Source organism: Neopelma chrysocephalum, unplaced genomic scaffold (genome assembly GCF_003984885.1).
Source record: "Neopelma chrysocephalum unplaced genomic scaffold, ASM398488v2 Primary Assembly neopelma1_59, whole genome shotgun sequence".
In the NCBI taxonomy this organism is placed as follows: Eukaryota; Metazoa; Chordata; class Aves; order Passeriformes; family Pipridae; genus Neopelma; species Neopelma chrysocephalum.
In genome coordinates this window covers 27,166,250-27,233,997 of record NW_020897714.1, presented here as the reverse complement: position 1 = coordinate 27,233,997, position 67,748 = coordinate 27,166,250, and the positions used below count along the sequence as shown (strand labels likewise).

Sequence of the window (67,748 nt, the reverse complement as noted above, 5' to 3'; positions counted from 1 at the left end):
ATTCTGCACACCCTGAGGCAGTGGCGCCTGTGCCGTTTGTAATTATTATTATAGTGGAGTTATAACCATTAGCCTGCTAGTGGTATGTGGGTTTTGTTGCTATTGTTGTTGTTGCAGTCTTAGGTGTACATCTAAAGATGGTTCCAGTTCTGATATCAGTTATACACATCCTCAACAGATTCTACACATGATCATGTTGTGGGTCCCTTAGGCAATGTTTGAATTACAGGCATTTTGGTTTCCTTCAGTATTGGGCTGCAACATGTACCATTTGTGCAGACTAAAGAAATACATTGTACTACTACAATTTATTGTTTGAATAACTGGAGTCTCAACAGCAAAGCATTGCTATCAGTCTGGTGACAATGGTATCAACATTAGTAGTCTAATTAATATAATTATTACAGAAAAAGCCGCATTAATTATCAGTTAAAACAGATGTATGGAAACTTCCCAGTACCTACCTACCCTGTTCTTTGGTGTAAGAATCACCCTTCCACTACCACTCTGGCCCCAGAAGTTGACAGTGAAAAAGGAGAGTTATGGTGATTTGTTGGTGTCCTTTGTTCTTCACTGGGAGAAATGTAATGCTGTTGGTGGGGACTTCCTCACTCTAGGGTCTGTGCTTGGATTTATTTTTATACATCTTGTAACATGCACCACATCTTCCTCTTTCTTTATTGCTTCACAATTCCTTATTATAACAAAATTCACTGTCTGTGGTTTAGTTTATGTTAGATACTTGCTCTTTGTTCTCTCTTTTTTTTTTTTTCTTAAAACCAGTTTTATCCAGCTCCCAAGGCTGCATTCCTTTAGTGACTGGTAATTGACCACTGGTGACTTGTTTATGACCCTGAGGTCTCTGGTACCATCCTGTGCCTGTACTTTCAAGGCCTCTGCTATCATCCTGCACTCAATACTCTTCCAGGCGCTTCTAGGTCACAGACACAGAATAATGACCTATTTACACTAACTATAGTTACATAAAAAGCTACTATAACAGTATAACATGCATGAAGTTAACTAATGTCAAAACAAGCTAGATAATATTATATGTAATCTGATTGTTAGGCAACTGCTGTTACAGCTAAATAAGCAAATGCAAAGCCCCACGCAGGCCGAAACAAGCTCAGACAAAGCAGCTGTTGACAAATCTCAGCCTTGAAGCAGTACAAAACTAAATCACAGCCTCTGGCCTCTGTACCAGCAATGACACCACCACTTTACTTGGGCTTCAAGGCTACATCATCAAGATAGAGTTTCCTGAGAGCATTTCCATTTGTGACCCCATGAGTTTTACATCTATCAAGATACCCTGGTAGCATAGCTCATGTTTTCTCTGGTGTAGCTTGACATACTTTAATATATACTATCTTGATAGTTTTATTTGGGTGTAGAGTCTTAATACTCTAAGTACATTCCAATATGGTTCCCTTCTAGGGTTAATGACTAGATACTTCCCTGTTCTAGAAACCTTCAAAACTCAGTTTATACATCAATGGTAATACAATACATGCATACAACACTTTTCTTTTCAACTGCTTTTCCTTAATATCTGTCTAATTATGGCATATTACTGATATGAGTTTAAATCTGATTCTGTTCAGGTTATGATACCATGCCCTCAGTAATGAAGGTCCAAAACAAGAATGCCCAACCACTGTAAAAGAATACCTTGTGGGTAGAAGACTTTGAAGCATGAATGCATATCAGCCTGAGTAAAATCTGGCTGACTGTTGGAAATTCAGTGTTAAGTGCATTGGATATATAGCTGTGAACATCCATGGGGATGAACTTCTGGGCAGGTAATTCCAGTATGTAGGCCTGCAAGTGATTTTAGAGAGGTGATAGAAGGATGAGTGGTTTGAGATTCAGAGCTCATCAGAGAAACAGGATTAGGGAACTGAATGAAAGAGTGGTGGTTATACCTGTTAGAGAGATTGCCAGCCTGAGGCATGTGATACAATCAATTACAGCAAACATCAGTGCCCAACAGAAATATGAAGATTAGGAAAACAGGAAAGGGAAAAGAAGGCATAGGAATAAAAAGACATATAATGCATTAACATGATAACTGGAAATACATCCCACATGCGTGACGTCACAAGTTGCTGACTCAGCTGGAGGCCTTTGTTCGAGGGTTTAGTGACCATGACCATCCTCCAAGGTCTGAGGATGAAGCAACAGTTGCAACTGCTGAATGACCTTCAGTCATCCTGACTGCACAAGTGGTGCATGAAAACCATGAAAACTGTTACAGAGGCATGACAGAAGACAGCAAACAAGAGCAGGAGGAACTGAAATTACCAGTTATCCCTGACCTTGACAGTTTTAAGAAGCTCAAATTTGAGTGGCACCTGGGATTTAGTTCTTTGAAACACTTTTCTGCAATTAGGACGAAGTTCATTATGCCCTTACCTTCACAAGAAACTCCTTCAGAGCGTGATATTCTAACCTGGATAACTGAGTTGCATCAGGAATGGTCAGAGATATGAATCAAAATAGATAATTGCTAGAATAGGAATTATAGAAGTGAAGGTGCCCCTCCAAATATATGCGCAGAGGTTGGGGACACAGTTTTGTGTTTGAAGTTGTTGACAGAATGCAATTTGTGGGATAAAGGTGGAGGTCCTTCTGTGACTATAAATAGAATGGGTCCTCTGTCATATAAAATCAATGAAATGCCATAATGAAAAATGAGTGTGTGCATCAGAGTTAAGGCATATAGAATACTAAAAATATTCTGCTGGTTTATAGCCCTTTGATAGACATGTTATTCATTGCAAGGTGAGGACTTGGGAGGTTGGCGAGGAGTCAAGGACAGGGCTTGGTGTGCGCGATCAAGTCTCAGTCCACAAAGTGAACATCCTGTGCCTGCTGATAATCATCAGTTCACAGTGACCCCAGCTTCCAATTACTGCAACATTGAATTGTTTGATGTGCAACCACGTGAGCGGGATAATCTCCTATCAAAGAGAAAGCAGTACGTAAGTGGAGGCAGGGTCAACCCTGAGCTGACCCTCAACTGGATGCTTTCCCTGACTGACTGCTTTTCCCAAGGACAGCAAGGCAGGGCTGGCAGCCAGGACTGTCCTACCACCCCAGCTGGGGAGCAGGGCAGGTGGGGGCAGTCCTAGTGACTGGCACTGGGCACTGCTGGAACATCAGCCCATGGATCAGGGTCATGGCCAGGCCCGGTGAGGGGAACCAGGGCCAGACACAGCTCCAGGATGGCTGGGCAAGGCCCCAGGTATGGACCTAGGTCTAGGTAAAAAGAGAAAAATGGAAACAGTTTGACAGCATCTCCACAAGTGAAACACTGTTTCTTTCAGCGCAAACAGATTTTTCACCTATTATTGGTGAAGATGATGGAAATAATGAGTCTGTCTGCCTTCACTGTTCTGAGAATTATGGAAAGTTAATGCAATGGATCAGTCATGTTTTTCATGTTTCAAGATGCAGAGAACAATACTATTACTGATTGTGGGTTTTGATTGGAAGAAAACTAACTTGTGTAGACTAATAATGTTAGTAACCTGACCTAGAGAGTTTATTCAGACTTAATCTTGTCAAAAATCAACATAACTTAGAGCAATTGTAATGGAATCTGGACATCTAGATGAGCTGAAACACATGAGCAAGACATCCCATAGACTGAGATTAAAATGCATGTGACCCCAAGACAAAACGGAAATTGAAACCAGGATGTGGTTAGTCAATGGTACCTCCATCTTTGAATACCACCATTCATAATAACTTGCAATCCTAGTGCCAAAAGATCCCTTCTTTATTCTTTACCTCATATTATATCTAATTACCAGTTTTCTCTTCCCCTGAGCCCACCTTTTCACTGTCCCTATCCGTACCTGCTTGTCTCTGACCATATTTCTCCCAAAATAAACAACATTCCCCATAGTATTTCTTCCAAATTGGCCCTAATTCAGCTACTCCTGATGTATCTTTTCAACCTTGTGTCTCCAACACTGTTACCTCAGCAATTTGGCCCAGTGCAGTGTAACTAATTGCTGTATCAGCCTTCAAGAAGAGCAAGCTTATATCCTGACACCACCTTCCAATAATTAATTCATGATTATTATGTTTCACGGACTGCCTTACTTTTTGAAATTGCTCTCCTGTCCACAGTTCAGCCATTACACCCAATTCTGGTTTATGTTGCTAATTTTAGGTGCTCTCTGAACACAGGCACAGAGTGTAGTTTAGAAAAGAAATATTGTTTGCTCTTTGCGAGGTGCAAGGTGGAGGTTTCCACAATTCAAGCACACCACGGGCAAAAAGTTACCTCTTTCATACAGTAAATTTCACATAAACCCACCTATCTAATACATATTCTCCGCTTACCAAATGCATATTTATTTGGGTGATGTAATCTTAGATTGCTTTTTTGGGATGAATCTTACAGGACAAGAAACCCAAAGTTCTTTTCTTCATTAAGCGACTTCTATTGTAGAAGTTATCTGACAAAATCAGTTATGATTAAAACAGATGAGAAAATTCAGCCGAGGAGGGACAGATAATTCCACTCAAAGACGTGAACTACATTGTCCTGCTGGTCACATCTCATTGTAGATAGCTCCTGATTGCACAGTATTCTCAACTCTTGACCAAGGAGAGGCCATGCCTGACAGTGGAGTAAGGGACAGGGATACCACACAAACAGCACTCGGCTGGGAGTCATGCTCTGACAACTTGGAATCTGGAGAAGGTAAAGGTCAAGGATCCCCAAAAGATTAAGCACTGACTGGCAAAGAAACCAAAAAGCCTTGGGCAACAAGAAAACCATTACAGGATAAGCACCTGAAGCCCATCTGCTGCAACACACTCCTGATTTCTCTGCTGTGATGGGAAGTTGTGACGTGCCTGTGAGTGTGTGCAAGGGTAATTAGAAATGCAGCATGACATTGAGTTTGTCTTAGTAAAGAAACAAGTTTTAATTTCTCACTCGCATTAAACATGTTGGGCCCATGAAACCTGTTTGGCATGTTGAGAAGGATATTCAGCTCTGTAGCAACTGATTTTCAGATCACAGAATCATAGAATACCTCAAATTAGAAGGGACCCACAAGGATCATCAAGTCCAACTCCCTGCTCCTCACAGGACTTTCTTAAACCAAACCAAATGACAAAGAATGTTGTTCAGATGCTCCTTGAACTCTGACAGGCTTGGTGCCATGACCACTCCCCTGAGAAGCTTATTCCATTGACTGGCCATCCTCTCGGTGATACCGAATTTGTGCCCCAAAAGGCGCAGAGAAACTGCTCAGAGACAAAGTTTTAGTCTTTAAGAAGCTAGGTATTTATTTTAGGCAATGTTGCGGAACTCCCAGCTTGCGCTGGACAAAGAGCTCCAAAGCACTCAGTGAAAAGCCAGACTATTTATATAATTCTTGCAAGAGATTACATCATCATTTCATGAATATTCCTGTTATTGCAACATTTCATTGTAATATTCATAGAAGGCAGAGTTAGGGCGGAGTCAGGGGCGCGGTCATCATTTTGGGGAGATCCTTGGTGGTACTTTGGCCTCGGGGGTCCTTTTTTTACTCCTCTTTCTCAGGTAAACTTTTGAACTTTCTTCAATTTGGTTGACTCCAACATGTATTTGGCAGGAGTTTCTGATATTTGGCAGGAGTTTCCGGACTCTGGCCCTTCTCTTTCCTCCTTATCATCCTGTGTTCCTTCCATATGTCTATTTATGTGTGTGTTAGCATTTTTGGTGCTCTTACTTTATGTTCTTTTGTGTCAGTGTGTCAGATTTATGTATGTGGTATCTTCCACTAGTCCTTGAAACTTAGGTCTTTGTTTCTTTGCTCAGAGCACGCATTCTAAGTTAACTCTTCAGGCCTTGCTCTGCTTAACCAAGTTAACTTTTCAGGCCTTGCTCTGTTTCATAGGTGAAGAACCTTTTCCAAATGTCCAATCTGAACCTCCCTCAGCACAGCATCATTACATTTCCTCCTGCTGGTCACCAGAGAGAGGAGATCAGCACTTCTCCCTCCACTGCTCCCTGTGGTGGTACATTTCCTCCCCTCCTCAGGCTGCTCTACAGTCTCAGGAATTCTCATTAGGACTAAGCCGTGAGTGATGACTTAGGCAATGAAGCTTTCCTGGACCTTATCTCATGCATGATGAGGGAGGAAGGAAGGCACTGTCCACAGCAGGGGCTTCTGTTAGCTAACAAAGGACAACACATAGTCAGCTATCCTGTGACAGCCTTGGAGCATTACTTGCCTGAATCATCCTGGAGACTGACAGATGACTGAAGCCAAGCATTTTGTAACCCTATAAACAGCAGTCTTAAGTGAGATCCTTGGAGCTCTCCTGGACCTCAGTGGGCTGCATGTGCCAGCCTCTCACTGTGAGTGGGATGCCTCTCAGAGCTGGCCAACTCTAATACTTGGAGGACCATCACTGAAAGCTAAAAACTGGGTTGATAGCCCCATTCCTCACAGCTCAGCCCTTCACCTGTTGAGAGATGCAAAGACATTCCACATGAGTGTTTCACTCATGGTGGTGTGGTGTTGGTGGAATTTTTAACAGGTACCTTTGAATGTACTGGCTTTGCATACCCTATAGGAAGTATAATATGAATATTGCCAACTCAGATTCATAATTAAGTTACTTCTGTGCTTATATGCTGTACTGATCCATTTTGTAATGTTAAATGAGATAATGATTAAGCTCCTAAATCCTTTAGACATAAAACCATTGAGTAAGCCTGAAGCTAAGTTTGACTCAATCTGAGGGTCTCCCTTATTCTTTAGCACTCTTACTTTTTGTATCCCAGTCTCAGCGAAAATGATTTTAAACAAGTTTTGATCCAGTTTTCCTTTATATGCTTTACCTATGTAGCAATAGAGTGAACCTTGTCATTTAACTCTGTTAAGTCATGCTTTCACAAATATATATTAAAACCTTCTTTTGTTAATACTTTTGTGGTGATTCTTTAAGCAACCAAAGCACTCATTCACAACACCCACCTCGAGGAAGTTGTAGACTGCAATGGGGTCACCGTTCAGTCTTCTCCAAACTGAGCAAACCAAGTGACTTCTGCCACTCTTCATAAGTGTTGCACTTGAGGCTGTTCACCATCTTGGTCACTCTCTTCTGGTCACTCTCTAATAGTTTGATGTCATTTTTATATTGAGGTGCCCAAAATCACACACAAAACTCCCCCTACAGAGGTGAGACTGCACCAGTGCAGGGCAGAGTAGAGCAGCACAACCACCTCCCTCAAACAGTCCAGGACATGGTTGGCACTTTTGACTGCCAGGGAGCACTGTTGACTTATCCTCTACTTGCTGTCGACCCAAGCTCCCATACGTCTTTTCAGGGGGCTGTTCTTCAGCCTCTCACCCCTGTTACGATCCTATAAGTGAGAGATGCCTCTGCCCAAATTAAGGTGCAAATGAGACCATATGCCGAAGTCAGCAATACAGATTTTATTTAAAAATAAACGTAAGGTAGAGAGATAGAAATAGTAAAAGAAATAGAAAAGAGGTGGGGTGGGGAGAGAGAGAGAGATCAAGCAGAAAATCCATCACCTCTGAATCCAGCAGCGTCCCGTTTGTCCATCCTCAACCTGGCCTATTCAGTGGTGGGAGTCCCAGGTCATTCTTCTGGTGGTACCACCTTTATACAGTCCAAGTTCTGGGTACCTATGGAAGCATACTCCTAATTTACATATGAAGCAAGGATGAGAGAGCCTTCCTTGCATGCTAAGTGAGGATGGGTGTGTCCTCTTTCTGTGCATGTTTCCTCTGAGATTTTGAGGGGCTTTGGTGGTTGTTGGTGGTCACAGATGTTCTCTGTCCCATAGCTTGGGGTCATCTTTCTTTGACTGGTGATACGAGTATGAGCAGTTGCTTCCTTTCACAGTTTGCCACAGTGGGAATTTTTGTCCGGATGCATTAACCAGGATGTGCTAACCAGATCTCCTTCTTCCAGGAATTAGCTCCTTCCTTTTGCTCCCTTTTGTGCTCTCTTCTGTGTTTATCTCAAGTTCCTGGTGTGGTGGCTATCACATGTCTTAACTTATGGCAAGTTCCTTCTCTGGCCTTAACCGTGTTTCAGACAGGCAACTGTGCTCTTTAGCTCCTTACAGTCCCCCAGTTTGCACATATAACACATATAACCCTGTCCCAGCTGGTGAATCCAGCACTTCCTCTTTTTACATTTCATACAGTTGATGATTGCCAAAGCTCTCCAGTCAATCTAGATCTCTCTCTAGGATCTCTCTACCCTTGAGGGAGTCCACAGCTCCTCCTAATTTAGTACCAGCGGCAAACTTAATTAATGTATGTTTGACTTGTGTGTCCAGATTGTTTATAAAGGCGCTGAAGAGCACTGGCCCTAAAACTGAGCCCTGTGGGACCTTACTGGTGACTGGTGCCAGCCTGATGTAACCCCACTGACTGTAACTCTGAGCCCAGCTGGGCAGCCAATTGTTCATGCAATGTATTATGGACCTGTCTAGCTGTGTGCTGGACATTTTGTCCAGAAGAATACTATGAGATGGTGGGACTATCAGTGTTGTTTCTCTCTTGCTGATGCTACCTCAGTCTCTGAGTAGTCTTTTAATCCTTTACTTCTTTCCTCCCCTCCCAGGGTTTCTGTGGCCCCTTGTACTTCCCTATATTCTTTAGATTAATTACTAAGTTAGCAAATGTCATGCCCATCTACATGAAAGGTCAGAAGGAGGACCCAGCCTGACATCGGTGCCAGGGAAGGCTATGGAGCAGAGCATCTTGAGTGCCATCATACGGCCCACACAGGACAACCAGGGGATCAGACTGTCATGTCCCATTCCTAAGAGGAAGATTTGCAGGTGCCTGTGGTTGAAAAGGAACAATAAATGTCAGAGGGTCCAAAAAACCTCACGAAGTTTTACAAGTAAATTATACACTTGGCATGGAAAGTGGTATAAGTTTTGCCCTTATCTTCTAAGTAGTAAGAGAAATAGAGAATTAAAGAAAATAGGGAAAAGGCGGGGGGAGGAGAGAATGCTGTGTTTGTGTTGTGTTTGTGCTGTGTTTTGTGTTGTTCAGTTGTGTTTTGTGTTTGTGTCGTGTTTGTGCTGTGTTTTGTGTTGTTCAGTCTCCATGGACCAGAACAGGGAAGTGGGCCCCAGAAATGTGCTGCTCTCCCTCCATACAGGCCCCCTCTCCAGTCACATCCTTTTCCAGCTTGCACAGTGGAGGTTATCCGTGGCTATAGCAGCACATTAAATCCTTGTTGCCCAGGCTTCTGCACAGGCCTAGCCAGCACGAGTTTATGAAAGACAGGTCCTGGTCTCATTCTAAGGTGACCCACTCAGTGGATGAGGGAAAGGCTGTGGTTGTTGTCTACCTGGAAAAAAAAACAAACACAAAAAACCCAAAAACCCAAACCCACAAACCCCAAACAAACAAAAACAGTGGGACTGGGCTTTAATAATATAAAGTGATTGACTGTCATTCGTATGTTTCCTGGCCAGCTGTGTCAGCTCAGCAGCTTTAGATAAGTTATCTGTAGTTTCACTTGTTGGTTCCTTTATCAGGAAATTTGTATGCCACTTCCTTACCTGTACCAGTTTCTGCCAAGAATCACTGTTCTTCACATCCTCAGCATGTTTAACTTTGGGATTGTTGAGTCAGGCTGGCTTGGCATTCAACACCAAAGCCAGTATGATCCCCCTTCTTCATCCATCGCCTTTTGCAAATAGGGTAAAGTCTGAGTTGCTTCACCCCAACTTAGGCAGAGCATCCTGTTTCCCTATGTTGCAAACAGTCTGATAAAATAATCGCGATTTGATCATTTAGAAGAAGTAGTTGCGATTTAAATATAGGAAATTGTGAGGCATAATGTATGGGATTGTTAGGAGTGTTGTGTTTGAAGTATACATCCATAGAAACCTCACCAAGAAGTTACCAGACCATTTATGCTGCTTGGAAAGAGTCTAAATTATGATGATTGGACTGATTATTAAAATTTTGACCCAATCTAGTTAACAGAAATGTTATGTAATAGGAAAGCCATGCCAGTTGCTAGAAAACCTGTGTAACGATAAGCTACGCTGATTGCTAAAATCTTTACATAATAATAAAGCTCTAATTATAACTACAGGCTTGTGGCCAGTTCTCACTCTACCAAGTGTAATAAGTAAGCAATAGTAAAATTTACTCGTCAAAATATATATTGTATTTTTTTTGTATATTGTAGCTAATGCTTTGTTGGGACTGGGGAGTTGTAAGCTGTGGAATAGTTAACTGCTATAAGTTGACTATCTTGCGACTGGCAGTTCCCTACCTAGTTGGCAAAGATAAAGTATCTTGTTTTACTGAGCACGTATACCATATCCTGCTTTTCTAAAAATATTGTTTAAGTACACTCATTACAAAAGAAGAAGAGAACGAGGATCAGAGGGTCAAGGATGGAAACGATAAAGAAGGGCCAAGGAGAACATCTGGACCATCTGGACACCTTCCCATATTCAGCTCCAAGGACATTGGGCTAATTAAATGGAATGGAAAGTACTGATGGAAAGTCCCTGGCAATCAAAATGGGCCTACAACAGAACCAACCAGAACAAAGCCCGCGAACCCAAGCCCAATCAAGAGCTAACAAGTGACTATGGGAGGGGAGTTGGAAAAGTATAAAAGTTGCTGTTTGTTTTTATTGGCCTTGTGGGCCGGTGGGGAGCAGGGGTCTCCTCAGGCCACCCAGCGCGCTGATTTGCTTATCTGCATTTTATATAAATCTTACAATAAATTTTGCTGCTAAATTTTGATTTGGTTTATTTACCTATAACAGGTGACAGGCTTGGAGCCAAAAGGTAACTAGAAAGCGAAAACAAAAGCTGAACATGACTCAGAACCCTTTCCTAAGACTCATGTGGAGGCAGCAAAAGAGCATCTGTTTCCCTCCAGGAGTGTATATATATATATATATATATATATAAGGCCTATCTAAGGGCAGTTTGTTGTCAGCAATGAAGAGAAACTTGTAAGACAGAGAGGGTTCAGCAGCTGCCATGCCCTCCATCACATGCCAGTGCCGTATCCTACAAGTCACACCAGCCGGCTTGGAGACATGCTTCCCGATGCTTGTGTAAGTACGCAGCTTAGCTATAAAGCTTAATAAAAAATACCTTCCCTTACTATACAGCTATATAATGAGCTTTGTGCCCCTGACTGCTACTCAGGATACGAACTTTAGGTAAGATCTATTCAGTATAGTGTTGTCACCTGTTCAAAACTTTAACTTAGACCTTTTAAGCAGATAATAGCCTTCTGCTAATTTTGTGAAATAATCTTTAAGTACTGTACTGCTTGAATATGTTTGGGTTTTTTTACTATTTTTTTCCATCTACCTAGCTTTTACTACAGGGCCTTGTTCAGCCCCCAGTTCTTCTAACTGAAGTCTCAGCTGGTGCCTCAACTCGTGGGAGGATGTGAAAGAACCACTGTATTTTTCTTAAAAAAACGTGACGTGCCTGCAGCAGGCAGCTGGGGGATCCCACTGGAGACCTGAGAAGGCAGGAAGGGAGGCAAGCGGAAAGAGGCAGGGAGGAGGGGCTCAATCTGGAGGGCTCTGAGAAACCGAAAGCGCGGTCTGACGGCGCTGTCAGCGCTGTACCCACGGGCATAGGACGAGCACAGGACGTGCCCAGCGCGGTTCTGCCCCGCTCCCTTTGTGCCGCTCCCTCGGCGGGGCCGCGGGGGCGGTGGGAAGCGCCGGCCCCGCCTCTCCCTCTGCCCGCCCCGCCCCGGAGCTCCCGCCCCGCCGCCCGACCCCGGCGCCGGGGTCTCCTTCCGCCTGCACCGGGGCCGACGGCCGTTGGCTGCGGGCGACTCGCCGGCTGCGGGCTCGGTGAGGATGTGCGCGGCGGCGGGCAGGGAGGGGAAGGGAAGGGGGACGGGGAAAGGAGCGCGGCGAGGGGCAGCGGGGGCCGTGCCGCGCCCCGCTCCGCTCCGCTCCGCCCGCGGGGCCGGGGATGCGGCGGCTGCGAGGAGCCGCTGCCCGGGAGCTGCCGGCCCTGCGGAGGGTTCGGGGCGGCCACGGGGACCGGTGCCGCGGCCGGGCCGGGGAGGCGCCGTGGGGAGCGGGGGAGGCCGCGCGGAGCCGCCCGCGGCCCCGGCGGGAGCGGCCGCGGTGTCGGCGCGGCTCGGGGGGGGGCGGCGAGCGGCGGGGTCCGGCTGGCAGCTTGCTGCTTGTCTCGTAGCAGGACCCACTGGTCCCGCAGAACCGATTAACATCAATATAATGAGCGTCCTGCGGGTGCCTGAGCAAGGACAATGCGATCCGCGGGCTCCAGAAGCATCCCCCGTCGCCGATCGCCTTAAAGACGCAGAAGTTTATTTACTGTATTTCTCCGTTAGGGTATGGCAGTCCAGGGAGATATTATTGAAAGGTAATATTAAAAAAAAAGGGGGAAAAAAACCCCAAGCCGACCAAAAAAAAAAAAAAAGATAGCTTTCAGGATTGTGGACTCGCAGTGTGGGGAAGACAAGTCCCTTGTGTTTAAGCTCTGCGATGCAAGTCCAATGTTAGTGATTTTTTGCTTCAGCCTTTCCGATAGGCATCACAAGGTGTGCGGTAAGGAGCTGGTGCTCTGCCTTGTGTAAGAGGGACACCTGCAGTCCTGTATTGTGGTTGAATGGATAAAATGAAATGTTAAATGAAAAAAAAATGGGTTTGAGGAGATATAGGTTTGGTGTTTCTGCCTTCTGGCTTGTCTGAGTACTGTGGTTGAAAGAATTGTCTTGCTTATTCCATCTGCCGAGGCAGGTAGAAATGTGAGAAAAAAATGCAAGTACCCCGTCAACGCTTAGCAACTTTATGTGCTTCAGGAGATATGCTTCATATGCTCTTGGCATCAATGAAAAACAGAGGCATCGAGTAGAACGTGAGTAGGTTTTCCCCTGGAGCACTGGATGTGTTTCAGAAGCCCATAGGAATGCTGGTGGTTGTTTTCCTAGAAGTTGTTATGAGATTGACTCAACTCTTTCTAGGAGCTCTGTGGTAACGTTGGCCATTTCCCCACTCCTAACTAGCCTCCTGGGAGGACTTAAAAATATTAGAAAACAAACCCAGCTCGTGTGAGTCCTGGTAAATATTTTCTTCCTCTGGCATCTGAGAATGATGGGAATAACTTGCTACTAACATCAAAACTCCTGACTGGGCTCTTATCACCCAATTCCCATGAACTAACCAGCCAGCTTCCCAAAACATTTAGACAGACATTCCTGGCAGAGAAAACAGACTCGGGTTAGTGATCACTTTTTGTATTAGTGTCCTGTACTCTCTCGATGGCTGTGTCAGTATAAAAGTCTCAAAGCACAGAGTCTTGGCAAACTCACTGAGGTAGTTCTGAAGATGTTTACCAGGGACCATTAGTTCACTGTCATCTCACTGCAGTGAGCTGGGAGGCACTTCAGTGTTAAAGAATCAAGCCTTCCTTGTAGTTCAACCTTAAACAGTATTTTTTTTTTTTCAGGAAACAGTGTATTGTCTGATGTTTGGCAGAAGAAAACATTACAGCATGATTCATACCAAGTCTGTTATGGGGTGTTTCAGTTTCTTTTTAAACAGAAGCTAAAACTGTTTCTCTAGTTCACTGGTCTGCCAGGTTTTTAGAAGAACTTTTATTTTGTAATTTCGGTTCTGTTCTCTACTTAAAGCACAGATGCTTTTTTGCTCCTCCCCCATGACCTTCAAGAAAAATAGTTGTAAATCAGTAAAATACTCTGATTTGCAGGAGGCTGTCTTTCAAACACTTTTTAAAAGCAACAAATTATCAACTTAGATGTTTTCTGCAGGCAACAATAGTAGTTGGTAGTACAATATTTTTATATTTTATATTTTTATATGTTTCTAAAAATTACACTAAATGATGTTTCCCAACTAATTTGTTTTCCTTTCTTTTTTCCTTTTTTTTTTTCTATGTGTGTTTGACAAAAAACAATCAAAAGGGGCCTTTTGTTTTGGCTTAGTCGCTTTTGATAGAGTAGAGGTGCAATATGCATGTGGCCAGGTGAGAGTGGTGTGCTCCTCAGGCAGTTCTTTAGCCCATAACGGACCACTTGAGCTGCTTACTATTACCTTTTGAGCCACCAACTGGCTCTATTGGCTTCTGGCAAGCGGGGGAAGTGTTTTGAGGTGTTTTCTTAAATTCTGCGTGTGCTGAGCTTGCTCAGTTTCATTTTCTGCAGCCATGAGCAGTGGGTTGGAGATGTGAGAGTTTTTCACAGCATTTGTGGTCTTTCTTGGTCCTAATCGACACAGTAATTAACCTGTTAGTTTGATGCTGAGCCTCTCTGCTCTTTGTTGAAGACAATAATCATCAGAGAGCAATACTCCCTTCCCCCTAATTTGAAAGGGGTCACTGAAGACAGCAAAGGAAAAGTAAAGGAGGGAGCAGGAGGCCAAGAAGGTGCAATTCAACTATCTTAATTCCTAGAGCAGCTCATGGTTTGCTAACTACGAGGGCTTGTGAAAAACCAGAGCCTGCTGGTGACTCTTAAGAAGAGGAGAGAAAAAAGAAAAGACAAGGAAAAATGGTGAAAATGCCTATTGTGGTTTAAGGATTAGGTGACTGCTAATATTTGCCTTCATGAACTGATTCTGGGCACTAATAAAGGGAAACTGTTGCTTCACAGCAAATTGGACTTCAAAATCTGCCAGGAGATCTTCTGATGTGTTAATAGTAATCAGGGACATGGAAGACTCTCCAGTGGTATTGTTGGTACAGGTCATTGCTCCTTCAGAAAAAGTAGCACTTGCAGCTTATTGATTATTGTCCGTTCTAGGAGAAAAGATCAGTGAGGATCTCCTGTTCTTCGAGTGAGTGCTCCACATCTGTCTGAAGAAAAACACTAACAAGATTGCAGAAGTAAGTGATTTTTTTTTTTAAGTGAAATTGTGGAAGCTGTTTTATTGTCCAGTCTGGTTCACCCTGAAGCACCACAAGTAGTAGCATTGGTTGGTGCAACTGAAGATGTAGAAATGAGGAAGAATGTAAGGTTGGGGAAAATGTAAGGTTCTCAACCTGTCTTTATTACTTCAAGTCTTTCTAAGCTATACTTAAAACTGTTACAGCCACAGTTTTTCACTTTAATACTTTCCCTTTGCTGACAGGGAACGGATTTTTATTTTTTCACACATTTGATTGCTAAATGTTACTAGGATGTTTCTGACTATCATTTGTGTTTCTGTTTTAATTCTTAACAGTTTTGCATCTGCAATGGGCAATGGAAATATAGCGTGAAAAAGCTGTAGGATTTTATACTTTAAGGTATTGCAAGAAAGCTCATTTAATGGAAGAATTAATAATGTAATTTACATATACAGGATACTTCATCACTCACCAGAGAAGTTATACTTCTTATAAACACTTCTGTGATCTTGAAGCTAGTAATATGCTTTCATCCTGGGTATAAATGATCTCCATAAAATGCAAATATGCCAAAGAGCTCTTCTAGTATGTGAGAGATCTCCATGGGTGAAATTCAATGCAGTTCAGCCAATATTCTGTATGTCGGTTGTAAACCTTTCTCCAATTAGTAGTCATTAGGTGTTGAATAATAAGGGAAGCAGTACTTTTAAAAGGAGATGTCTACAATTATTGGAGGTATAAGACAGTTATTTAAATGTGCCTTAGAACTTGAAAATTCTCCAGAGGTTGAAGCATGTTTCATAGTTTCTCTGAATTTCATTGTTGTTTCTGTGAAGGGTTGGCGGTAAGTAGAAAATTTGCAGCTGTAGTAGAGGGGTGTAGGCATTTTCTAAAAAAAAGTCATTCCATCCAAGAAGAAGCAGCTTTTGACTCTGGTTCATTGTTAGCTGACCTCTTCCATCGTAATGGTACTCCAAACTAGAAAAGCATGAGTTATAGATGTATACAGGTATGTATTTCAATTACATACATGAGCTGTACTGTAGAGGCAAGGATACTCCAGTATAAAGGAGTCTGATGGTAGTATTAGATGAACTTTCATCTCTAGATTTCTGAACAGAATATTTGGTCAATTTGTGTGATGAATCCTGTCTCTGTTATTAATGCCTTTTCCCTGCAAATATTTTGCTTTTCTGTTAAAAATTACTTTCTCAGACATACAGCTGTTTGTCAAAAGTGAACAGAAGTTTTTCCCTGAGAAGTGTAAGCAATAAATGCTTGGTTGATACCATCAAGCAATCAAATATAATCTTGGAGGTTTCATTTTGTTTTGAGCAGTGACATCTTGTTTGCTTGTGTTGATATGTTGCTCGGTATCATGGGGAACCAGAATTTTTAAAGTCCTTGTAAAACATGGCTCTTCCAAATGCCTGGAGTCCATAGTGCTTGCAGAAAATTCACTTTCATCTTTCAGAATAATCTCTTTGAGATCAGTTTAGATGCTGTTTATGACAAATTCAGATTTTTCCGTATCTAGTGCTTCTGGTTGTTGGTATGTGGCATGGTGTTTATCTGGATTATGTCATTCATGGTGAGAAGAATGACCTCTTTCCTCTTGCCCTGTTGACCACAGTTTCCGTGACACTTGTGGCATTGTTGCTGGCTACTGATCTACAGCTGTGGGGCTGTGGATCAGTTGCCAAATGCCATGAAGTGCCTTTTCTTTGTTTTTTGATTTTTGTGACATCTCTGAATAAGTCTTAAAATTGAATTACATAATTTTAATTTCTCAACTGCAGAATTTCCAAGCTCCCTCCAAATTTTAAGGCACACTCAGAGATTGAAGCGTTTCCTCGTGTGTCTACACTTCACTGTTGTTGCTGTGAAAAGTGATAAGTAGAAATCTGTAGCAGTAGTCCTGCCTCAAACATCTTTATTGAAACATATTTCAGATTTTTAACATAAGGACTAAACTTGGAAACATGGAAGTGCAGCAGGATGTTCTATTTAAGTAGGGGTGAAACAGCTTGAACATCACCCTACTTGCAAAAATTGCCAGTGATGAAGGTCATGCTGCTTTTGGTGTTGAAGAATGCCAAGACCAGCCTGACTGAATCACCTCAAAATGAAACAATATGAGGATGTGAAGAAACCAGTTTCCTGACAGGTGTTTCCTCATAGAGGAACCAGTGAGTGGTAGTACTAATAACTTATTTTAAATGAACTATTCTGCTGAGCTAGCGTGGCCAGCCTAACAACATAGTACTGATGGTCAATCACTTTATCCTATAAAAGCCCAAGCCCTCTTTTTTATGGCAAGGATTTCTAGCACACTCCTTCTAGGTGTGTGTGTAGAGATTCTTCATTTAAGTGGGGATGCTTCTTAAGGTTATCCTCAGGGCTGACTGAAAGAGATTTGCCCATGGTCATAAGTATGGGTGAGCAACATCAGTCTCTCCTTTATAATTGTTAAGCTAGCTTTGAAAATAATGATTTAATAAATCGTGTACTTCAGTAGCAGTAATAGCTTTCTATACTGAGAAAGGTCATGGAGCAGACCATCTTGAGTGACATCACATGGCACATACAGGACAACCCGGGGATCAGGACCAGCCAGCAGAAAGGCAGATCCTGCTTGACGAACTTGATCTCCTTCTATTGATGCTGAAAAACCTTGGAATAAGAGAACTGCTCAGAGACTTTGCATCTTTAAGCAGCAAGATATTTGTTTACTGCAATGTTGGGAGCGAGGCAGGTCGCCCTGCGCAAACTTACTGGACCCAAGAGTGCAAAACAAGCCATTTTATACGTTTTAGGTACACAGTTACACCTTCTAACGTACATATTAGGCTGGTGTCAGGGTGGAGATTTTCCAGAATTTTCTTTGGTGTATGTGCAGTCTTTCGCTACAGTGGTTGACAGCGAGCCTTCATCCCCCGGTGGTCATCATGAGCATCAAGCTGGACAAGCCAGCAAGCAGGAGATCCTTCAAAATGGATAAGAGTACCTCAGATCCATGTAGGAGTATTGGATGAGCAGAGTGGCTGTACTGGTACTTGAGTGATTGGTCAGCGTGTGTGTGCTTTTGACTCTAGAGACTGGGGATATGTGGGTTTTAAAAAGACATTCGATCCTAACCATCTAAAGAGGAGGAAAAGGGATTTGTCTGTCTATACCTCTTGTATGTGAATGCTGTTGAAGGCAGCACCTTATTTGTGGCTGTCTGTCAGTGTCTTTTGGGTGTCTCTGGGCTGCATGCTCAGCCTTGCTGCTTGCTGAGCCTTCATACAAGAAAGCAGCAGCAGCAGCAGCAGCAGCTGTGTCCATGTAATGAAGACACTGGATCTCCAGGCTGGGCTCCAGCCTCAGGGGCAGGAGGAACCACCAGGTCACAGAGCTGCTGGAGGTGTTCGCTTTAACGAGCACCGAAACTATGCTAATGAAAATTTGATGAGGAAGATTTGGTTGGGTTTTGTTTTAATGGCTGTTTCTTGAACTGAAAAGTCTCTGTCCTGTTTCTTCATCTTTTTGGAAAAGGTCCTGTTTGTTCCGATTACTCTTCTCGCTGTGCTGGATTTGGGCCTTGAGGACTTTCAGAATGAAATGTGTTAACTTAAAAAAAAAATATCTCCAAATAAACAAAAAAACCTGCTAACTAACTGAAGAATACTGTTGGATAATACTGAATAAAATCACATTAAAAGTCATGGTCTTTGGATGAGACAATGCTAAAAACAGAAAGGAAGGCTGTGAAGGAGAGTCTGATACAGCATAAAGGTTATAGGAGTAAAACAGGCCCTTCCCATACACGTGTTTGTAGCAGCAGATGGCATTAGGGCAGCAAAGTCATGGAATCATAGAATATATTGAGTTGGAAGGTACCCATCCGGATAATTGAGTCCACGTCTTAGCCATGGCCAGGACACTCCAAGAAGGCTTGGTGCTTTGACCAATTCCTCAGGAAACCTGTTCCAGTGCTCAGCCACCCTCTGGGTGAAATATCCTTTCCTGATATCCAACCTAAACTTCCCCAGTCTCAGCCTCATTCTGTTGCCTGCTGAGTCCTGTCACTGGTCACTGTGAGAGTCTGAAATGTTAATTGTTAATGACTCAAGCAATTGGCCGTTTGCAAAAGTAGCAGGATGCTTTGCTGAGGCCAGGTTTGCACCCCCTAACTGAAGGGGAGGAGAGGTTTTGGATGTGATCTGCATAAAAACAGCCTAGGTGCAGAGCTGGTGAGCACCCATCACCAGAGGATGACCATGACAAACCAACCTTTGTTTAGGTTTTGAGCCAGATAATGGAGGAGGCTGATAAGAAGCTAGGCGGGATAATGGTTTTTATCATGTCAGTATCTTCCTTACACAAGTGCCTCAGTTGTAAAACTCTCCTTCCCCCTATCCCCCGAAGGTATTGGGACAGTCACATGCTCATAGGACATTCACACGTAGGCCTAAGGGTATTCATCCCATCTGATGAGTGTTATGATCCAATTATTGAAACTATTAGAGAGATGTCTCTGCCCAAATTAAGGTGTAAATGAGGCCATATGCTGAAGTCAATAGCACGGATTTTTACCTAACAGTAAATGTGAGGTAGAGAGAGATAGGAAGAAATAGGAAAAAGAGAGAGGCAGGTGGAGAGGAAGAGAGTGAAAGAGATTAAGTAGAAAAATATCATGACTCCATGGATTCCGATGGCGTCCCACTGGTTTTCTTGTTTTGATCTTCTTGGTGGCGATGGTCCCAATCTTGTCAACGTGAGAGTTGGAGTCTGGATCCTTTAAGGGAAGGCCATGAAAACAGCTTCTAGTCATCTGGGACCTCTCTGGATACCCCAGACTGCTCAAAAATCATTGAGAGAGCCTTTGCAATGACATCAGGAAGCTCTTTGAGGATTCTGGGATGAATCCCATAAGGATTCATCAGAAGTCAATAGGCCAAAGTGGGAAATAGGCTGTTGCAAATGGTAGAATGGGAATCTGCAAAGAGAAGTGACTACTCTTTTTATGCTTAAGGTTAATGTAACTATTCTGTGATTGATTGTCGATCTGAGATTTAGGGAATTTGCAACAAATTATCTCCTACTTAATAGCTAAGAATTCTTGTGGCGAGAAAACCCCTGTGTGCTGGTGCTGCTGTGACATCTAAAATACATTTATGAACAGAGGAAAACGAGAATTCTTGGTGTGTACGTACTCTTTCCTTTAGGCACGTTAAGTTGATTCAGGCCATCTTTCTATGACACCATAAGTCAAGCATACTGAATTAATTTTAAATGCTTCAGGTTAAATGAGACTGGCTGCTACAAGTCCAAAAGCAGAAATGGGTGAGCCAAGTTTTGCTGGCCTGCTGCTGAATTTTTGTCCTTTCAGTTCTTGGAATCTTCTGTTTGCTGAAGTCCATGTTCCAGAGAGGTAGGAAACAACTTGTTAGTAAGCGTGTACTGAGAAATGTCAGACTCTCCCAGGAGAATTCTCTTCGTGCATGAGTCCCATTTGATATCAGGGGTGCACACTTCAATATTATCTTCTTAATCTTCTTAATTGTGGTGCCAGGCCTTCATTCAATCTGTGGGATGGATCACAGATCTGTCTTGGTGTAAATCCAGAGATAAGACAGAGGTGTCATAGTCAAAAGCGACCACAAGTTTAAAATTTAAAATACCAAAAATTTATTAAAGGCAAATGAGCAAAACAGTGTGCTGGGCGACCGGGGAGACCCTCGCTCCGCCAACGGTCTGCAAGTGCAGCCAGCCAAAACCCGCCTTTTTATACCCTTCTTGATCTCCTCCCTCACAGTCTCTTTCTGTCTCTTCATTGGTTCCTGTTTCACGGGCTCCATCCTGTTGCTAGGGGCTCGCCAATAGTCTTGTTAGCTGACAGTCAGCAGAGCCCGCCATGTCGAAACTTCCAGATGAAGGTGGCAGGTTCTCTTTTTAGTTTCTGTGGTCGACCCCCCTCTTGTTCTTCTTGCTTTCTTTCCTTATAAATACACTTAAAACCAGCACTTTTAGCACAACAGGATATAACATGACATTTCAGCCCAGCACTGTGGTTTGAAGTTTCCTATAGCCAACATTACAGGATATAACATTTGCGGTTTAATAGTTCTGCAACCTAGCACTTAGCAACTCTAGTATAATATTAACTTCAACTTTATTTTTACAATATCTGATTTGATTAGAAAATTATTTATCTTCACCTTAATTAACTATTACAGAGGAGATTTGTTCAGTAGTATCATCTCCAATCTAGGTCAACACATAAGCAACAGCTAAGCTTGTGTTTGCATTACATGTAAAGTTCACCAAGAACTGCCAGGCATGCAGGTGTCATTTGGTGTCAGTGGCATTATTCTGGGCAACTTCTAAGAGTTTCAGCAGGTGGGATTCTCTGTCACCTTCTCTTAAGATTCCAGATACTGCAGCTCATGCCCTCGGCTGCTTGAAGGCAGCTCAGAGCTGAGGAAATGTTCCCTTGGGTTATCCCAAAAGATTTAGTAATAACGTGCAATCACTGTGTTTTGGACGTTGCCATAAAAGCATAGTGGTTTTGGTCAACCACTGTCCTATTCCCAACTTAAGTAATGATACCTGTAAGGGAAAGTGAAGATTTGCACTGGGTAGTCACTGTGTAAATTTAAGGCTTGGGCTAAAGTTTTCTTTACTTTAATCTGCTACTCTTGGACTGCAGTTGACTTAATTTATAGGTGTCAATGTTTGCCACCACTCTGATCACAGCAGTGTGATGCCAAAATTTTGCCCCCAAAAAGGCACGAACGGAAAAACTGCTTAGAGACAAAGTTTGTAGCCTTTAAGCAGGAGGTATGTTTAGTCACGGCGCCAGGAAGCGACCAGGTCGCCCTGGACAAACCGCTTCAATCCAGCATCTCACAGTCAGACTTTTTATACAATTTTTGGCAAGCAATTGCATCATACAATATGAATATTAATAATTTTGCAACATCTACTTTTAATATTCATATCAGGCGGAGTTGAGGCGGAGTTAGAGGCGTGGTCTTCAATTTGGGGAGATTTTGAGGGGTCGTTCCTGTTCTTCAGCTTCATGAATTCAGTGTCCTTTCATCATCATCTTCATAAACTTTTGAATCTTCCCTAATTTGGATAGTTTCCTTGTGCATTTGGCAGGGATTTCCAGTGTCTGGCAAGAGTACTTGATTTCTTGGCTCATCCCTTATCTCCCTTTGTTTCTCTTCTATATGTCCTTTTCTGTGTACACTAGCATTTTTAGTTCTTTCTGTTCTCCTGTGTGCTCATACTTATGTTCCTTCATGTCAGAGCGTCCTGTATTCTAGTGAATTTATTACCTCCGCTGTTTCTTAATACTAAGTTCTCTATGCTTTTGCTTAAAGCCTGCATTTTGAGTTTAACTCTCTAATTCTTGCATTGCTATACTATATTGGCTTTCCAGGTTTTACCTGGCTTCGAGTGACATCTACTTTGGCGTTCTGTATGGCCTTGGCCATGGGACAAGAAGAATAGGAATGAATCTGGCTGACAGCCAAAGTACATGAATGGGCATAGTCTATATTTCTTCACAAAGACTTCAACCACAAATTTTCCCAGTGTGGATGTGAAGGACTGTGCTTTCAGTGGTGCACCCTGCAAAAACAGCCCAGGAGTTGATGTATACCTGGTCATCAGAGGAGTGGATGACTGTACAAAGGGCCAGAAGTTCAGCCATCTGAGCACTATCATGGGCAGTGGGGTGTAACAGCCTGGTCATCTGCAGGATGAACAGCAGTGGCATGTCCAAACCAGGCATTATGGCGACGGATTGTGGAGGCTTCTGTAAATCACACATCCTTCTGTTGGGCATTGCAGGGAGAGGCTTCTGTAATAAGTGAGTCTTGCCACCCTTTGCTGCCAAAAGAGATTGTCCCAACTCCCTCCCCAAATGGGGTAGAATCCTTGTGACATGTTTCCTGGAATGGTCACCACGAAGCAGCTTTCACTCTGCTGGACCCTGTGCTCTGGTCCATGAGTAGGAGTGAGGGTCCCAAGTACTGATATTGTTGAATATTTTTAGGAGAAGGGTTGGATGTGTTGGTGACTCGTATTCCAATTCTAGATGGAAAGTGTGCACAGCAAGAAATAGAGAGGGTGGCCATCTGACTAAAACCCAAGCCTTATGACAATTAAAGAGCCTGGTAGACTTGATATTTCCATTTGGAGGAGGAAGTAGGTTGGGTAAAGGAAACAGACTGACAGACACTTTCAGAAATACTTTTGGTACTGGCATGCAATAAGACTCCTTTAACAATAACCCAAACACCTTACTTTCTGGGCAGGACCCTGGCATTCACCAGAAAGAATATAAAGTTCCTGATGTTCTTTGAGGGCTGAAATTTGGGATCATATCTTGTGCAAGATTCCTATCTGTGTCTGCTGCGAAAGTCATCAATATGCTGTTGTGAGGAGTGGGAGAAATTTCAGCTAATATTGCTCATGTTATCTAAGCATCGATGGTAGGACTGTAGCCACAGCCTTGAGGTACATGGGTAGAGGTATAAGGAATGCCATTCCAAGTACAAGCAAAGTGATCGTGGTAGTCCTAGTGGGTGGGACACTGGAAGAATGTCTTCAATGTCCAAACCAGCTATGCATAGATAAGAGGAAAGGTAATTGGCATTGATTACTTTGGCACCTCTTAAAACTGCAGTATGAGGTAGGGAGGAGGCAGAATTTATGCCTTGGTAGCTGTCATGGGCAGAGTGGAAGCTTTATCACGTTGATCCTCCTATTGAGTCACAGGGTGCAGAAAAGGCCCCCTTCATTTCTAAATTCCTTCTCAGAAAGGAGTCTGGGTGTGGCTGGATCTAGTTCTAGCCCCAGACTTAGTCAAAGGTTTATATCTAAAAAATTATGCAGTGTAATTGAAACTTTATACAACTTCATCCCACAGGCTGAGGGAGGGCAAACCAATATGGAAAAATTGTTTTTTTTTTTTTTTATCGTGATGTAAAGAACTGATAAAAGGTTAGAAGTGTTTTGTCATTGCCTCAGGCATGAAACCAAAAAGCCTTTACTGAAAAACTGCAAAAGCTGAGCTGCCTTAATTAAAGACTGCAAAAAGGCGAACTACTTTAAAAACTGCCAGAAGCAAGCTAGAGGAGGGAAGTTGCTTTAGTTCAAAACCTACTGGAGGCAGGTTGCTGTAATCAAAAAGTAGTTGTTTTAATTGACACAGCTAAAAATTAGGTATTTTTATCGAGAAATTCAAACCGTTAATAAAAAATTGTTACAAACAAGTTGCCTTAAATAAAAAGCGTCCAGTGCAGTCCGAGAAATGCTACATGGCAAGGACTCACCCTCCCAAATGAGGCATATATTGGGAAACCAGCCAGTGGGCATTCAGAGGCTACCTGCTCTTTAATTAAAATACTGTTACATGTTTCTATTGAGTTTCGTGCAAGATATGAGGACACTTAGGCAGTACCTAATGTGGCACGGAGGGCTACTGCTGTGGGAGCTGCTGCCTCTTTGCCTTCTGGTTTGCTTGCTGTTGAAGACTACAGGACAAGAAATCACAAAAGAAGACCAAAGAAGACGACCGAGAAGAGACCGAGGACTGACCCTGCAAGCCAGCACAGAGCCCATGGTGGTGGTAACTCCTTTTCTGTGCTTCTAGAAGTTGCTCTTGGCTTTTTCCTAATTTTCTGTTTTCCTTCTTTTCCTCTTTTTGTGTTAGAAAATAAAGTTGAATTATTGTTTTTCAATCCAATATTTGGCCTTGTTTGTACCTTAATCTCACTTGTGGGAATGTTTAGAACCTAGTTCCTCTCCACATTTGTGGACCAAGGCAAACCTTGCTTCTCTACATCTAAGCAGATTGAATAGGTGATAATACTGATGATATTGATGATAATACTGGTTAAAGGACTTAATCAGAATTAGCTACTACACAGTCTAGATAGCTAACTGTAATTACAGTGCATTATATATTGAAGCAACAATATTAAAGCTAGCAAAATGATTGAGCAGAGGTTGATATTGCTCACTCATACCAATGCCTGTGGGCATAACTCTTTTGTTTAGCCTTGAGGAGTAACCTTGGAGGTGTCCCCAAGGGAGGAATCTCTATACACAGTCCTAGAAAGGGGTTTGTGAGAAGTGTTGGAAGCATAAAACAGTGAAGAAAATGCAAAGCTCATTATGTGATGGGGCCCATGATGATTATGGAAGCCAGATGGAGGTCAGGTTGTGTTGCCATGGCGTCGGGGAGGAATGTGAAGTGGGGTACAAGCTGTGTGGTCTCATTCTTTGGCTTGATACCAGGAAGTGTTTTATACAACTGCTACCAAGTAAACCTCCTACCAAGAAATATTCCATACAACATGACCACAAAGAACAGAAGGTTCGATTACAGTCCCACTGATAGCACTTTGCACAATAATGGTTGATAAGGTATAAAAGGACCCTGATTTTGTATCTGACTGGGAGATGAGAATTCAACACAAAAATGGTAGGGACAGGTCGACGGGTTTGTCTTCCTTGCCCTCCCCAGAGGGAGATTTTACCACTATGGAGGACTAAATCTACAAGCCAGTGCTGAGCCCATGGTGCTGGTAACCCCTTTTCTGTGCTTCTAGTAATTTCTCTTGGCTTTTCCTACATTCATGTTGTCTTTCTTTCCTTCCTCTCCTCTCCTTTTGTTTTAGAAAATAAAGTTGACTTATTTTGGAATCCAACATCTGGCCTTGTTTGTGTCTTAATCTCGCTTTCAGGTATGCTCAAAATTAATTCCTTTCCACAGGATCAAGGGAAACTTCACCTCTCCATACCTAAGCAGATTTGAACAGGTGTATTATTCCTTCTTCCCTGGAATGAACAGCCGTAATTGTTGGACTTGCTGTTTTTTATATAGGTGGCCCGAATTCCCCTCAAATCTCTGTGTGGTGTCTCCACAGAGAGATTTAGGGACATTAAATAAGACACAGACCAGAGATGTGCCTAAAACTATCTGATGGAGAAGTCTAGGGGGGTAAGCAGTTTAGTCAGGTAGATTTTTTAAAGAGCTGTGGTGTTACCTCTACATTCAGTGGGGATGTCTTCATTACTTTTTATGTGCTGAATGAGTGAAGCAGGCATGTGTGAGCAGTAGTCTTCTTGTTATCTTTCCAAGTCTCGTGCTGACACTGAACTTCTCAAATGTTCTTCCTAAGACAAGCGCTCTCTGCCAAATATCGCTTTTTAAAGTAGCATGTTTCATTGTATTAAGCTTTTTTAAGCTTTATTAAAGAATTTTTAAGCTTTATTAGAGAATTTTTAGGGTTGCGATGAGAATTGGAAACTTAATTTTCGTAATCCAGCTAATAATGATGATTGACAAACCGAGGTTGTAGTCATTTTTATTGTTTTGATAGTGACAATAATTGGATTTTACTCTTGGTGAAGTTGTGTGTTGCATGTAGTCAAAGTTCCTCCTCTAGCAAGGATTTTACAGTTAATACTCGTTGTCATCCTAGTCTTGTTTGCCTCCATTAGTCAGGTTTCTAGAAAATGTAAATGTCTTAAATTTCTTCAACAGTTATCTAATTCAAGGACATGGTTGTTTTATTCTCTGATCATTTTTCAGGAAATACCCAGTGTAACAGCAGCAGTCTGAAATCTTTACGTTGGATGCAGAAGCCCGTTGTCTCATCTAAGATTCCTGTATCACTGTAAGTATCGCCTTAACACTGCTGTGCTTTTTTTTTCTGATTTCATATGCAACCTTGTTTTCTGGTTTTCTTTTGTTATTGGTGTCCTATGAGAGCAGAGGAGGTAAAAGGTAGAGTGAAGAAAGATAGACCTATCTTTGAATCTTGAAAATAACACCTGGAAAATTGTAACACCGAGTCTTATTTTTTATAGGCTAGATATGAGTGAAACTTATGATTCCCAAGCTTGAAATCGGAAGAGTGTTAAAATCTAAAAGAGGCCGTGAAGGAAAGTCAGGAGCCTTGGGTGATTTGGGAGAAGTGGCATGAAACATTTTGTTGAGAAACTGTCTAATACCCTGCACAAAGTGAGGTGTTTATTAATGTCCTAGCTGGATTTGACCATACTGAGAGGAACTTGTTGAGATGCAGGCTGCATTCATGCTTGTAGATTGTCATTTTGAAGACTGAAATAAAGTTTGGCTTTGAAGCCATTGTCTCTAACAACTTTACAGCGTAACATGCTCACCCAGTTGGGCTTGTTGGTAATACATGTACATTCTGGAATATAACACATGGAGACAGAGAGATATGTGACGTTTTGCCAAACGAGAACGAGGGTCAGCACAAGACACACAGACACCAACTCTGAGGAACAACTGTGTAATTTTATTGTAGTGCAAACCAGCAAAGAATTACAAAAGGATAAGGCCAATAATGCACCTAATCATTATTACAAAGAGTGCCTATAGCGATTAAGAAAGATACATCACCAGTTACCCTAATACGTTACCACCGTCCAGATCCGCACGTCAGCTGGGGAGCCCAGCAAGGGATTAAAGAACCATTCCCGGTAACTGGGAAATCCTACGCAGTGTGTCTGCTCGTAGATGAGGTCTCCATCTTCGCTGTGAGAGGGTCCAGCTTTTATACTGTTGAATAAACAAGCTTACATAACTACTAGTGTGGAAAAACATCTGTTTTCCTTCTCCTCCTGGATTCCGCCCCAAGCCTGGCCCAGGGCTCAAGGGGAAAACCAGGGGAGTCAACCTTGACCATCTACTGCTAAACAAGGCCAGACATCTGCTTCCATGACCTTGACCAGTCTCTGAATACGGAAAGAGAAATGTCATATTTTGCTAACAATCATACATACTTCATTAATGAACAGATACAAATATTACTAATGAGTAGATACTAATATATCTTACTAATAAGCACACATATTTTGTTAATGAGCAGATACACAGGTGTAGTCTTATCATACTATGTATTTCACTAACAATTATATGCAGTTTTAGCCAATGAGTAGATGCACAGATAAGTATAATGTTAGGTTGGAAGGTTCATCTAGAGGTCAACTTTGGCTCAGGGCCTGTTGTTCAGGCCTCAGTACTTCACTTTGTCACCTCCTGAAGGTGTGTGTACTGCAATAGTAGAAGTGATGATGTCATCTCCATGCTTCATGCCTTCTCCTAGCTGTGTAAGTTAATGCTACAGCATTAGAATTATGAGAGCTTTCCTTACAGCTCACTAGAGGCAGAGTTATATTCCTCAAAATAAAAAGAAAACTAGTGGGCCACATTGTTGTGAGACGTTTTTACTAAACCCAAGTTCATTTTTTCATTTTTTTTGTTGCATTTGAAGGTATAACTGAAATCAGGTCTTCCCATCTGAAAACTCTGGCCTGTCTTTTTTTCTTCTGGTGCTTCTCATGCTCAGCTCTTAAGCGTTGCTCATTGTGCCCTGTTGTACAAATACCTTGGGGTTTTTTCCGTTGTTTTTGGATGAGAAGGTAAATATAGCCATCCATTGTTAAATTAAAAAATTGAACGATAATAGAATTAGCAAGATATTGTGAGGATTTTGTTAGTCATTAGACAGTCTATAGGATTGTTAGTTGCTGCTCTTTTTGTACCTTAACAGCATTCTGGGAAATAATTTATGCAACTTGGACATTGACAGCATTGATGTCAATGTGGGATGATGTCAATGAGCCACTTGGGTTGCTCTCCTACCTAGCAATTTAAGTTCAACAGTTCATAATGCATTCTGAATCACTTCTTAGAAAGTGAAATAGGTTTTGATCAAAAGATTAAGATTGTAATATTTTTAAGCATTTTTTTTAGCATTTGGTTTTACCTGAAGAAAAAGAAATCAAGAGAAGATGGACTGGAATGGAGGACCAGTCCAGAATGCTAATGCAAATATGAACCTTCAAAGTGAAGGAGCATATCACACTCAGTTGCTTTCTAATGGACATGCCTTTCCTCAGACAAATGCCAGCTCCTCTACAAATGCATGTACTTATGCTGAAAGTAACCAGTTTCTGTATCTGCCAACTGTCAAGGTTACCTTTCCTCTTGTGAATGCTGAAGGATTCAAAACTTCTGATCAGACCTTACCAGGAGCATCTGTGACTGGTAATAATTTTTTTATGTCAAAATACTCAGTGAAACAACATCCACAGATGTATGTACCAGCTCAGAAACCTCCCATTCAGCAGTCACCTTCTCAGGCAGAGATGATTCAGACTTCTTGGCCAGTCTCTAATGCCTACAGTTATTCCTGTAGAAATGTGCCTCCCCTGTCTTCTCAAATGAATGCTGGAAGTAGTGTGAGGAGCGTACATCAGGGACCTCAGTATGCTGCTACAAACACTTACACTGCGCAGCCGCAAATACTGCAGCAAAATTCTGTGAGATTTGCAGCCTTATATCAAAGTAGCACTCATTCCCAGAATAATTCTGTGTCTTTTGGTACATCTGGGCAACAAGTACAAAACCATATGTATCAGTCCAATACTCAGTACAAAGGTTCATACTCAGTCAATCAAAATACTGAAACAAATGTACAGCTCCCACAATTTCAACCAAGTCAGATGGAATCACAAGCTCCTAGAGGATGTTCTGCACCATCTTTTTTGCCTGCCAACTGTGTTTCAGGAGCTGCTGCACAATCTTCAATAGGTGTACCACAGGAAGTACAAAACATGCCTAATGGATACACCCTTAGCCAACAGAGGAGCCCACTGGATCAAAAAAATTCTTCTGGTTTTAACAGCATTCAGCAACACTGTCAGAAGCAGCAATGTGGAGAAGTCAGTCAATCAGTTAAGAGTTTCTGTAGTTCAAATGGAAGTGTGACAGCAAATGGTTCTTTTAATGAAATGACTGTGCCATCCCCTGGCATTTCTGAAGACCTCTTCGATATTGTGAAAGAAATAGAAGCTCTTTCTTCAAAGCCACTGAGTGATCCTCCTTCAGTTCAAGAAAGCCAGACCAGTAGTTTAATGAATGGACCTGTTAATTCTCAACTTTATTCATCATCAGCAGATGAAAGAAAAATTGTAAAGGACAGACCAGCTTTGGATGCTGAGAGGCTGTACAATATTAAAAAATGGGCCCTACTTGCAAGACTTTTTAAAAGAAAATTCTTAGCAGCTTCAAAGCATTACAAAAGCACTGCCCCTCCTCCCTACGGTTATCAGTGTACTCCTGCTAATTGTCTTCCATGGGTGCCCAAACAAAATGTACCACCTTCCTCAACTCAAACAATGATGACAGAAAGTCAAACACTTAGGATTTCACATGAAGAAAGAAAGGACAAAAATCTAGCCAATGCTGATAACAGAAGATTAGAGGGGACTCAAAGTAACCCGCAGGTGGCGCAGGGAAGCCTTCCTTCAAGCTTAGCTCCTATTCCCTCTCAGAGCCAACTCCCAGCTCAGTTAAATAATCCTGAGAGCACTCCCACGGTGGAACAACAGGATGTGCATGCCTTGGCCTCTTCTCAAGAAACTGCAATTTCCTTGAACAATGCTTCTTGTTTTAGTCAAGCAGGTAGCTCTGTCAAAATTGCATCAAAGAGCGTGCAAATTAACCCCGAGAACTCATCGTTTCTTCAGTTTGTATTAAGTAGCACAAATGCATTGAAAGAGAAGACAGCTGGTGCTACTGCTGATAAAATACTGACTAGTCTCCTGTGTAATGACAAACAAATGGTACATACATCTGTCTCAGGTGGAAGCTTGCAAAAAGACACTAGTGAGAGGAACGTAGAAAGATTGAAAGGTGAGCAGGCATCTGTGGTTCACACAAACTCTCCTGTATCGGAAACAACTAAATCTGGTGAAGCTAAATTCCAGAATGAGGTAGCTCAGAAAAAAATGCCGTTTACTGAAAATACATCCTGTAATCAGATCAATTGTACTTACTCTATGGAAGAGCTAACTGCATGCCTGAGCTTGTGGCGGAAGCATTCATCAGAATCTGTAAATGTGCAAAAAAACCAGTCAAGTGACAGCCCCACAGCAAATCAGATTTCACCCCCCAACCAAAACACAAAAAATGGAGAACAAAATAATGTTCTGGTTAGTATGGATGAAGCAGTGTTGCCTATAACAACTACCTCTGTGGGACAAAAACTTGATACACTGACTTCCAGTTTGATAAAAAATTTTGAACCTCAGGTTGCAGTTGTCTCTCCTTTAGTACTTTCTGAACAGAGAACACAGAGTGAGCAAGCAGACAAAATCCCAACATCTGAAGATAAAACCTATCCAGTGATTGATTTGGAGAGCACATGTAGCTTGCAAGAAGCGGGGGAAAATGGTTTAAATGTGGCAAATACTGACAAAGGAGCAATAGAAAATGCTTGGTCATCACCCAGTGATTGTGTTCTTGAACAGCAAGTGGACTCGCATTTGCAACAGATTGAATTAGGTGATGAAAACAGAAGAGTAAAAACCAGCGTGAATGGAAATGATTCATATTATGAAAACCAAAGGAAGGTTAGTCAATCTGCACAAGATACCAGAGAAAATCTGCAACTTGGATTACAAAACAAGATTTCTCTTCCTGAAACGGGCATAAATGTTTCTAGTCAAATCTCCCAAGAAGATGTAGGATATCATAAAGACAAGCAAACTATGTTAGAGACAGGGGATACATCCACAGCTGTGTTGGAAGATCAGATGTTTCGTATTTCTAGTGTATGTTCTCTTGTAGAAGGTGATAAATTTTATAATCCACAAATAGCAGGCATCTTCAGGTCGGTGTATGAGACACATGCATCAGAAGGAAATGGATCTGATGCAAGGGAAAAGGAACAACGTCCGGACTTGCATAAAAATGGGCTGAGCAATAACACTCCCCAGAAAGAGAGCTTGCTGCTAAAGATGTTGGGAGAATCATCAAACTGCATGAGTAAAGCAGATAAGATTCTGCATGGTAGCACAATGAGTCATTTAGACAAAGAAAGCAGTGGCAATCCTCTTAAGGTAGTTTCTACCTCAGAACAAAACGTGTCATCCGAGGCATCTTTCAAGCATCCTGAAAATTGCTTAAAAAATCTTGCTAATGTAAACCAGAAGTTAACTCAACGTTCACTAGGTTCTTCTATCAGCATAACTGCTGAAACAAATGCATCCACTGTTCCAGGTGACCACAGTAAACAAAATTCCATTCCCACTAAAAATAGCACAGAGGAAGAAATAAACTCTTTTGGAGGAAAACCTTGTAAATACCTAAAAAATCAGCTGTCTGAACTAGTGAAAGAGTTTCCATATGGCCTTGAAAGTGCTGATATGCTAAGAAAAGAACCAGCACAAAGTCATTCTGTGGCTGAAGGGATGGAGAATCAACCTCAAAAAAAGATTAAAATTTGTGACAAGAATTCCAATTTGAAGGACCCAGTAAATCAGATTAAAATTGCAGTGTTAAGCTCTGATCAGGTTCAAGAACTGTTTCCTGAACACAAACAGTGTCCCTCTAGTGACAACAAGAGAGCAGTGAGTCAACAGTCAGAAAAGGCTTCAGCTGAGGAGAACCCTGAAGGGAGTGTTCTGCCTAGTCAGAGTCTGTGTAAGAAGGAAAAAAAAAAACAAGAAAATTCCAACGCCAGTGAAAAAAATGAAGATTGTTCATTAACAGGTGGTGTATCTGTAGGATGTAAAATGCCACATTGTCCCGGTAAATCAGGAACATCTGGTTCAGAGAAAAATGATTATCAACTTCCAAAAGTTGAAAATAGTAGCTCTGCAGAGAGACAAGAAAACAATAGTAAATCTGATGCCCCAACAAAAAAACACTGTGCAGTGGGAACCCAGACAATTTCTGGAGAAATCCCAACCAGTATTAGCAAAAATAAAGAAGATATTTGCATATACACCTCTGCAATGAACAAAAAACCCAGTCTGAACATCAATAATGAACACATACTGCCTACAATAAAACAGGAAAATATTGGAACACTTAATTGTTTTGAAAACCAAGATGCTGATAAGTATAAATGCAGCAGCCAGAAGGAAAGGCTGCAAACTGACAAAGGAACCCCACTGCCAAGCAAAGAATTTCATTCTGACAAAAAAGAACATCAGACAGTTTCAGAAGAATTGCTGGAGAAAGCTGGTCACACACATGCAGACAACATGACAAAGTCATCTGGAAAGAAGGAGAGAGTTTTCAAAACTGAGTTATTTCCAAGAGATAAAACCAAACCAGCTTTGACCGTGAAATCCAAAACGCACATTCACAAATTTATGAAATCAGAAACTGTAGAAATTAAGCACTCTGAAGTCAATCAAAGGCAAAATATTAAAACTTGTGGAGAGAACTCAGCTGAAGGACAGAACTGTAGTAAAGAAAAGGAGATGCTTGGGCAAGATGTAAGGATTAATGTCAAAGAGAAAGATAAACTGCCAGCAGAAATAAAACATAAAAAGCTGAAAAGTTACCGATCTGATGCTGTAAGGTTCTCAAATTTTGGCGCTGTAGACTTTAAGTCAAAAAACACAAAATACTCTCCGCATAAATCTGTGAAAGTTCATCCTTCGCAGGAGCAGCCATACAAACGGAAGATGAAGGAAAACCTGATGGGGAAGAGAGAACTTAAGAAATCAAAGGTGGAAGATGAAAGACTGAAACAATCTGAAGCAAAGAATTTTAAGCAAGTTGCACATAATTGCATGATAAATTCTGACAGAGCTAAAAGACTGAATGGAGAAAATGTCTGGAAACCAAAGAGTTCTTTAGCAGATCACTCTGTGCTTAAACTACAGAGAAAAAGGGCTCTATCTTCTCCCATGTCTAAAAACTACTTTTCTAACAAAGAAAGACGTCTCGATGGTCAAAACAAAGACAAGTGCTCTGAGAAAATGTTTCCTGATAAAAACATGCTATACATAAATAGAAGAAATAACAGACTGAAGTTGCATCTTCAAAAGGAACCAAAAAAACACTACCTGAACAGGGTTGCGTTTAAACGTACAGCACAGGAACGCATATACCTGACAAAATTAGAGACATCACCTGTCAGACCCGTCTGGCATAGAAAGACCAAAGTGTCACATAACAGTGATTCAAAAAAAGATGCGTCTGCCTCAGCAGCCGAGAAACCGTGCAAGCAGGAAGTACTTGAATTTAAACTGTGTCCAGAGATACTGTTCAGAAATCCAACCACTGGTGAAGAAAGCTTAGCTGTGAAGAATTCCCTGGAAAGAGATAAAGTCGCTGTAGCAGGTATGACGCTATCTTGATTATTAGTTTGTAAGTAAGAAGTATGTACTCCTTTTTCAGTTCATGTTGTCTGAAACTACAGACAGTGGAAACATGAGACTCTAGAAGCTGAAGACTGAGATATCATAGCTAGTTCTCTGACAGACTATAGCTGTGTGTTAAGCTGAAAAAGAACATGAGACTTTTCCTTCAATTTTCTCTGAGTCTTACAGAATGAAGTTAGAGTACTTTAGAGCATGGCAGTTTCGAGTAGTTTTGTGAGAAGGCTTTCTTGTCTTCTACCTACTTGTAGAAGACAGCTTGGCTTGTTTGTAGAAAGTAGATTCTCTTGGCATAGTTACCAAAGGTGATCTGATCTGTATTCAGTGTTCACCTGGATATACATAAGTCTGGATGGGCAGACAGTGGAGGGAGAGATCTTTTATGCCACTGAGGAAGAGAGAGACATAACCTGCGCAAAGTCCCCATAACCTTTGCCATCATTGCTTTAAGCTGCCCTTTTCCCTCCTCTTCTTTCCTGTCCCAAATCTTTCAGCATCTTACATGATGCATTGTAATGCATATTTATGTCAAATTCTGTATCTGATTTTTAAATAAAACCAAATCTTAAGTTGCACATAGCAGCCCTTGCAGTCATTTTCACACCCAAAAGGAATTTCCTTTTGCATGTTCTAGTATATGTGTTAAAACTTGATGCTGAATAGAGACCAAAACTTGTGATATAGGAACGCCCCAAATTTTTTTTTTTTAAATTTTCTTTTTAGGTGTCAAGAGTAAAAAAGAAGACTGGTTAAAATGTGAACCACAGAAGCAAAAGAAACTGGAAGAGATCTCTACAGGTGAAATGACTTCTGAGTATCCAGTTTGAAATACAAGCTAAATAGTCTTTGCTTGGTATTAAGTGTTCCTTTACAGTAGCAAACCTTAATAAAGCATTCCAACTTATTCTTTACTAGTTCTGCTGATTAAATGGATACTGTAGAGTAGACATATGAGTTTCAAAGATCTGTGGAGCTTTTTACTGCTGTACGAATATACTGTCGGAGATAGTTGAAATTTTCCTGCGTACCTGTGTGCTGTTGACTTGGGTGTAGCACTGGTAACAACATTCAAGTACAGTTTTAAATTGTAGGTAAAGACCAAGCTAGCTCTTTCACACTTTAAAATGTAGGAAGTGATGTAGCAAAATCCAGTGTGAGCCTTTAAAAATAGAAAGTGATTTTTTTTTTAATCTGGCTTTCACAGTACGTTGTTGCTGTCCATGCATACACCTGTGCTCACAAGTTCCAGGACCTGTGTCTCAGTAGTCTGGTCAAGATTACTTGCATGACACATAAAGGAAAAGTGGGGCCACTACTACATCTTCCGTGTTTCATTTGATTGGCAAATTGCTTTTCGGATGGTCTTCTATACTCTTTAGGAGGCAACTGTTAGAATAGTGGCATCTTTCATCTCAGGATCTTGCTTGTTCCATCCTTTGTTTGCAAACCTCTTGGGTGAGGTTACTCCCAACTGTCTTTGCTTCTTTGCTTTGAGTATCTTTCTAGCTATAGTCTTATTTTTCTACTCATCTGAAAGGAAACAAAATGGTGCATTCAGCATGCTGCAGCCATGTTGCCATCCGCTTCTTAACTTGTCAGCAGAGGACTTGCATGCTCATATCTGTGTTGTGGTGTTGATGCAAGCAACATATTCTGCAACATTTGCATCTTTTAATGCTGTTGCCTGTGTCCTTGGCTATTGGTCTCTGCCATCCTTTTAGCCCTTTCTCTTACTTCTTCTCTTAATTTCACAGATGCACATTTTCCGTCATACCTTTCTTAATATTCTTCAGAAATCTCAGTTGCGAAGACACCCAAATGGCCATTTTGTGCTTAAAGATACATCGGAGATTGATTTAAATCTGAGGTGCCTGCTGCTTTAGGAAGGAAGTTTGTGGCATCCTTTTTGACACTGGAGGGTCCTAAGTACCACATGCAGAAGGAGTAGAGTCCTTTGATGCTCCGACTCTTGCTTTAACCTGCTTGTCTGTCTTGCAGCTGAGGACAGTATTCCCCTTGATACAGCTATGCAGATCCTGGATGGAGATGGAGAGACTCTTCACATTCCAAGCAAGGACTCAAAAGAGATGTTTCAGACCTACAGGAAAATGTATCTGGAAAAAAAGATGCAAAAGCCTTGATAACACTCCTGTATCAGAGGTCTTACTCAGTATCACTGAGAAAAAAATGCCAACACTGAGATGCTTTTTTTCAGTTTACTTCATATTTCTGAATAATTGTAAAAAAACACAGTTTTTTGGTAGGTGTTGGGAGTTCCCCCCCATTTTCCTCATATTTGTGAATAGTTGACATCTTCTTTTGTATTTATTGCACAAATATGCTTTGGTGCTGCTGATGCTGTTGTTAAATGTACTGTTTCTTTAGGCATGTCTGAATTTTTTTTTTTAAGATAGGGGAGTTTTTTGAATCTTCACCAAAAAAAAGATCAAACTCATTTAAATTGTCACAGCCTCTTTTCTGATTCTCAAAAACTTTTCTTGTGGTATTTTCCATTACTGGCAGTGGAAGAATTTTTCTACTGGAAAGGGATTGCAGTGGATTTCCAAGCATTACACTTCTATTTTCCACTTATGCTAGTCTGATTGGTTTGCTTCTATAAAGGCTTTTGTTTTTGTAGAAACTTTTTTTTTTTTTGTTAAACTGGGAATAGAACTTTAAAGCCCTCAAATCAAGCATACAGATCAGGGGTATTTATGAAGTATCTATGCTGCTACCCAGTTTTGTTACATTTGTTTTTGTGGAACTTGTACAAATTGAATTGAGTTCTTAGTTTTAACTCAGTGCTGTAAACAGTGCTGTAAAGTGTTAGTTGACTGAAGACTTCTCTTGTTTTTCTTTCTTTCTCTGTCTTTCTTTACACTTGAAAGAAAAGTGCTATTGTTGAAGTGCAGGGAGTTTGAATTCGCTCTTGTCTGGACCATGTTGCTCAATTTAAACAGACTGTAATTAGTTTATTATAAAGTGTTAGATAATGTTTGATTTCACATTCACTGTGACAGAAGAGTTATATTTGTCACTGGGTATCTTTTGTTTAAGTGCCTTTTCATTACTATTCAAAATTTTAAATCAAATAGTATTTTTTCAGAAATTTGGTACTTGATTCTATCTTGTTAAACCTTTATGCTCAAAAAAAACCCTGTAGATATTTCATTGAATGACTTTTATACTTGAAATAAACTTTGGAGGACTATACCTTGTCTTTTTTTTCTTACTTTAAAAGTATCAAGCTATGTTTATTGCAGTTAAATAGGCATTGAAAGTAGTCCTTTAGATCAAAAGCAGGTTTGAAATAAATGCTGGATCTTCCATGTTAAAGGGAAGTAGCTGCGAGAACTGGACTTAAGCCCAAGCTTTTTCTAATGAAATCTTAACAGCACGTTAAGAAGCATCAGAAATGTGTTCTGTCTTCTTCAGCATGTTTTTTTTCATTCCTGCTCTGACTTGGAATTGGGAATTGGCTGGCAAGCCTTCAGTATTACTCCACTGGTGACTGGGTATGTGTGCAGGCATCTCTAATTATCCAGTGGAGCATAATATCCCAATATCCTAACTCTCTCTGTATGCTCAATTAAAAATAGGCTTTTTGGGGAGACAGAAGTCCTCACCTTCCATCAAATGTACGTTTATTCTCTCAAACTGGGAAACTATTTGGGAAGATTTTAATTCTGTCTGGCACAACTGTCTTAGTAACTTAGACTTTTGTTTGTTTGTTTTTCTGGCTGGATGCCAAACTATTAGTCTGTGGGGATTGATGCCTCTGAAGGATTTTGTAATAATGTTTGCAACTCTGAGAAGATTTTATTTTGGGAGTTTAGTTTTTTTGGGAGTTTAGTTTCATGGGAGTTTAGTTACCTGTATTATACTGCCTGCACTGGGGAAGATTCATTGCAGCCTTAAGTGTACCCCGTAAAAACAACACACGGTTCCTGTCAAGAATTTAGCCTGGGTTTTGTTCTGCACAATGATACATAAAGCTGACTTAAATGCTTGAGTGAATTCTTTTCAATAGGAAATTATTGAATCCAGTGACCCATGATGTTTATATTCTAAATATTTGGAGAAGTTTGCTTCTGACCTTGTGCTTCCAGTAAGTGAGAATGTCAGTATTGAGTCCCAGTGGGTACAGCTACATCTTCCTCTCATATACCAAGGAGTGAATCTTGGCTCTGTGATGTTTACACGGTGACTTATGCCTATTGTTTTGGTATGGCTAGGATCTTTGGGATAGAGTGGCCATGTACTTTCTGCTTGGTTCTTATGTTGGTTGGTTATTGTACAGTTCAGTATCTGTCTTGAAAGCCTTTACTTTGCACTTAGATCTGGCCTGTAGCCTGTGCTACACTTACTGCATAATTGCTACATGCATCTGGCACTGAAGACTGCCAGATGCTCTTAATCAGTTGCCATTCCTCCTGCTCCTTATGGTGCTGACTGAAGCCATGATACTACAGCAAGCCCTTGGCCTTGGATAGGCAAGATGCTCTGTGGAAACTAGGGCTGTGTTGCTTGAACTGACAGATGTGAGCATGAGGTCATTCCCTAGCACTGAAGGTGCCCATCACAGATGTGGTGTGTGCCCATTGTCGGGTTGTTGCCTGTACTTAAACACTTGTAGTATGAACATCTCTGGTGGGGTTACTTTGTACAAACCACGGATCCTGTCATGGCTCTGAGAGCACTAATAGATCTTAATGGTCCTATATGTCCTTCACCCACACCTCCTGCTCATGGGTCCAGGTTTGGGGCCTTGGCTGGTGAGGACCCTGCCTTGCTAGTTGTGGTATCTCCCTTGGCTTCTGGCCCCTGCCTTTAGGAGCTGCTGGTTCCTGCTGAGCCCTGGCAGCTACAGAATTGTAGGATGTGGTGTGCAACATCCTCTCCTGTTGGTGTCTGTCTTCTCCTTCCCATTTCCTTCTAGGAAAACTTCTGTGTCAGTAGAAAGAGCTACCACTTCTATCATTCTTGTCTTTGTGCCCCAAGAGACTCACGGATGAGGTTCTGGATAAGTGTGAAAAAAACACATATGTAATTTGCTATCCATTTTCAAAGACAAGAAGATGATCCACATTGCTACAGGAGACTGGTCAGCCAGCCTGACCTCTTTCTTTGGGAAGATTATAGAACAATCCTTGAAGTCATGACTACCAAAGTGCAGCAAAGAAAAAATTGAAATGGTCAGATTGGATTTACAAAGGGTAAATCATACCTGCCCAACCTGATGGCCTTATGTGGACAAGTGGACTGTACAAAATGTTGTTTAACAAGACTTTTGACATGGTTTCTCATAGTATTCTTGTAGCCAAATTGAGGAGAGAGAGTTTGGATAAGTGACCCATGCAGTATGTGGAAAATTAGCTGACCAGCTGGGCTTGGAGCAATACTGTCTGTGGTCAGTGTTAAAAAGTCCAGCTAGCAACTACTGCATTCTTAAGCAATTGATACTGAGGCTGTCATTACCATCTTCATTAATTAATTGGAGAATGGGATGTAATGAACTTTTGCAGGTTTGCATGGAGAAATACAGGTCCTCAGGAAACTCAAGAGTAACTTAGTGTGGGAGTTGAGGAAAGGCACACAGTGTGTCTCCCAAGAACATTTGCTTCCTCTTGCTCACTTCCAACAGGTAAAACTAGGGATACTCAGAAGAGCTGGTTTCTAATGGTGTGATGAAACCATGGCCCTGAAGGATGTCCTGTCCAGGAGATGCCTGTCTTGGGCTTGAGGCAGCAATGCCTGTGTAAAAATGACTCACATCTGCTCCAGAGCCTGATAAGGAACCCCTGCCCCAACATCTAGTGTTGGAAGCAATCTTTTTTCCTATCGATGAATTAATGAGTCATTAACATGAGTGCTAGAAAGGTGTGTGCTCTGCTTTCCAATCAAGAATGATTTTCTTGGTGGCAGACCTAGGTTGTTATCTACAATTCAGCCTTTATTTTAAATATCTGATCCTTTAAGCTAAGTCTTCCTTTAAACTTGGCTGTAATGGCCACACTTACCTCTCTCTGTCTCAGTCCTTGTCTTACTGCCTTCCTAGACCTTGCCTTCATGAACTCACTTCTTCACATCCTGAGGCTTCTTGTTTAATTTGCAAGGTTGCAACTACCACCTTCTCTTTTTAAATCTTTTTCTGATCTTCCTGGTCTCTGACTTGTCTTTTACTGTGTGCAAGCCTCCAGCTTGTTTTCATCCTGGCAAAGCTCAGTCTTTTTCTGACCTCTTAGCTCCAGTGCTACCAGCTCAACCATGCAAAGCCTACCTCAGTCTGCATTTAAGCCAGGCAATTTTTTGTTTTTACTTTGTTTGCTGTCTGTTCATCAGTATTAAGACTCCAAGGGGAAAATGGTTCCCTGCTTCTAGCTTTTATGCTGATTACTGTAACATCTTGACAAGAAAAACAAAGGAGAATGTTTACTTCCTCCTTGCATGGAGCATGCCCATGGCAGTGGGAGCTTTGGAGCACTTAGTTCTGAGATTCAGCAAGTCCTTTGGGCACATGCAAACATTATCAACATGGAATAATTAGTTCAGTGGCAGTTATCCTCAAGATATGTCAGGAGCTGTTATGTAGTTGGAATCTGTCAAGCTCCATAACAAATGTCTTTTAAACGTAATTTGGGTTCAATGGCTTCAATGGTTTCAATAATGCCATATTCAGCAGGTTGCTGTTATTCTAAACTGCTCTGTGCAGTTCCAGTCTCCAGTGTTTTACCATCATAGTGATTTTGCCAATATTGGAATCTCTTTGATAAATTGCCGTGACTCATGAATTGGCCACTATCCATTCAGGCAGCTGCTCAAAAGAAATTACCTGTAGTAGATAAAATGTTAGGGCTGCAAGAAGCAGCATTATGGCTACAAGGAGTACCTGCAAGGAACAAAAGCCTGGAGACCATCTGCTCCATTGAATAAGCAATCTGGATACATTCCATAATTGTCACATGTTAACATGAAACCTCTTGTTGCGGACCTGCTGGCTTGACAGACCTGCATAGCAGAGGAGCAAATACGACTGCCTATTTCACATGTGGGCATCTCCAGCAACTACAATATAAAGGAGCAGCTTGACAGGAGAGTGAACAAGAAAAGCTTTTCTTAGGGAAACCATATGTTGCTCCTCAGCATTTCTGCTCTGCACCTCATGCAACTTACTATGGCTGAAACCTGTTCTGATGTACAAGTACATCCAAAGCAAATTTCTCCCTGGTAAGACCTTAAGCAGCTGCAGACAAGACTTAAACATGCATGAGTCCCTAAACCTTAAATTTTAAAATGTTGTTATGACAAAAAGATACTCTTTTTAGAAAGAGTATGGGAAAGAGAGCTCGAATAAAGGACAAAATTATGACATGCTTGGTATTTGGAGGCAACTAGGTATATAAATAAGGTAAGTTCTAAAGGTTTAGTGGCTTTGTAAACTTTGCTGATTAATGTTGAAAGACATCTATTATAGTCTGCTCTAACAACATATATTCTGGGTAAGTCACTTCTGTGTCTCACAGACATATTTTAAAAAGCTGCATCCTGATACAATGACCAATATAGAAGAGATGCTTAGTAATGACTGCATCCTGAGGATATTTGTACTGGATCTGTTTGTGAACCCTAGTCCCAGAATGCTTTAGACTCATATTCATTTAGCACTGAGATGATAGGTTTTCCATACACATTGTAAAGAAAGGCTCTCAGGGAAAAAAAGTGGAGTAAGATGAGAAGTCCCACTGCTGTCTGGCAGGGAGGCACTCTGTGCTGGGTTAGTGCAAGCAGCTTTCAGCTTTTCTGTACTCCTGGGACATTTTGTGGCAAAGGAGATAAGAAACTGCAGAGTTGCTCTGCAATGTTGTGATGAGAACCTTGCTTACTCCATTGGTCTGTGTGCTGGGAACAGGAGAAGGGTCAAATGCATAGTCAGGGAGGACTAGACATGTTGCTATAGCTGCAAGTGCTGTTTCCTGCATATGGCTGGTCAGAGGTCCTCCTGGGATTTCAGAAGTCTCTTTTTGTAGCCCTGTTTGCTTTGTCACTCTTGGTTGGTGTACACATTCACAGTTAATTCTGATGTGGATACAATTTGCAGGAAGCACAAAGTGGATTGAAAATGTGCCATTTTACTTCTTGAAACTTCTCTTCTGAAAGATCAGCAATGACTTAGATGTCAACTGCCTGATGAATAAACTCAAAATTAACAAATAGGTATGTTTGGGGGAGGGGCTCCTTGGTTTAGTCAGGGGGAGATGTCCCTTTTGTTCTGACTCTAGGCAATGTCTTAATGAGATAAGAGCCTGGAAGGGAATCTGGAATCGAAAACATAGTTCACGGCAGGCTAGTGGTTTCTTATTTGATTAATAAAGATGCACATATGGGTTGTTTTTTGTTTGGTCCCTCCCAGCCCTGTAATAGCTATATAATTTTATATTGAGTGTCAGTGGCAGAGTTTTGGCAGTGGAGAGGCTGCAGGAGGTGCCTCTGTGCGAGGTCAGGAGGTGCCCCCAGCTGGGTCCACAATGCATCCACTGCAAGACACAGCTGAGCCCACCGCTCAAACTGGTGGTGCTCTGGGAAAACATATTTAAGTAAAGGATAGAAAACACCAAAGAGAAAGAGGAAACAAGAGTGAAACAGCACAGGGAACACCAAAGTTGAAGGTGCTCCATGGTGGAGCAGATATTACCAAAGTGCTGCTCATGGAGAACTCACACTGGAGCAGATACTTCCTCAGAGGTTCTGTGGCCCATGGATGAGCCCATGCTGAAACAGCTGTCATTATCACCCAAAAGAAACTGCAGCCCATGGAGGAGCTACACTGGACCATAGGAAAGTACAACAGAGAGAAACTGCTGTGTGCTGACCCCTGCACTGCTTGTTGCCTCAGTGAAAGGGCTGAGTGTATTGCACCCTGCAGTGGTAGCAAGAGGGGAAGGAGAGGTGCCTGGTGTGATGGAGTGAATTTGGACCCGGAATGGGGGAGAAAAAATGTTTTCCTGGTGTGTAAATTTTTACTTCCTTTTTTTTTTTGAAAGAAAAATCCAACCCACTACTCAAATGTTTTTATTTATTGGCAATCAATTGAGGTGAATTCCCTGAGGCAAGTCTGTTCTGCCTGTAGCAGGATGCTCTGCCTGGAGTGGGGGTAAAACAACTACTACCCCTATTTGCAGAGCTATCAGTGGTGAATGGAGAAGGGGGTGTCAGGCTGCTTTTGGCACTGAAGAATGCTGAAACCAGCCTGACTCCTAAACATCCTGAGGAAGAACAATGTCTCCTGATAGAAACTGGCACAGGTGAAGATGTGGCAGACCTGATAAAGTGCCTGAAAAAGAACCAACAAGTGATACTACTGATAACTTATCTAAAGCTGCTGAGCTGACAGCTGGCCTGGAGAGAGTACTTACACTGTGTAGCAAATAATCCTGATTATGATATTTTAGTCTAAAGATCACAATACATTTAAATAACTTATATAAATATATTTGGCTTATCATCCCTAATTTTATGGGACAAAGTTGTATAAAGGTTCAATTACACCTGTATAGCCTTTTAGACATAAATCATTGATGAAATCTGGGGCTAGCATTGGATCCAGCCATGCCCAGACTGCTCTCTGACAAGGAGTTCAAAAAGCAAGGGTTTCCTCTCTGCACCTTGTGGCTCAACAAGAAGTCTTCTATAATAAACTTCATCAGAAGCTCCCATTCTGCCTGTGACACTGCCCATGACAGTAACTGGTGAGTGATCTCACTGTCTTCACCTCAACCTAAGTTTTCCCTTTTTTTTTTTTGGTAGTTCCTCCCCAGTCTCACTGAGGGATGAATGAGCAGGGAGTAATGCACCACAAATCTAAAGGGGAAAATCACTATGCCTTGAGGGAGCAGTAAAATTCTCTGTGAGAGCAGTGCACAAGGGGGTGAAGAACATAAAACCTACTCCTTGCCAATGGCCGGATGTTACATTACCACACAGTGTGTATGTCCTCCACTCCTAGGTGTGCTTTAGTTCCCAGGATGCCCTGAAGCTGTGACACCAGTATTCAATGTGTAATGCTACTTTTAAGTATAGCAAAAGGGCTGTTTATTCCCCGAAAGGAAAACAACAACAGAAGCATGGACACAGAATATGATCATGTGATTGTATCTTTTTAAGTGTTGTTGAAGTAATTCCACAAGCAGAGCTCAGAAAGCCCCCCATAACATCTACTGTAGTTCCCACACTGTGACTTTCACACCCTAGAGGGTTTCTTGGTCATGTAGCCAGAGAGAAACTTCTACCAAGGGAGTGGGTGGGTGGCAGCTTCTATTCCTCCAGCTGACTGTCCATTTTTCCAGCAGGCAAAAAGTCAACAAGAAATACCAGGTCCTGCTTTCTTCTCAAGGCTGTGTTTACCACTTCCCATCTTTCTCAGTGATTCCATTCTCCTATCCCTGTGTGAGAAGCATTTAAGTTTCGTTAGCATGCCTAAAATAGAGAGGTTTCCTTTTTGTTTTGTTTGTTTTTGTGATGCAAGCAACACCTGTGAAACATAATACTTTACAGCAGAGAGACTTAAAGCTCAACTATTATGATTTTTATTAGTGATAATTTACAGAGGTGACACTTTTACTTAGACGAAATCATACCAGTTGGAAATACCACAGCAGGACACAGCACCAAAATGAGAGGCTTATAAAAATTACTATTAAACTGGAAGTTTTTATTAGAAATAACCTCAGAATGCACTCATGCATGAGGTTTTTGATAGAGCCTCTGATGTGAATGCAGAGGCACAGATACAGAGAAGAAAAGCTATTCTGGAGTTGTGGTTTGTAAACTGTTGGACTAAATGTTTTAAGTTGCATTTCCCCTTTCTGCTGCACATCAGTGGCCTCATATTCTTTTTTTATTACTTCTGGTGAGTCATTTTCTCTTCTCTCTCACTTTTTGTAAGAGAAAAGCTGGAGGCAGTGGAGGGTCACAGACCCCTGCTACAGAAAAGGGACCATTGAGCTGGGATGGGCTAGTGAGAAAATTGCCAAACCAGCACAAACATATTTAGCATTTCTTCTGATAGGAGAGAGACTGGCCAAATCTCAGACTTACTTTAATAGTAACTGTTACTGTAAAGCAGTAACAGAATTGCTGACGTGGAAATAATATATTTAGCTAATTGCTGATTTAACATCTGGTAGACCATAGGGTTGATGTTGCAAAATCCCAGTGCTTAAAACAGCTGCAAAGCGAGGGAGGAGCGATCAGTTATCTCTGGGTGAGCCTGGGGAGCTGACTCCTCAGGAAGGCAGCTGTGGGATGCAAATGGAGTGATGGGTTGCCTCTGGGACAGATTCAGAGCTGACTCCCCAGGAATAATGAGCAATCTGGCTGCATAAATGAGGAAGTACAGAAGGTCACAGGTCACTGAAGCTGAGAGGATAAAAGGGAAAATCAAATACCAAGAGGTAGGTTCAGGAAAATAGGATGAGCATTGAAAATCCCACTGTCTGCAAATCCACAACTACAAAGGCAAATATCTTCCCCAGGCCACCTTGACACTTGAGGTCCTACACCCCTCATGAGCATGGACCCTAGGGGGCAACAGCTGCATCTTGCAGACCCTCTTGAACTGGGAGAACTCAGGAGTTTTGGGGTGGTTGTTATGCTAATAACTCCACTTTACTAATATTTAGCATACCTGCAAACTGCTAAGTTTATCACAGTTACATGCTTGTTAGGTTTAGGCAAACGTAACTGGCACAATTGTGTGTCATAATTTCCTTACCTCTGTAGTACATGAGTTTATTGGGCAATTTCTCAGAGTAGGAGGCTGCAAACAGTGTTGGGCTGGGGCCTGGAGAGGCAGAAACAGTGTGTGGCTACAGACATCCAGTGTGTTCAGCCTGTAGAGCTGTTTTTGAAGCCTGCAGGGGTACCAAAGAGGCACCTATGTCACATATAGTAAATCTCTAAGGGGATTTATTCTGTCTTGCTAAGACAAGAAACTTATTTCTACCTTAATGTAAGGAAAAGTTTCCGTCTCTTAAAAGGAAGGAAAAAACGTTCTGCAGTCACTGGCTAGTAGTGGGGAGCTAGCCTGCCTGGGAATTGCTGTAACCCAGAAAAAAGGGATGGTTGTACAAAGGGTTTAAAATTGAGAGAATAAAGTTAATTTAAAAAGGGCATTCAGAAAGGAGCAATCCCAAGAGAACTGGGTGAGAAAAGGCAGAAACTGCTCAGGAAAAGAAAAATTTAGCTTCAGTATGTTGAGTGAAATTACAGTGTAGTGTTAGCTGAGCTGTGGATATTACCACTAAATCCACTAGATGACAGTGTGGAGACTGCATTCAGTGTGACAGCAACATCTGTCCGTTCTTTATGGGCCTGTTGGCATTGTTTCACTGCTCTCTGCTATAAAACCAAAGTTTGCTTGTACCCAGGGGCTTCATGTGTGTGAGGGTGGTCTTGGTTAATGGTAACAACAGGATAACATTGGCATGAAAGAATTGACTGTCATTTCTCTGGCACTGGCTGTTTTTTCCCAAGCCTAGAGATGTGGGCCCTTGGATTAATTTGGGGAGCGATGGTGGAAAGTGAACTGAAGGATGGAGGGACACCCACCACTTCTGTGCTGTGCCTTGCAACCAGTCACGGAGGGGGACAGACTGTTTAGCAGAGCCTGCTGTGGCGGGACAAGGGGTAATGGTTTTAAACGAGTAGAGCATAGATTCAGACTAGATGAGGAAAAGATGAGGGTGGTGAAACACTTGCACAGGTTGCCCAAAGAGGTGGTGGATGCCCCATCCCTGGAAACATTCAAGGCTGAGTTGGATGGGGCTCTGAGCCACCTGATCAAGCTGAAGATGTCCCTGCTCCTTGCAGAGGAGCTGGGCTACATGGCCTTTAAAGGTTCCTTCCAATGAGTCTATGATTCACTTTGCACACCTGGAGCTCTTCCCACCACTGTGTGGTGCCTGGCCCATCTGTCCCCCAGGGACAACCAGCTGATACAAGAAGGGGAAGCTGTGAGGAAAAGACTAGGAGTCAGCAAGCTGACAGGGATAAGATGCTTGGTACAGTTTTGACTTCTGTGGCTTTTCCAGCTTTGTATGACATAATGGGCAAAACAAGGTAAGAACACCTGGGGATCACAGCAGCTTCCCTTTCATAACACTGGTTTCTCCACACAGCCTCTTTCCACCTGGGATATGCTGTGACCAAGTGTACAGATATTACCACTGTAGATGTAGATCACTAAAACTTATGACTGAATATTTAATGCCCAAGTGGGATTTACACTACAACGAAAAGAAAATTGAAGCAAAGACTGATTATTAATAAAAATCAGTGCATATTAGGTTAATGTAAATAAAGTGCTGTACGTGTGTAACTTTTATGACAACTCTGCTTTGAAAATGTACTGTTACTGTTGAGGCAAGACATAAGTTAATGGGTGTGCAAACCTTGTTTACTGTTATTACCCTTGCATTAAAGTGTTATCTGTGATCTTTATTGCTTGGTCCTTTCAAATCACCTTCATTTTGTGGGACAGCACACATTTTCACCCCAATGTTTTCTACATTTCATACCAGTTCCATGAGTTGCTCTCTGTTCCTTTTTTTGCAACTTTAATGGCTTTTAGTCACTCTCCTGCAGTCCAGCCCTGAGAGGTTACAGTGGTGTCTTCTCATGGAGGCCTCCCTGGGGCAGGAGTGTTGGGGGTTAGAGTGTCTGGTTAGAGGGCACTAGACCATCTGACTGCTGGCAGTGAGGCTGAAGTGATCATCCCCTCCCTTCTGCTCTGTCTCTCTCCTATTAAAAAAATGCCTCAGTTTGAGAGACATGAAATATTAATCTGTTGTGCCATTTATTGTAGTGCAGCTTACCATGCACTGGAATCCCAAAGTGCCCTGAATTTTGTCTTAGCCTCATACAGATGCCTTGAAACTGGCACTTGGCAATGGTCCTGGCAATTTTATAACACTCAGGGTTTTAGGATTTTTGATTCATGTGCTGCAGAAACTTGTCCTTATATGGGATAACATGAAATTCCATGAGTGAGAACAGATGGATTTTCTTTTGCTCTGCTTTTTCTTTCCATCTAGGGGATGATTTGTCAGTCTAATTTTCCTTACTGCCCTTTCTGTAGCTAGAAAGAGGAAAAGGAATACTGTGAGTGATCTCATTTAATAACCACCAGTCTTTCATGGCCTTTGGATCAGGCAGCTCTGTGAAAAAGGATTTAAAATCATCATGTCTGTGAATCTTCCTTTTCTTCTAAATTAACCATATATTGCAATTTCATAAACAATTATTTCAGTCTCTTTACTTCTCAAACACAGTATTATTTATCATTAAAAGCTGCTTTGAACATAAAACTATTAGGATGCCCTTTATTAGAGTGGCTTACTGCAGCTCCCTTTCTAATGAATTTTTTGCTTTATGACTTGCTGGCTGAGTTTGGGCTCTTGCTTTAAGTCACACAATTGATTCAGTGTTCAAAGTCAGTTTATCAGACCGTATCTTCATGAAATTGCCTGCCAGCAGAGCAACCGAGGCAATGAAAAATTGGCATGGAAAACAAAGTAACCTTGTTGTTTTTTTAAATTGTCAAACGTTTGGGGTCTACTTCTGCAACCCTTAAATCCAGAAGGGCGGGGAGCTTCTGACGCCAGCCCGACAAAGCCGAAAACAATCCTCTGGAGTGGCACCGTTTTCCTCTGGAAGGGGCCATGAACAGCCTGGGACTGTGGCAGCTTCTCTGACACGTTCATCACTTGGCAGGCTCCCTCTTCCTACTTTTCAAGTGAGATGTCTGCAAACGCCTACGCTGTAAATTCATTTTTTCAGTGGAATGTACAGGGAAGGTGTCAGGCCCCAGGAAAGTCATCGCTAGTGCTGTAAACAAGGCATGTGAGTTGCCATGCCCATCTTATCATAGAATCATAAATCATAGAATCAGCCAGGTTGGAAAAGACCTCGGATATCATCAAGTCCAACCCTTGATCCAATACCGCCGTGGTTACTAGACCATGGCACTAAGTGCCATGTGCAGTCTGATCTTAAAAACCTCCAGGGATGGAGAATCCACCACTTTCCTGGGCAGCCCATTCCAATGCCTGATTACCCTCTCTGTAAAGAATTTTTTCCTAATATCTAACCTAAACCTTCCCTGGCAGAGCTTAAGAGCTCTTGTCTTGCTGATAGCTGTCTGGGAGAAGAGACCAACCCCCACCTGGCTACAACGTCCTTTCAGGGAGTTGTAGAGAGTGATGAGGTCTCCCCTGAGCCTCCTCTTCTCCAGGCTAAACAACCCCAGCTCCCTCAGCCTCTCCTCATAGGACTTGTGTTCAAGTCCCTTCACCAGCCTAGTTGCTCTCCTCTGGACCTGCTCCAGCACCTCAATATCCTTCCTGAACTGAAAACGACATTTTACAAGATATTGCAGTTGAAATGATGATGAAAGACATCGTTGGAGAGGATCAGGTTACAATAGATACTTAACGAAAAACACTGGTCTTCTCTTAGCTAGCCTGGTCTTACCGTGCTGAAGCAAACACCCAGGGACGCCAGGAGGGGGACATTTAAAACTATGCTGGACATGGGGCTGAGGGTGGTTTGTACATGGGAGATCTGCAGTCACAGAACCGTAGAATCATTTGTGTTGGAAAAGGCCTTTATGATCATCGACTCCAACCATTAACCCAGCACTGCCAAGCACATGGTGAAGCCGACACATCTCAGTGTCATATCTGCACATCCTTTAAACACCTCCAAGGATGGTGACCCAGCCACTTCCTTGGGCAGCCTGTTCCTAGCATCAAGGGTAGAAGCTCACCTGCCCCTGGATCAGGCAATCACCTCATCACCTTGATAATCAAGTTTTTCTGCTTTTATTTTTCAGCCCATCAGTCACAGCAGCTCAGCTGGGCCAAGGCTTGGTTTCACGCGCAACTCAGTGGTTTGTAGGCAGGAACATAATCTGACCCTTTAACAAAAGAAAATGCCACATTGTAAAATTTCTTGGTACTTATGGATTAAGAATTAGCACACTAAATACTTGCTGAATGTGCACATGCTTAATTTGGGTAGTTGGACTTTGCAGGGAAAGCCTTGCACTGTGGTGCAGTATAAACTCACAAATACTTGACCTCACAATGCTGCCAAAATGATGTTTAATTTGCCAGCAGGAAAAAGAGTTAAATAAGTATCCAAAAAATCCCTATCTTTGTAGAAATATCTCATTTTGCATCTTCTTTCCCGGATAAAAATTATTCATATTAAATCTACATCAGATCTTTACGCAATTTTTAGTCACTTTTTATTGATTTTTTTTTCTTTTAGAAGTATATTGAGATTTGTTTAGTAAAACTGTGTACTTCACTCCCTTGGTGCTGAAATAAAAACCACTAGATTGCTATTTATGAAAATTACTTCATTTGTAAACCACAGGAGAAAGAATAATGATGCAAACTGGGTAAGAAAAGCAACATTATAAGACAGAGGAGGAGTTCCATAAAAATGCTTTAGTGCAGAGGAGACTGGTGGCTACCAAGGATCTCAGGAAAAGTACTTTACTCATCAGTGGAGGCTCTGAGGTGAATGTGCAGGTGGAGATATTGGCAACCCCCTCGCTCGACTCACATGTCAGGCTTTGAGACTCTTAAGAGGTAATTTCTAGAGCTGGGTGAAAAAGAGATCAAGAAAACGTGATAATGCAGTATTAGTTTTGACCTAAATTAGAATGCAAATATGAAGTGTTTTCCCTCCAAGATTTTGTTCTAGATATGCTAAAAATTTGCATCAAAACAAAGCAGCCTGACATTCCTGCAAGGGAAACACGTATTGCTCTAACTTCTTATGAAACTGTGGTAACACAGACCAAATTCTGGTTTTAGATAAGGTAGTGCAGCCCCACTTTGTTGTGACTGACAATAGAACTTGGTTCTATAACAAATAAACGCTGCTGGACTGTATAATAACCATATGAATAAGTTCAGGACCAAGTCATATTATCTGAAAAATAGTTCTTGATTTAAAAATGCTTTAGAGTGATTTGTCACATTTCCAATATTGTGCATTGCATCTTGGATGTTGCTTTTGAATAACCTGATGCTCACCATAATGCAGAATTTTCTGGTCGGACATATTTTCCATAGCACTATGAAAGTCCTGTGGCTCCCACAATGAACCATCCATGTTATTTAAATAAAGAATGCACTGAATTATGTCAGGGTAACCAGGCCATTAAGAAAGAAATGAGATTGACACTCTAATTTGTATCAGACAAAGCACTGCAATCAGCAGTTGCAGTTTATTGGAGAAGTGCTTCAGAATGAAACATTCTGGGTAACTTGGAAGAATCTTGAACTCTACTTCAACTGAAGTATATTCTGCATTTGCTTCAGTGAAGATAATATTTAGTTATTCTAATTGTAAACAGAAAATTTTCTTAGTGGAAAATTTTGATTCTGTTGTTTTTATATTGGTAAATGAGCAAACTGTTCAATGCCCAAAAGACTTTGTGATCAACTGTTTAGTACAACAGGGTCTGTATGGCACAGAATATGGTCTGTGGTCTTTGATCTTATTTGAGTTTCATCAGAAAGAAGGAAACATATATATAATAGAAACTACTCTGAACTGTAATTAAACTTTGTCCTCTTGTTGACCCAGTTATCAAAAGCTACTTCCTCATGTGAAGTGGAAAAATCAAAGTAAGCTTGGTACAACAAAGTGATGCAGCTGGATTTGGAAACTAGCATGTAGTAACTATGCTACTCTAATGGGCCAAAAATAATCAGAAATACATTAATTGTCAATTTGATGGTGCTTGTTGAAAAATGTACACCAGCAAAAGCAAAAGGAGTCATAATGAATTACTTTTAACTAGAACCTTGGATCTTTGGGTTGCTTTAATATTTTCTGAAGAGCAAATAAACAAAGACCTAGTTAAAGTAATCAGAATAACTTTGGCTCCTGTCTGAGGAGCTTGTAACAAGCCTCGCCTTATCTGGCAAGGCATGCAAGTCCTCGAGGAAAGCCATCTGGTACCAGAAGGCAGGAAATTTTTAAAAAGGAATTCTTTGATGATCCATTTCTGGACAGAGTAAGAAGGTGGAGATCTGGCCTGGAACTGGGTAGAACAAAGCAGAAGCTGCCTGCCTGGCAGGTGAGGACTGGAGGCGTGAAAAAAGCTTATGAGAGGAATTGCTTGCAGGTCTTGCTGTTATCAAGCCTTAGCTTTGTATAATTTCTAGATCAGTCTTTAGAGTAAAGCTTGTGTTTAGATGTTCCTCTTAAGGATCTGTGAGTAACTTGCTCTGTCACATTGCCCATGAACAAGAAAACCAGACACAGCCTGGAGTACTCTTGGGCTGTGCACAAGCTGCAGGTAAGATACAAATGAGCCAGTACTTGCTTTCTAGGTTGGGTAAATGAACAACATCAAATTGTTGGCTATAGAGCATTTATTTGGCATAGGAACTGAGAGGCCTGGATTTGAAGGACACAGTGCTGATCAACAGCCAACCCCATTTGCACAAGATATAGGAAAATTGAAGTTTGGGCTCAGCATTGTAGCTTTTGCAGATGAAGCTTATCAGGGCTTTAACAGTTGAATTAAAGTTTATTAATTCTGGTAAGAAACCATGTGAGTAGATGATAAATGGAGAAAGAGACAGGAGATGGCAAAGAACTATTCAAATCTGCAAATCATTGTATGAGTGCCTGTTCTGGATTTAAATGTGTTAATATAAATTAATTATGAACTTGCAATCAAAGTGAAAAGATGGAGTATTTATGGAAGGGGTACAAAGTAGTGTAATCTAAAAATAAAGAAGTTTGGGCTGAATAAGAGGGAAAATGGGGCCAAAAACTTCCATTTATCTATCTCCAGCTTCCATGTGTTAGTGATAATTTGTCTGGGTTTGTTCTCCAGTACTGCAGAATATTCTAAGATCAAAAAGGCTGACCCACATGGAAATTTCTGTTGGAAAATAAAAACTATTCCTGCTGCCTTTCTGACACGAATGAGGTCTGAAAAAAATGCAAATCACAGAAGTATTGAAAAGTGCAGTTGAAGAAAATTATGTGAGGAGAACTTCTTCATTTTCCAACATATCTTTCAAATATACATGCACCCTTCCACACAGGCACTGACACCGGGGATACAAGTCTTTGGGAGAAGGAAAATACCAGGAAAAGAAGCAAATGGATTTTATAAGGATTCCTTCTAAAAAATGTATAAATGACACCCCCCCACAAGGAAATATGCTGAAACATTTCAGTTGAAATATGCTGAAAGAAACCCAAATAAAATATCTACCACCTACTCCTAAGTTTTTGATTCTGAAAGGATTTAAAGAAATACAGAAATTAAATGGAAGCAAAATTTTTCATTGTATCTAGGCAAATTAATTGGGCATTGCATTGTATCAAGACACTACTTGCATCTTCTTATGTGGTAATGTGATTTAAGTTTCAGTAATATGTGTAATAAGAAAAATAATCACTGTCTTTAAAGAATAACTTTCTAAAGTTTAAAGGCTCGGTGGGGATATATAGAATCTCTAGTATGTACCTGAATAATCTGAAGTAGTTTTTAGATTGCAATAATTAATCCTAGTTGTCCTGTGAATTGAGATTAATATTATCTTTCCTAGGCATGTGTTATTTGAAGAATGTTTTCTCAAAATCTGTTATAGAGGCACTGAGGCAAACCAGTTCATTATTTTAGCTGAATAAACAGATTTATCTTCTAGTAATACTAATTTCTTACAGTACTTATCTGTCAAGGTGGCTCTAGTAATTATAATTCCTTATCATAATGGAAATCAGATCTCCTGTTGATTGAATTCCTAATGTATTTTTGCCATTGTAAATTTACCTTTGGAAGGTAAATTAAATACTGATGCATAAGGGACTACTTTGGTGTAAGTCTGTCTTGAATTCCTTGGCATCACCTTTACAAACAATGCGAAGGAAATGACTGGGTGTACATGGGTGTTCCAGTCTTTATTCACCTTGTAATTTCTGTGCACTTCCTTAGTTTATATGATTTATCTACCAAATTCTGAGTTCGGTCAGCTTTTGAAAAACAAATGAAAATTCTAATTTCTCCTCTTTCCCCTGGTAAGGGAGAAAAGTTACAGACATGAGATTGTCATCATTTTGCCCTATTGACTACGCACAAAGTTTAATCCTCCACGTGAAACCCTAGTCTTGCTGCAAACAATGGAAAAACCTATGATTTCACTGGAATGCAGATTTCAACCTTACAGGTCTAGTTCATTGTGTTTTTCTTCCCCCCCCCCTCATTTGTACAAATTTCTATTGTTATCATGATTTCATTCCTCCAACTTTAAATTTTCTTTATGATTCAAGATATATAGATTTTCTATAAGGGAAAAGTAGTGTTGTTTTTACATATTTGATGGTCTCATGGAGACAATCAGCATCAATTACTCTAACATGATTTCCCATTTCTGACTACATAGCATTTGTAAATAGTTGTTCTGATGAAATACAGATAAACCACTGTACTGTATCACAAGGGTCCATATACCCCATCCTATATATTCTCTTTCTACTGTAGCCACTAGTAGCAAAGAAAAAGCTATTAACCTAGGGCAATCTTGGATTCATAATTTTTACAAGATACTTCTCCAGTTTCCAGCAATTTTTGGTTTAGAAACTTTCTCATCTGCAGAATGTATCTACATCATGTTGTCTAACTGTCCTTGACAGACCTTTCTTCTATGAACCCATCTAGTAGCTTTTAGAATTTATTATACTTTGGGCATCCAAACAAAACAGGATGTTATGTCCTGCAATGCAATTAGGCACTATGTGTGCAAGCGCTTTTTTTTTTTCATTTGTCTCTGACCTGCCGCCTGATGATTTCATTTCTTGCCCTGTAGTTCTTGTCTCATGAAAAATAATGACTAATCATTCCCTCGCCACCTGCTCCACAGGATTTATGTTTTTCTAGACCTCTATCATGTCCTCAGTTAATCTCTTTTCCAAACTGAGGAAACCAAATCTTTTGACTTTCTTCTACAGCAGAAATTGTTTCCTGTTTCTGACCAATCTGACCCTCCTTATCTGTATCCTTTCTACTTGTAGAATCTCATTTATGAAGTGACCAGAGCCTCACACAAAACTGGCTACACCATAGCTTTATGGAGTACCAAATGATAGTTTGTATTCCCTTCCTGGTCTTTCTGATGGTCATGGAGTATGAAGCTTCATCTTCCAAAGAACTATATGTAATGATGTAGGAAAATACTTGGTGATAAAAGCTGACAGGAGAACTTGCTATCGGGGACATAGAATTAAGGTCACTCTTCACCATGTGCACTGCTTTGCATTCATCTGTGCTGCTTTTTGCTTTCTGTAACTCCTGGCTAGCAAGTTCAATTCTGTATCTCTGAAGCACTAGCCCTTCTGGAAAAAAAACCCCAAACCCAAAGGTGATACTGGTTTATACGCCACATCTCACAGAAAAAGGTTTTTGTTTTTCCCTTGTGGTTGCTTCCAGTTGTTAAGCAAATTATCAGGTAAACTGTTTCCTTCAGTTATAAACTGAAGGCAGAAGCTATAGGCAGGTTCCCTGACTATGGAGTCTCCATGAACAAAATTTTCAAGAATAGACTAGAAAGACAGCTGCAAGGAATGGCAGAATAATGCTGGGGGTGGGGGGAGACATACGAAAGCTCTGTCTGAGAACTCCTCTGATGCTGCAACTAGAACAGCCTTAGACATGGGATCAATATATTCACAATGAGGCCTTGCTGGCTTTGGCACATTTCATTATACTGAGTGAAAAATAATTGGTCTCATTGGTATATAGCTCTTTTATATGTGTTTTTAAGGAGGGAAATACATCACATGTATATTTTATCTGTGTCCTGTCAGTACATAGCAGCTGAACCCAGCAGCGATGACAGTGTTGCTTAGATTAATGTATAGAAATGCTGTGAATTTTTACTTTATTAATGGCTTTGCAGGACAAAGGTTTCTTGTCTTTTATGCAGTACAAATATGAAACTAAATCATTTAAAGAAGTGTAGCTTTTGTTGGACAACTTAGTAATGTCAATGGTAGGGTGGCAAGAGAAGCCTGAGGAAAGCAGGGAGTATAAAGGGGAATGGAGGGAAGAGGACAAAAAGAAGAGGAATATGCAGAACAGTCTTGAATAGGGGGATTAAAAAAAAAAAAACACAAAAAAACCCCAAAGCTGCTCAAAGACCAAACAAGAAGATTTTTTTGTCTCCCAGGGAACCAAATGAAGTTTCTTGGGAACTATTGACATATAAACATGTGAGGTAGAACAGAGAGCAGAAATGTAAAGCATCGATGCCTATGGGAAATTATTCTTGCAGTAGGCATGAGCTGTCCCTGCCTGCTGCTCCCTGTTTTTCAGAAATGTCTGCAAGTGATGCAGTGGGAAGTGCAGAAACACACCTGGAATTTACCACAGAAACCTACCACTGTCATTTGAAAGACCAAACACTCACCCTGGACAATGCCCAGTTCTGCTGTCCTTGGTCAGTGTGGAGCTGTGTCAAAGACAACAAGGTGTCCTGTGGTCTGTGGAGCAGGTAAATGTGATCTTTCATGTACATTGGCAGGTCTGCAACATTCAGCATGAAGTATTGTCTAGAGAAGTACTGATTTGTTTCAGATCTCATTCCTAACTCAAGGAATACACACCATTAATACAGAGCCATTCAGTGAAAACATCAGATCTGTGTGATGTGGAGAAAATGAAACAAAAGATGGCGAGACCTTTATCTTAAAAGACTTTTTTAAAATTCACACTGTCAGTCAGTACCTCACGCACGCTCCAAAGATTTAAGTACTTAGTTGTGTATAGGTTAACTGCAGTCAGAGGAAGCAGTTTAGCCATGCTTAAACTAATCCTAAATTGGGACAGCCTGTCAGTTTAGGTGGGAGGGTGTCTGGGGAGCTGTGCCTCGGGCAGTGCCTGATCCCAGAGTACCAGCATCCCAGCATCCCAGCATCTCCATCCTCCCAGCTCCCTGAGCCAACCTGGCAGCTTGTGATGCTGTGCACTGAACAGGGTCAGGGAAGTGATCCACCAGGAAATTTTGGTCACCTTTAATACTTTTTGCTTCTCTCTTCAAGCAGATTACTGGTTAAAAGGAAAACCAGGAGCTTCAGAACAGATAATGTAACCTCTACCTACATTGATTGCATCCGATCACTACAACCACAGCTGATTAATAGCAATAGTTTAAAAGAAACTTTGCTTAATAGTGAAGTTTCTTTTCCCCTTAGGCTGCCTACAGCTTTCCCATATATAATCTCATTTTTCAACATGGTTTCATCTATCAGGCTGGCTATAATAAGTCTTTTACTTCATTTTTAAGTGCTTAGTCACCCAAGTAAGTTTTTTCTTGATATTTTTGTTCAGACTTCTCTATCAAGACAGTAGAATCTGGAGCACACACCGACCCAGACTGAAGAGAGCCGTGAGCTGGAGCAGGCAGCTGGCTTGTCATCTCAAACAGCTCTTTTCCTGACATCTATTTCCCATGAGCAGCAATGTGCCATTGGCCGTGTTTCTTGAAGGGCCAGGAAGGGAGGACCCGTTTCACTCTCCGGTCATATCCCCAGACATTACTGACAAGGATCAGATGGCAGACTGCCATCCCTGAAGGTTGCACTGCGTGGACAAATCCCTATCACCCCTGGTTCTGTCTCTGATCCGCTGACAACTCCTTTTCCAGCCAGTCAGTGAAGTCTCACACACTTCCCATATATTTTCTGATTTTATTTTTGTCTTATTGTCATATTATCAGAGTCATTATTCCATCCTTCTTTCTCTTATTTTCCTATTTTTCTAGTTCCCATCTGTCACAGATAGAAGAGAAACACCAGACAGTGCGATCCTGACAAGCCCTGCTTAGTTCACCAGGCAAGGGACAGGCTGCACAGGAAAAAGCCGCACATGTATGTGCTCACACCCACAGAACTAACTGAGACCTTAACCATGCACGGTGAGTTGGTGCAGTCAAGCCCAGGGGAATGTGACACTCACTCTGCCCAACCTGTCCCCATGGCAGGCTCTGGGCAGCAGCTCAGTGTCAACATGGTTCCACCTTCAGCAATCTGCTTCCATGATATGTTGGACATATTCAGAGCAATGCCTCCCCCCAGTCTCTATTCCTCTTTTGTGCCCAGGGGCTGATAGACAAATTTGGCCACCATCCAAATCTGTCTACAACAACACTACCTTCCCAGCAGTTTCAGATACTGTTCTCCAGGCTTGTTGATCCACAGCCCATCCCAAGGCTCATCTCACTTAGCCATTTGTATTATCCTATCAACCATAGCTCATTATGCTCAGTAGCTCAACCCCTGATCAAGGCAAAGTCATCATGATTCTGTAATGTTATTTATAAACAAGCGTATAAATAAATGTGCGTTTGAGGGTGTTAGGTCTTGTTTTGATTTTGACACCAAATCTCAACTGCTTGTTGTAGAGACAATATAAAAAGATATTCTGCTTGCCCTTTTCTTTGGATAACCTCGAAGCATGTGTGTGTGTATGTCTATTCCAGTTTTCCATGGATTGGAGTCAAAGGATGCCAGCTAATGGCCACAGAGGTCAGCCAAGAGACTTGACTCTCCTGACCATTCCTATGTTCAAAACAAGTCCCTCATCCTGCTAATTCATTTTCAAAAAACGTTTCTACTCTGATAGATCCCTTGCAGAGAGAATCTGTGACAAGTTTGCAAATCAACCTTCCCCTCTGCATCCATTATCAGTAAATTGCCACATCTCTTAAAATGTAGCAGCTGCCATTTTCTGACAATATTAAGAAGAGGGAATGCTCTTAAAGAAAAGTGAGGAGGAGGGGAGGGTTAGTATTTGATTTTCTCCTTTTAGCTGGGCACTTGTATTTTCTTCTCCATGGTGGTGAATTTTATTATTAAACGGTGTTTCCTATTTATTCAGTTGCCTGTCAACAACAGCTTTGTGTGATCTGCAGCTGACATCAGAGCAGCTGGAATTCAGGCAGAAGCAGGAAGACTATCAGGTGCCCACATTCATTTTCCCACGGTTGTACTGAATGCTCCAGAGTACCATCTTTCTTTCAGATAAGTTGATATCTCTGTCTTTGCAGACATTGTTCCATTCATATCCTATAGATAAATGTGACAGTAACAGCTGCCTGAGTTTTCAGACAGCCTGAAAAACAGAAAGATTCATGAAGTTATTAATTTTAAAAGGAATAATAAATGGTAGTCGTCAGGCATCAGTGTTATATAATATCAAGATATATTACCTCTTTACTCATCAAAGCAGGCAAGAATGAGAGGTGTGATCAGAGAGATGTCAGTAGCAGAAATGGGATGTTCTGCAGGACTGTGCAGTCTGGTGCCACAGGTATAGTGTCATCTTTGTGTGGACTTTGCTTGCAACTAGTTTTTTTCAGTGTATCATCACTCACATGTATTCATTGGGGACATCAGGAAGCAGTTACTTTGCATGTCGCCCTGTATAGCTGAGTTGTTTCGGCTTTTCACGAGCCTATTTTGGGACTTACCAAGAGCTGAGCAGAAGTACAGCTCCCCTTCTTGTCATGTCCCCTTCTACAAACAGAGTTACTCTCTCTTCCATCTTCTCCCCAGCAACCCACATTCACATTTGCCATTCACACTATGTTTCTGAAGCTTTTCCACATAGTATCTCCAGGAGCTCATGGGGGGAGCAGTAGCAGATGGGTTCCTTGCATCAAAGGAACTACCATCTGTTATTTCTCTTCCCAATTTCGTGCGATGCTGGCAAGAATTGGACTGTTTCTCCTGTTCTCCCTTGATCCTTTGATGCCCAGCTGGGCAAACAAGGGTAGGCAAATAGCAGCATCCCCTTGCCTTTTCCCCTGGTTGTACCAGGAACTGCTGTGAGCAATGGTAACATTCAGCACCCAGAGGTGGCTGTGCCCCCACTTCACATACTCCCATGCCGAGCTCCATCTGCTGCGCTTTCAGAAACTCCTAATCATCTGAGAAGGAATGAAAAAAGCCTAGCAAGACAACCTTACAGAAACTCCCAATTAACTTTATCCCCCTCCCAAATGGTGGTATGTATCAGGAAAGGCTCTGGTTTACTCTAATCTTACACTGTATTATTGTTTCCCAGCTAGATACATTCAGATAGCTATTGTTAAAATACAACATGATTGCTTATCCTCATTGACAAGACTTTTGAAAGAAAAATGCTTCACCCAAAAACCTTACCATGTTTCCCTCCAGGAGACCTCTGGGAATTCAGTCATGCTTTTGGGTCTGTAAGGTCAGGGTTGGCAACTATTCCATGCTCATTGTGTTTTTCTAATTTGCAGGTTTAGTTACAGTCCATCTCTCCCATACCTCAAAAGTTCATTCAACAATCTGCTGGGGGGTTTTTTGACTTTTTTAAAAATAAAGCTCCTGATTGTAAGGCCAAGCTGGAACCAGATACAAGCCAGCTTTGACCTGGCTCAGAAAGCATAAGGCAAATGAAAATAGCCCAAAATATTACAGCAAAACAAACTACAAAGAAAATATCCCTAGGAATTTGTATGAGTTTCAGCTTTTTTAAAGGGTTAGATTTCACAACGCAGAATTCACATTACATAAGTTTATGCAGCACTTGTTTCAGCTATTCCAAGAAGAAGCATTTATATTATAAATGCAATTATTGAAAAAAGTTCTAGAGAGGTTTTTAAGCGGCTAGGTTTGCAGTACCCTGCTTTATGATAGACCACTATTTTCAGCCAAGATGTACCAAAAGTGAGTGGGAAAATTCCCACTGAAGTCAATCTCCAGTTCAAGATCTTAATCTCCTAATTGCACTTTGACTCCTTTCTTAGCTGTGGAAAATAATTGTAGCTTTGATCCAGATGCCTTCTTTGTGATGCATTGTTTTAGTGTTTTGAATACACACCACCCATTCTGTATTAGGTATTTTGATTAAAAAAAACTAATAAAACACAAGTTTAAAGGATAGTGTCATAAACCTGGCACCTTTCCCAAATGCCACACTCACTTAATAGAAATGTAATGTAATTTTCTTTGTGTTATGTGTTTTCATTCATTGCAACGTCTGTTTAGAAGCTGCATTTCGGAGAAGGCAGCCAACCTATTTCTGGGTGCTGAAATATTTGCTAATATTGAAAAAAACACTAAATCACATGCCTTTTTTAGTATCTGAATAAAATTTTATTAATATAATCCACACATCATTACAATTAGATTCCACATAAAAAATTCAGTTTCTCTCTCAGCTATCCCTGTCTGTAAATGTTTTTAGTCATTGATGCACAATAAGGAATGTAAGGCAGATGCTAACTTTAGCAGAAATAAGTGCTTTTTGAAGCTATATTTAATAGGCACACTGCAGATTCTAGGCTTTCAATTTCAAGACAAGAAACACTGTTAAATAGAGATTCATTCCTCTCCCACACTAATCACTTCTGAGAAGAAAAATCAGTCAAAATGGGACCATAAGCTGGAGTCTGGTTCTTATTTCATAGTCAGCTCACATTTCAAAAATGGGATCTACCTATTATTCTGGTTTTTCCAGCTACTTTTGCCCATGCTGTGCTGGTAGGAGGAAGCCTGGGAACTGAGCAGCTCTGCACATCCACTAGCTCCAAAGATGTTGGCGGGGGCTTGACATAATAAAAGGAAGAAGAAGACTGGAGGAATAATGTATAACCTCATTTCACTTCCCAGAAACACACTAAAGATGACTGAGCAATTGATTTTTGAGAGTCTGGGGAAAGGAAAAAAAAAAAAAGGATTTAAAAAGTGCCAGGGTAGAATTGCCAAGAAAAGAGGGCGTTGTCCTGTCCCTTTCAGCTTCAAGGACAGCAGCTGACTGGGGGGATAAGCCGCAGTGGGACGCTTGGGACACTGCTCTGGAACAAAAACCCTCTGCTCTGTGGAGGGACCAGGTGTTGCAGAGAGCAAACTTTCCTGGTCATCTCTACAGATGTCTGGGGGGTCATTACTGACAGCTTGATGGGGCTGATCGGGACTGTGAGAAACTGCACCGGGACAGAGGTGGCCACTAGAAATCAGGGATTGCTGGAGACTGTGGCCAGCAGGCAGATCCTGAGGAGTAGTCCAGGTATTTGCAGGTTTTTTGGAGTATTTCTGCTTAAAACCCCCTCAGCTGTAGCGATGGTAAAAGAATTAGCATGCTTTCAGGGTTTGGTTTGGATTGGAGTTAAATGTGGCAAGCTTAATTGTGTGCAGTAGAGAATCAGATCCTGATCTGATCCTGCTCTCTGGAATGAGAAGTTTTTAGACAAAGACCAGTTGATCATGCACTTGTATGAAGTTGTTGATACCTCTGTATAAGAAACAATTGAGGGCCTTTGGAAGGAGGATATTCAAAATTATGTTGACATACTGAATAAGGGATTCAAAATGAACAAGATGAACCTCAGCAGAAAAAAAATGAAAAGATGTAAGTGTCTGGAAAAGCAACAGGGGAAATAGAAAAGATCCCAAAGCTATGGTAGACTGCAAACTACATACTAATTAACAATGTGTTGTGGTTTCTTAAAACATTGAATGGGGTACTATGAACGGCATACTGGCAATACAGGAGATGTTTGATGCATGTTATTCAGTAACGAGGAAGCCTTCACCTGGAGGGACTGTGGTCAGCCTAGAAGAGCAAGAAATAAGATAATTCAGAAAAGGCCATTTAGAACCTTGGATGGGATTAGAAAAGATGATTTAAAAGGACAGACTTAAGGGTCTGAGTAAAAGTTGGAAATTTGCTCAGTGAAGAAAAGAGAAAACTGAACAGCCTTCAAATATTGAAGAAACTGATGAAAAGGGCACAGTTTTTACCAAAGGATAGGAATAGATCAAATTGATATGTAGTGAAAAAGTTTAAATTATACATTAGGAAAGCTTCCATTTGTGATCAGGGTGAAATACTGGAAAAGGCTTTGTAGGTATATTGTTGTGTATCTGTCACTGAGGGGTTTAAAAACATATTAGATAACCCTAACCATGAATGGTCTAGATGCATTTGATCCCACCTACATGTGGGATTAGCTTCAGTGACCTTCTAAGATGTTTTCTAGCCCTCCATGTCTCTAATGCAGAGACAGAGAGGCTTGGGAGTTCTCAGGAGTGAGTGGCAGGCAAAGATGGTGGTGGTGGACCATACAAAGAAGAGGGAAGGTGCAAAGTACAGCCAGAGAGCAGTGGAGACACTGCTCTGGTGCTGAAACTCAGAGTGGGGAAGTGGAGTTGAACTTGTGACTGCCGAAAGGATCCAGACTCCCAAATACAAGCTGCCTTCCTTCTCCACATCACCTCCCTCTCAGTGGGTGCAGCAGTGGGTGCCTGGCTTTCTGAGGTTCTGGAAAAAGTAAAAAGGTGTTTCAGGATATAGTTATTTTGCCCTCATCTCTCATAACAATTTGCTGCCCTAGACATCTGGGTATTTTGCAGTTTGACTGAGCCCTGGTTGTAGTGATTTTCCAGAAAATGGATGCTTCTGCTGTACATCTGAGAAAAACTGTGTTCTTCCTTCTCCTCCCAGTTTTAAATCTGTCCTGTAAGGAATAGTTTTAACTGTGACACTGATCTATCTAGGCTCAATTGCTGAGAAGTTGTTTGGAAAAAGTATTCTAAGTGGACAGGTCTTCCTTGCGTCACAGAAAAGTGCCTGGTAGTTTAAATAGGCATAATAATACTTTCTGTGCTTCTTTCAACCATTTTTTGTTTGTACTGTAAGTCGCTGCATGGAGTGGAAAAGCTGTGTCCCGGGTCTTGAGCCTGGGGGCAATGCTGTCAATTAAGAGAGTCAGCCTAGATCTGTGGAGCTGAACCAAGACCCCTGTGCAACTCTTGCCAAAAGCAAGCTGACAGAATAATAATTCACATTCTTTATTACAGCCTGTATTTTTTTTATACTGCAGATATCAGTTTGCTGCTTAGTTATTGCTGACTATATTTTCTAAATGTCCTTACACTTTTTTTTTTGTAGTTTTCTTGTAAAACTCATTTTTGGTTCCCTAACTCCTGCTCATTACACACAAAACATTCTGCCAACCATTTCTGTACAGCCCTTTTCTGTGATTTCCTTGTTGAAGTGTTCCATTTTATCCCATCCTTCCTTTCAGATTCCGTATGTTCCACATAAGTGATTTTCAACCTTCAGGTTTTTGGAACTGAAAATTATTCTGGTGGAAATGCAGGACCCTGTACACCACGTTTAAGTCTACCTGATCATAGGCTTTAAAAAATAAAAATTTATTTACCTTTGCAGATCCTTTAAAGGCAGCTCACAGAGGACTCACATTTGTTTGAAAGCCTTTCTTCTGAATACTGACACTCATGTTAATCAGCGTAACGTCATTACTTTTCATTATATGCATTATTTTTTGTTAGCTCCCGTGTTTAGTTTCTCTTAACATTCTCTCTAAACTAATTTTCTTAAAACCTATTACCATTTCTATTGCACTAGGATCTTGAAATATCTTTTTTAAATTTCATTTTCTTCCCAGTGTCTCCCTTTTATCTCCAGGCTGGTCATTCATTACAAATGTGGTGCTTATATTCAGTGTTCAAGAAAGATGAAGCTGTGGCAGTATAACAGCCACTTGTTTATTCCCAAACCAGACCCAGCACAGTTACCACACTGCCTTCTCTCAGTGCTTTCCCCTTCTTTTCACTTCCAGAAAATCAATCCCATTTTTATTAACAAACAGATTGGTCCTCATGCCTTTCCCCCCCACCCACCCTTTGGCCTGCCCAACACCACTAATCAGCACGGAGTTAGATTTGGGCTCTGGTCCTCTGAGATGCTCCATACAAATAGACTCACAGCGACTACTGTGTGTGCTGTAGGTGCAGGGATTCAGCCATCTGCAATACAGTACAGGGTGGCTTTTATAGCTGCATTTCCACTAAGGTGTAGAACTAGTAGTTCATTTCATATAGGTCATTAAATGTTTCTTAAATGATCCAAAATTTAAATACTACATGCTCTTGAGCAAGATTTGAACTGTATAATTTTCCCTGTCCTTGAATATCTGATTGTTGCGAAAAAATGTGTAATCAGAACAGCATTTTTGGTACTGGAACCTACTATCCTTAGTTTAGGAGTTCACTGGTATCACATGCCAGGAATTCAAATGACAATTTCTGCCCATGAAATGGATGCAATCAGAAAGAAGCTTGTTCTGTGAAGATATGAGGAATGGCACATAGACTAAATTACTTTGGAATGGTTTGAAATATTCATGTGAAAGGGGTGCACAGGGCAAAACGAAGGAGAAATAATAATGCAGGGTGATATGCCAACCTTTAATGACAGACAGCTCAACAAGCTTTTTGAACTGGGGGAGGCAAAAAATCTAAGAACATTGTAGCAGGACTTAAACCAATGTAAGGTGATCATACCTGGACAGTGAAATTATTTAAAATTTCTCATTATTTTAGGGCAATCTGCACTGATAAGTGGGATCCCAAAGGTACCAGAACTGTGACTGAGACCAGCACTTTGCTGGCACCACTGTACAGTCACTTGAATCCATACTTTAATATAGGCACTCCAGAAAGTGAGAGATCTCCACCAAAGGAGGTCCCACTGCTTCAGTTATGAGATCCTCACTAGGGAATGACCACCTTTGGGTCATGTTGCAGCACCTCCTTCTTTAATGATGTCTTTTCCTATAGCTCAGATGCTATTTATATTATAAAACTGTCCATCTGTTCTCATCTCCATAGAGTCAGGAATGAGGCAAACCAGGCGAAAGGAGCTTAAATGTTTTTCAGATCCATCAGTGACCTTAGTAGTCCATTAAAAATACAGATAGAGGATCTCAACAATAGAATGTAGGTGCTAGTTTTAAGGCCTAAGAAAAGGTAGAGAAGTGAAAAGCTGGGATTCATTGAATTAAATATATATGTCTGAATGTATGCATCCGTGTCTGTGCTGACCAGCCCAGGTGTAGTCAGTGCAGAGAAACTCATAACTGACAACAGAAGTCCCCCAACAACTGGGGACTTTTAAAAGAAGACTTTTGAAGCAGCAGACTTGTAAAATGAAGATGAATATCACCAGGTTTGATATTGTTTATATTTAGGAGGCAAGATGTGGGTTAAACAGGTATTAATGGTAGCTATTCATGGGCATGGGCATGTTTTCAATGTAGAGTAGGTTCAGGACCTCTCAATCACTCTATTTTGCTGCACAGTGCACAATACCCGGACTTCACTCTGAACTTTCTTTTGAGGTATTGCAGAAAATCTGACACATTTTAAGATGCCAGGTTTCCTCACTGGGGTGCAGATGTTCAGACAGGTGGTGAGGCTGCCCTTGGGTTGTGAGAGAGATTGTCAAATAAATGATGTTAAGTGGAGTTACACCAAGGCTTGATTAGCTATAGGCATCCAGTTGCTTCAGCCAGTTTCCACACTGTCCTTGACCCAACCACTCATTTTTAACACTGGCCTTAAGCTTTTTATTTTCTGATCCATTCCTGAAAGAATGCTCACAAAACATTCACTCGTACAGTGGCATAGGTGCAAAGCTGAGGAAGACAGCTAGAACAGAATTTACAAAAGCTCTTGAGACAATATTTTGCTTCTGCTTTGGAATTTGGGTGGGCTTTTTCCTTCTGAGTTATGGAATCTTTCATCTTCTTTTAGGAAAAGGATGTTGAGGTTAGCTGTACAATGGGAATTACAATTGGAATAGTGGTGTTTTCCTCTTTGTTTTGACAACTTTCTTACCTATTAATATTCACACTTCTTTCCTATTAATACTCACGCTTGGTTCTACAGTAGAATTTATTAAAAATGTGCATTTTTGGAAGCTGTTTTCAAGGTAAAAATTGACAGAATGTTTATTACTTTGCTTGCTCCTTCCATGTATGTTCTCTAGGCAATGAGAAATGTTTATATAGGATGGATTACAATGTATTAGTTATGTATGCATGCACGTATATTTATAAAATAGATATATGGTATATACTGTATGCATATATTATATAACTTGTGTTAGTGCTTCCATTTGCAGATCTCAAAGAACTTTGCTGAGGAGTCTAAACACTTCTACCTCTGTCTTTGACATGGGGAAGCCACAGTATAAAGGGTATGTGGCCTGTTTAAAACTGCATTATCAGGTCAGCGAGAAAGAGAATCTATGTCTTTGATTTCCAATACAGCGCTGCATTGCTGGGCAGTGATATCTATCTTCTAGATGTAACTTCTATGTTAAAACCCCCCCTTCCTTTCCTTTCCCTGGAAATTCTAACTCAAATGCCAACATTTAAAGAACTAATATAAAAAAAAATAATTGTAAAACATGAAAAACAGGTCCTGCTAGTAATTAGAGCAAAACTTGACCAATATCAATTCAGGTCGGTTTGCAGGCCATAGTTTGAAGAAAAGGTAAATTTGGGTTTAAGAATCCTAGTAGCAAAAAAAAAAAAAAAAGGCTGTGGCATGGTACATTATGACATTGATCCTGGATGAAATCACTCTTCCAGTTCAAATATATAAAATGCCCCTAATCTGGTGTGTTAACTTTTTACTGGCAGGCTTTGTAAGAGATCAGTTACTGTCTGTCTGCACCACTCTAATTTTATGCTGG

The 67,748-nt window shown here is 41.2% G+C and overlaps 1 protein-coding gene across 1 annotated transcript; it reads left to right on the top strand.

Moving 5' to 3' along the window:
* The first annotated feature begins 11,772 nt into the window (after positions 1-11,772).
* Positions 11,773-36,380, top strand: RESF1 (retroelement silencing factor 1). The gene is made up of 6 exons (XM_027680614.1): positions 11,773-11,868; positions 14,808-14,890; positions 26,493-26,577; positions 28,686-34,076; positions 34,838-34,912; positions 36,113-36,380. The coding sequence occupies exons 4-6, from the start codon at positions 28,724-28,726 to the stop codon at positions 36,253-36,255; spliced, it is 5,571 nt and encodes a 1,856-aa protein (XP_027536415.1). The 5' UTR covers positions 11,773-11,868; positions 14,808-14,890; positions 26,493-26,577; positions 28,686-28,723; the 3' UTR covers positions 36,256-36,380.
* Positions 36,381-67,748: the final 31,368 nt, after the last annotated feature.

Bases quoted from the DNA above. Each gene is read 5' to 3' on its own strand.
- RESF1 (XM_027680614.1), top strand. From the start codon at position 28,724: ATGGACTGGAATGGAGGACCAGTCCAGAATGCTAATGCAAATATGAAC. The intron at 34,077-34,837 runs GTATGACGCTAT...TTTTCTTTTTAG, and splicing joins AGATAAAGTCGCTGTAGCAG to GTGTCAAGAGTAAAAAAGAA. The intron at 34,913-36,112 runs GTGAAATGACTT...TCTGTCTTGCAG, and splicing joins ACTGGAAGAGATCTCTACAG to CTGAGGACAGTATTCCCCTT.